Source organism: Eucalyptus grandis, chromosome 6, assembly GCF_016545825.1.
Source record: "Eucalyptus grandis isolate ANBG69807.140 chromosome 6, ASM1654582v1, whole genome shotgun sequence".
NCBI lineage: Eukaryota > Viridiplantae > Streptophyta > Magnoliopsida > Myrtales > Myrtaceae > Eucalyptus > Eucalyptus grandis.
Window position 1 is genome coordinate 9,973,069 of NC_052617.1, and position 72,089 is coordinate 10,045,157.

The 72,089-nt window shown below is 40.2% G+C and overlaps 3 protein-coding genes, 1 long non-coding RNA gene and 2 pseudogenes across 4 annotated transcripts; 3 read left to right on the top strand and 3 right to left on the bottom strand.

Moving 5' to 3' along the window:
- The first annotated feature begins 3,209 nt into the window (after nucleotides 1-3,209).
- On the top strand, nucleotides 3,210-3,851 carry LOC120294743. The gene is made up of 2 exons (XM_039315220.1): nucleotides 3,210-3,707; nucleotides 3,791-3,851. Exons 1-2 carry the CDS (start codon nucleotides 3,396-3,398, stop codon nucleotides 3,842-3,844), a joined length of 366 nt encoding a protein of 121 aa, XP_039171154.1. The 5' UTR covers nucleotides 3,210-3,395; the 3' UTR covers nucleotides 3,845-3,851.
- Nucleotides 3,852-9,050: 5,199 nt separating this feature from the next.
- On the top strand, nucleotides 9,051-10,827 carry LOC120294673. Its single transcript, XM_039315053.1, has 3 exons — nucleotides 9,051-9,853; nucleotides 9,937-9,981; nucleotides 10,316-10,827. Exons 1-3 carry the CDS (start codon nucleotides 9,783-9,785, stop codon nucleotides 10,599-10,601), a joined length of 402 nt encoding a protein of 133 aa, XP_039170987.1. The 5' UTR covers nucleotides 9,051-9,782; the 3' UTR covers nucleotides 10,602-10,827.
- A 2,714-nt stretch (nucleotides 10,828-13,541) lies between these two features.
- On the top strand, nucleotides 13,542-16,470 carry LOC104448290 (annotated as a pseudogene).
- Nucleotides 16,471-28,584: 12,114 nt separating this feature from the next.
- On the bottom strand, nucleotides 28,585-30,671 carry LOC120295001 (annotated as a pseudogene).
- A 752-nt stretch (nucleotides 30,672-31,423) lies between these two features.
- On the bottom strand, nucleotides 31,424-31,985 carry LOC104448303. Its single transcript, XR_005552370.1, has 2 exons — nucleotides 31,789-31,985; nucleotides 31,424-31,676 (listed from the first exon to the last, which is right to left on the bottom strand). It is a non-coding gene; the product is annotated as an uncharacterized LOC104448303 (long non-coding RNA).
- Nucleotides 31,986-32,796: 811 nt separating this feature from the next.
- LOC104448259 (probable disease resistance protein At4g27220) lies at nucleotides 32,797-38,222 on the bottom strand. The gene is made up of 4 exons (XM_039314311.1): nucleotides 38,176-38,222; nucleotides 35,776-36,502; nucleotides 35,059-35,613; nucleotides 32,797-34,955 (listed from the first exon to the last, which is right to left on the bottom strand). The coding sequence occupies exons 2-4, from the start codon at nucleotides 36,428-36,430 to the stop codon at nucleotides 32,797-32,799; spliced, it is 3,369 nt and encodes a 1,122-aa protein (XP_039170245.1). The 5' UTR covers nucleotides 36,431-36,502; nucleotides 38,176-38,222.
- Between the last annotated feature and the right edge of the window lie 33,867 nt (nucleotides 38,223-72,089).

Below are 72,089 nucleotides of genomic sequence, written 5' to 3' on the forward strand. Positions count from 1 at the left end.
CGATTTTTGAAATCTATTCTATAGGCGCTAATTCCAATTCTTTGGAGCGTGGAATCTAACCATATTAGAATCACCCTAAAACGTTTGTATTTAATAAAATTTGCCAAAACTAAAGCTATGAATATTAGGGCCGGGCAAAATTGCCCAGTGCCTTGAAAGCCCGGGTCAGACCTAACCAATCTTTTTTTAGCCCTATGAAGCTCTGGTCAAATCGAAATCGAGAACTCTGGTTAGGCCGGTCGAGGCCATTCGGGCCTCAGCTAAAACTAAAAAGAAGAATTTTTCAATGAATCCCCCCAGAGAACTAAAAGAAAGTTTGCAATTTATAATTCATTGCCTTTTTCGTATTATATGTAATTAATGTGTTGAAATCGGAACATCTCCTTATTAAGCGTTAACAGGAGTTACGACTTCTTCCTCTCATTCCTACACCTTACGACTGCTCCTCTCGGCTTTAATGTAATGCCCACTCAGCCAATAGGGAATGATTTCGGTTAGAGAAAATCTATATTTCACAGATAAATGTGTGTAAATAAGGAAAATACTGATGTAGCATGTTGTACATTGCTCCAATTTTTTTCCCTTTTAAAAAAAAAAAAAGATAGCGGACAACAACACGTACAAGTAAAGTTTTTAGTGTCACTCTAGAACTCAATTAGATCAACTATAAGTGAGCACCTCATTGAATAACAAGAACTTGAGTTCATTTACAATTATCGAGGCAGAATGATAAAAAAGGGATAATTGTCCAAAAAGTCCTAAACATATTGTATAGCGATTAATTCAGTCTTTTCAATTTTGTCAGTTCAATCCTAACTATTTTGATAACTTGTCAATTCAGTCATAAATCATTCGATTGTGCCACTTTAATCCTAGACCTTTCAACGATTTGTCAAATTAACCCTAAACTTTTTAATGAATCAGTAATTCAGTCAATTCGGATAACTTTGGCTGGATAATGCTGGCTAGCTCTTTGGCGGCCCCAATTGAGGGCCAGGGCTAGCAACCCCCTCTAAGCTCTGGGTGAGGGCCGTAAAGCCCTCTTCGGCCGCGGACGAGGGTTGCGGCCCTCATTGGATCTAGCGAGAGTCAAGCCCTTGATATGGGTGGCGAGGGTGTCACGGCCCACACTCACCTTCGTTGCGGCAACAACGGCCTGGGCAAGGGCTATAACGCCCTTATTGTGGCCCACCTCACCAAACCCGACGAGAGTTGTGACCCTCGCCTGCGGCTGGCGAGGGCCAAGGCGCACTCGCATAGGGGCTGGTGAGGTCGCCAACCTTGCTCAGTAGCCGATGGAGGTTGCCAACTATTGACCAGTAGCCGATGAACCCACCAACCCTATGTAAAAGAAGAAAGAAAATAAAAAATTAATAAATCAATAAAATATTTTGGAAATTTTTCTAATTTTTTTTTTTTAAATCCACGTCAACACTGGTTGCGCCACGTAGGACAGCAAGCGCTGACTAGGCCGCCATATCAGCGATGTTCGATTAAAATTAGTTGGAATGACTAAATTGGCAATTCGTTAAAAGGTTTAGGATTAATTTGACAAATCATTAAAATGTTTATGACGAAATTAACATAATTAAAAGGTTTAGGATTTAATTGGTAAGTCGTCGAAAGATTTAAAAATGAAGTGGCAAAATTGAAAGAGTTAAGACTGAATTAACCACAATAAAATAGGTTTATAACTTTTTGGATAATTTTTCCTGGTAAAAAGGAAAATAAATAAAAAAAAAAAATGGGGGAAATGGGTCTAATTGTTTCCCTTGATCTCTCTTAAAAATGCACCGCAGAGAGTGACCAAGAAAGAGAGAGAGGTGAAAAGAGCGACACTGATGGATTGCAGCTCATCGAAAGTGTCGAGCTCCCCGGGAATTTCTCCATTTCCAAACACTAGTTAGGAGATTCTTCTACATCTATTTCGCACGAATTTGGGAGCTTTAATTTCACGACATTTTCAGGGTTTTGCTTCACTGGCAACGATCCGGCCAAAATCCAACCAATTCGTAGTGGTATTTTGATTCCCGTTAACTCCTCACCTCTGTAGGTTTTTCAAGAGGTTGAGCTGGAGTCACAATTCGAGAGAAACAAACTCTGGAAGTCCGAGGTGCATCGTGGGTGAATAGCGTGCGCTGCCGGATTTCTTGGCACGAATCTTTTACCTGCATTTTAGGAAAGAGATTCTAGCTCTATCTCGCCGACAACGAACTCTCAAAGCCCGCCCTGCATTGCAAGTGAACATTGCGCACTGCTGCATTTTTTGGGCCCGAAATCGGTCCCCTCCGGCCACTTTTTGGCCAGCAACTTGTCCAATCTTGTAATTAATTCAACTCGAGACCCTTCCGATGATGCGTGGCTTGCTCAAAACGGAGGCCCGTGGAGCGGGAAACCACGATGTACAGGGGTCGCTAGTAAAATAAATGAAAAGGATAACACTATGAAAAATTTCAAACTAGTATGTTTATAATAGATTTATTTTAAATTAATTTTGTTATCACGAAAATTCTCAAACTGATATATATAGGCCACTAAAAATCCCAAATTAATATACGTGTGACAAATTTATCATCCGTTAATTTTCGTTAATTCAAATAATCACAAATGGGTGCACCTCTGATAAATGAAGGGTAAAATCCAAATTAATATATTTATCAATTGTTACGTGTCATTCAATTAGAAATTTTTTTTTATGATATAAGTCAAATTTAACGGAAATTAACGGAAGGTAAATTTATCATAAGGGTATTAAATTAAGATTTTTTGTGAATTTAAGATAAATTTATTATTATATGTGTATCAATTTTGACTTATCAGTGATATTAACTTTGGAGAATAGAAACCCGCTTGTGTACACAGGGCTCCGTCGTCTGAATTTAGTTTTTTTTTTTTTTTTTTTTTCTTTAGAAGGCCCTGTGAATTGATGGGTCACGTGTGAATGGTATCTTCAAGGATTGTGACTTACTGGAAAAAAAAAAAGACTCCGCACGCCGAAATTGACTTGAACGATTCAAACGTCTTTTTTATCCCGTTAGAGAAGTCGAACGTATTTTTCACATAAACGCGATTAAAACCTCTTCCATGAACGCTTCGTTCATTGAGCAGAAAAATCGAAAAGGTTTTATTCGTGGAGTATTTTTCGAAGGTTTTATTCGAAGGTATCGTCTTACCCTATTGCTATTCTTTACTCTCGTCCATCGCCCAAGCCGCCCTACCACCATCCTTGAGCCACCGCCCCACCGTGGCCACCACGGTCAGCGGCAAAGCTGTTGAGCAGCAGACCAGATCTGGCCGTTGAGCGACGACGGTTCCACATTTGGAAGTGCGTCTCCCTCCGCCGTTGTGTGAATGAGCCGTCGTCACTGGTGGCCAAGGCTCCTGATCTGGCACAAATGGAACTTGTTCTACCCAATGGTAGTTTTCTGTTTCGGTCGCATCTCGTGACAGAACAAACCTGGACGCTTCCAATCCACGGATATTGTGTTGAGTGGTGGAAGGAGAGACCAGCTTCAGCCATTGACTCTCTTCCGACCAAATCCAGTCCCTTGCCGCCAGAACTAGAACTGAGGAACCGGACGGAGGAGACGGCCAAGCTAGAGAGATGCCGCGCCACTGCCGACTCCGTCGGCGGCAACGGCGGAGGTTGGGCTCGTGGTTGCATACGGAAGAGGAGGAAGAGAGAAGTCCAGTTGGATTGGGAGACTGTAAAAATATTTCTCCATTTTCATATGAATGTATACGTGTCAATTTGTAATTGGTTAACGGTAAATATTTTCTCCATTTTCAGGCAAGACCAGAGGGACGAATGGCCAACAACGACTCCGCTGATATCGGGAGGTAAACTCACGCGACCTCAATTATATGTATATTTTGTGAATAAGTGTTATTTGAGTGGTGGGATTGGGAAAGTTTGTAGGGGGCCGTTTGGTCCGATTTTGGAGAAATGATCTTAGGAAAATGCAAAACTTTTGAGATAAAAGAGTTTTTCGAAATGTTACAACGTTTAATAGATTGTAACTTGCAAATGTCGTTCAATAAAATCTAGATTTATAAGGAGCTTTCGTTAAATTATTTTTATGTATGAAAATTAAAAATCCGGTGGAGGTCGATCGCTAGCCAATCGCCGACGGCCAGATCTAGTTATCGGACAGCCTCACTTAAGGTCACGTCGCCTCAGGTAGTGGTCGCCGAGGACGCGCGACCCCTAGGCGGTGGTGGCGGTCACTGGAGAAGCCCAACTCTTAGGTGGCAGACGGGGCAGATGAATGGCCGTGGATGAATGAAGTATAAGATGAACAGTGACAGATGAACAATGGATTTGCATTTCCAAAAAAAAAAATTCCTATGAAATTGATAATTGTTATAAAGGAAATTCATATTTGTCTACTTTGCGAAGAAATCAATAATAGTTCATCAATAATTCAATAAAAAAAAGGATAATTTCGTTATCAAACTAACTCCTTTCGCCTTAATTTGATCAAATGATCTAATTTGGTGAGAAAAAAAGAAGAAGATAAATTCGATAAAGAAAAACTAATTTCCACAAAAGTAATAGCCCTATCATCATGATCAAAGATGAAACCCTAAGCAGACAAGTTTCTCAGGCTGCGCTTCCACAATTGACTCTCAACAGCCGACAAATGACTTTCCAGACCGGCAGTTGTCTTGGGAACCAGCTTCTGCAAATCGTACATATTAAATGTCCATAAGCCTCCGAATAGAAATCAGCTTGACGTTCATTATCCTCGCCCATCAGGTCTTGCGGAGAAGTCAGTTTACTTTTTTTTTTTTTTTAATTTACCTGTTTTCCTCTTTAGGAACCAACTGCATAAGACGACTACGGGAGAGTTATTCACAATTCTTTCCTCGTATATAGGGCGGCAGCTGCAGGGGCGGCGGACGGCATGGAGCGACAAGAAAGAAGAATAAAAGAAAATAAGAAAATAACTTATTTCATAAATTATTTCCGAAAATAAGAAATTATATTTTTTTACTTCTTATTTTTATTCCAAATCTATTTCCCGATTACTTTTCTATTCTAGCAAATATAAAAAATAATTGACATTACTAAATAAATTTTTGTTCTTTTTTTGTTCTGAAGAATAAAAGAATAAAACAATAGAGAAATTGAAGTGTTACTTTGCACGTCCTAAAACTCCGTCTCCTTACGACTTCTACTTTCCTTGCGGGTTAAGGAATATTTATTGTTTTCTTCCCCTAATTACTCCCAGAAATGTACGTGATTGCAGGTGGCAACTTGCGTTGACTTGGATGAAGTATACCATTAACTTTCTTTGGGCTGTCGGTGGGCTCACCCAGCCTTCCAACTTGTTAGTGTCTATTTCTTTTCACATGTATTTTATTTGAGTTGTTAACCGTTGAGCGTAGAAAATAACGATAAAAACAATCGTCGAATTGGACATACAAAACGTGGCCTACAAATCAGAACTTGAGGTTGTGTTAAAATTAATTAAAACTTATCGACTATCCCAGTTATCTGTTTTTTATAAGTTAATTTCGAATCAAGTGGAATTTTAGATAAGATTATTTTCATTTTTTAGTAAAAGATATTTGATTGAACTAAAGAGATTATACGGTTTAGATAAATAAATAAATAAAAACATCTTATCAATCTTATCTTGTTGTAAGAATTCAATTTCAGATTAAGTGGAGTTCGGATAAAATTTATTTTTAATTTCATTTTCTTCTAAACATATTTGTTTTTGACAAGCTGCACATTTTCTTTTTTGGTTTTCGAAGCTAGAATTAAAAGATTTAATTAGTCACGGAAGGAAATAGACTGTAAACGGAGGTTGTTTTACTCATCAAGAAAGGCTACCTAATTAACAACCCACAGCAATTTGAAAGCCTCTAGTAAATATATTTGGATCATGTCTAAACACGTATGATACAAGAGTACTTGAGATTTATTTTTCTCAAAGTTGAATTATTCTGGAGTTTAAGATAAAGTGATAAAATATCTTTAAGTCTAATTAGGCGCTTGTCATAATTACGGTTACCTCGCAGAAAGGCAAAAGAAAAGACACGGTCTGGTTGATTTCCCTGGATTTTGCTGGAGAACAATTGCTCGAGGACAGCGGTTCACGAATTTGAAATGACTTTACTGGTCTATCAAGCAAAAAGGACTTTTTGAAAATGGAGCAAGGCATCGTGTTGGTCTGGAGGGCAAATAGATGAAGTAAAAGGAAGGGAGGAATGTAAAAGAAAGAGGAAATAGAGGAGGCCGAGGCTTTGATGCCACCCGTTTTTCGCTTTAGCATGCAAGCGAGTTAAGTGATGGTGGAGAGTGCTTCAACTTATATCAACCTAAGTCTTCTAATCAGCCAAATCGTCAACACAAATTTTCTCTGAAAGATCTGTTGGTGGGGTCACATAGATTTTCAACTTCATCTCGACCCCTCGTCCACGAAAAGATGACTTCAACTTGCCTTGCGGATTGGGAGAATATATTCCTATTTTCCCACGGGGATTGCTACCAGAACAATGCGTGTTTGCATGGGGCAACTTAAGTCGCCTTGGATGGAGTATTCCATTAATTTGATATTAGTGTATGTAATTTTTCGAAAGCATTTCGTTTGGGTTGTTAACTGTTGAGGGTAGAAAAATAATGATAAAAACACTTGTTGAATTGAGCATGCAAATCGCGGCCTATAAATTAGAACTTAAGACCATATCTCCTTATTTACTGTATAAATTTTAAAATAAATTAAAGCTCATGGAAAAATTTCCACTTATGTTTCTTAACAAGTTAATATCAAATTAGGCGGATTTTAGATAAAATTAGTTTCAATTTTATTTCATTCTTTGTAAAAGATATTTGATTGAATTAAAGAGCTAAAATCATTTAGATAAAAATTATTTTATCAATCTTATCTCTTTTGTAATCAATTTTGAATTAAGTGGATTTTAGATAAAACTAATTTCATTTTCCTCTAAACATTTTTTTGTCTTGACAAAGCAACCTTTCAAGTTTATGCTACATCATATATATTTGGATCGCGTCTAAACATGTATACTGCAAAAGTACTCGACGTTATTATTTCCCAAAGTTAAATTATTGTGGAATTTAAGATAAAGTGATAATACATTTTTAAGTTTAATAAAGTGCTCGTCAAATAATTTGCGGTCACGCGAAAAGGGAAACCAGCAGACAAAGGATCTGACAGAATCCCACGTTTTTCGCTCGGGCACAATGGCTCTAACTTTATCATAAGTGCTAAGAACTCCGAAGTCTTCTTGAAATGACGTTAGTGGGGTCAAATTTGAAATTATTGTCTTGGTGGGGTTTTGCTCGGGCGTAGAAAATTCTTGTCGCCATGGAATTCTTCCTTAGCCGGATGCATAAAAGCCAGTGGATGAGTTTTTAGGGCATCCATTCCAAGTGGCCATTCAGCATCCACATATTGGTGCTGATTAGTTGGGTTTTATTGGTGATTTTTAGCTTAGCTGCATGGAATGCGATTGTTCTACGTAGACACGATATGAAAGTATTCTCCTCTTTTCTTGAAAAGTATATTAGTTAAGTCTGTAAATGTCTTTGGTCATCATTATTTAGTAGACAAATGTTGAAAATTTATTATGAAGACGGTAGCCACTTATAAATATTTTCGAGTAAGATAACTTTGAAGCTCTAGTACCTGTTTACTATGGCAAACACGCGTGAGATCAGTACAGATTCAAAATCTACTACTCACCTGCAAGTTCAACAAAAAATTAGAGGGGGATGATGGAATATCTAATGCTTACCCTTAAGGGACGTGTTTCCATGCCAGATTTGTTCGTTAAGACCAGCTAAATGGCCTTCTGTTAGTAAGTACTCAATTAAGAGTTGATAAAAAAAACCTAAACTAATGGATGATTTAAGTTAACATAAGCTGGCAAGTTTATCTAATGGTGGTTCGTAATTGGGAAAACATGAAAATAAACATATCTTATTTTTTATTCAATAACCACTTACGTATCCCTGAAGAAAAGTCACATTGAAAGGACCAAATTGCCCCCCTTGCAAACCCATTAAGCATATTCTTATGGTTCGGATGGTTTGGTCTTTGGTTGGATTTGAGCATTTTTGGGCGGGTGTAAGAATTTGGGAGAAAATGATATTTTTGTACACAAGCATAATTGATATGAAGGAGCAAAATGGTCTCCGAAGGTAAACCTCATGTACTTATTTGGTATTTTCAAAAATAGAGATATATGGTGGTCATTAGGTGAAAGACGAGGTATATTTTCGTACTTGCCCTTTATAATTTCCTATGAGAGTTAGTGAATAAGAGCATTTAGTAAGCTATACAAATAAAAGTTATAAGTTGGTACAAAAATTACTAGTATTGATAAATTACCAACGACTTATCTAGATTTCTTTTTACTTATTATTTTCCGACACTTATAAACGTTTATTAAATTTGCCACCACAAAAAAGAATTCGTATGTAGTAGGGAAACATTATATTTCTACATTCACTGACAATATTAAGGTCGAGCGATAGGTCGTTGATCCAAAATCTCATGGCCTTGAAACCTCTGCTTTTATTCTTTTTTATAAAAATGAGTGACATTAAAACTCTACAAAGAAAAGGAGAAAAAAATTGCAATTGAGATATCTTCTTACGACGTACAGCACACGAGACATAAAAATTCCAGATGGGTCTTTGTGTATTGTTTTTTGAAAAGCAGCTTGCTTTTTCCCGTCAGAAAAGTCAAATGTATCTTTCCACAAAAGACCGCGTTTTAAACCTCTGCGCTGGCACTTCATCGTCAAGCACAATTCCTTCCTCCTTAAGCCAAGCATCTTTCGAGAATTTTTCCTTGGAAGCATTTTTCGAGAATTTTTCCTTGGAAGCATTTTTCGAGAATTTTTCCTTGGAAGCATTTTTCGAGACTTTTTCCTTGAGGAAGCATTTTTCGAGAATTTTTCCTTGCGGAAGCATTTTTCGAGAATTTTTCGAGAATTTTTCGGAGAAGCATTTTTGGAAGGTAATCGTTTCTTACCTCTCATATATCTTCTCACGTGATATTTGACTCGAACGTAGATATGATCCTGGGCTTCGGCCAAGGCTCCAGATCTAGAACTTTTTCTACCCAATTGGTGGCCGAGGCTCCAGATCTGGCACGCAAATGGAGCTTGTTCTACCCAATTGGTGGCCAAGGCTCCAGATCTGGCACAAATGAAACTTGTTCCGCCCAACAGTTTTCTGTTTTGGTCGCATAGGCTCCAGATCTGGCACAAACGAAACTTGTTCCACCCAACAGTTTTCTGTTTTTGTTCCACCCGACAGTTTTCTGTTTTTGTTCCACCCGACAGTTTTCTGTTTTGGTCGCATAGGCTCCAGATCTGGCACAAATGAAACTTGTTCTACCCAATGGTAGTTTTTTGTTTTGGTCGCATCTCGTGACAGAACAACCTCCAGATCTGGAACTTTTTCTACCCAATTGGTGGCCAAGGCTCCAGATCTGGTACAAATGAAACTTGTTCCACCCAACAGTTTTCTGTTTTGGTCGCATAGGCTCCAGATCTGGCACAAATGAAACTTGTTCCACCCAATAGTTCTCTGTTTTGGTCGCATCTCGTGACAGAACAAACCTGCACGCTTCCAATCCATGGATATTGTGTTGAGTGGTGGAAGGAGAGACCAGCTTCAGCCATTGATTCGCTTCCGACCAAATCCAGGCCCTAGCCGCCAGAACTAGAACTGAGAAATCGGACTGCGGAGACCGCCAAGCTAGAGAGATGCCGGAACGCCGACTCCGCCGGCGGCAATGGCGGAGATTGGGTTCGTGGCTGCATACGGAAGAGGAGGAAGAGAGAAGTCCAGTTGGATTGGGAGACTGTAAAAATATTTCTCTATTTTCATGTCAATGTATACGTGTCAATTTGTAATTGGTTAACGGTAAATATTTTCTCCATTTTCAGGCAAGAGCAACGAATGGCCAACAACGATTCCACTGATATCAGGAGGTAAACTCCCGCGACCTCAATTATACGTATATTCTGTGAATAAGTGTTGGTGGTGGGATTGGGAAAGGTTGTAGGTGTCGAGGACCTCTGATGTTATATTTTGTCCAAAAGAAATGTTTTCATTAGCTTAATTAGCCGTGGGTCAACTACATGGTTACACTTCTGCAGTGCATTCATGTGTTAAGACTTCCGCAATGCATAGAGTGATTGGTTATGAATTGTAATAGAAGCTTGCCATCACACCGCTCATTCAGTTTTCGTTTGAACTTAAATCGGTAATTCTTGCTAGTTTTGTTAAAGACTCTGTCTAACAAATTCATCGCTTATTTCCAAGACTTGAAGCCCAGGATGCTGCTCCAGATGCTCCAATCATCCCATTCGGTCGGGTCCTGGAGGAGATCCTGCTTGAGGGGATCGCCTTCCTGGATGATCCTGCCAATGCCGGCGATAATACCCTGATGCGCATCCACAGGGGGCTCAATGTCGGCCAGCAGTTGTTCCTTCGTATCCAAGGCCTAGATATGAACCCGTGGTACCGACTGATGCTCAATCGCCTCATTCATATGCTTGGATTTGCCAAGTGTGTTATCCTAGGGTGCATTCTAGTATGCCGATTTTAGTTCCCTGTATCCAATTGCTATTCGCATTCCCTGGATCTTCATATGCTCTAGTAATTTTCGTTGGTTTGATGGAGTTTGAAACTGCTGTTGTAATCATTACCTTTCACTGGTTGCTATTCTTGGATTTGGGAAGCGCGTTCTGCTGGTGTGCATTTTACTTGGCTGAGTTTAGTTCTCTGCGTCCCAATGCTATTCACATTCATCGCGAATTAGAGATTGGTTACCACTTTGGGTTCTCCAAATGTTGTTGTATGCTTTTTTGGTTGGATGGGCTGCGAAACTTCTGCTGTATGTCATTCCCTTTTACACGTAGTTGCTCTCGGATTTCCCAAGTGTGTTCTGCTGGTGTGCGGTCTAGTAAGCGGACTTTAGTTCCTGAAAGAAAACACTTCTATGCATTCATCAGATTCAAGATAGATTATGGATGGTTTTATCCACTTCAAAATATATTAAGAGGTTGTCTCAACAATTTCCTCCTTTTTTTATGATGACGAAACTTTTCATGCAGATAGAATAATATTTTGCGAGTGATTGCTTGTAGTTTGTATGCTTACGAGCAAGCAATATCCAAAATTAATACTAGGGACAACCATGCACATGATAATCTCTTTAAGAGTTTTGAAGAGTTGTAATATACGACTAAGCATGGATAGCATCTTATAGGAAATGAACTAGGGTAAATGTTAAAGGAGTTCACACTCTGAGTATGTCTTGCAAGATTTAAGAGAGTTAATAGAGTTTAACCACTTCTTGCAAGGTGTCCAGTGTTCATTGCCACCATGGAATCACAAAAGCATAAGCATCTCCCCCCCTCCTCCCCTCTCCTTTTCTTCTCTCTGTTTCCTTTTTCCTTTTGTCAGCTTCTTAAAAAATATATTTGCAAATGCGAACAACATAATCAAACCACATATTGTTTAATATCCAGAACGGTCAAATAAGGTACTGTCATTACAAGCCTAATTAAAAAACTTGAAAAATAGTTTAAAGTTTCATTTGGAATATGAAGGTTGGTTGGGATTGGGAGCCTGGTTGCTCTGCAGGTTCAGCAGCTTGAGATGGATCAAATGGGACACGAATCAGCCGATAACACTCCAACTTAATTAGAGTCTCTTCAACCTTCGTCATATACTGAATAAAGACATTCTCAAATACAGCCATATTCTTTTCAACTTCTATATGGACATGCTTATGATTTTCCAAGTTTGACTTCATCATTTTCATATCATCTTCCATGGCAGCCTGTTTCTCTTTTATTTCCTTCAGGGCAGCATTGTTGTCCTTGAGTTGCTCGATAATGGTTGAAATGCTTGGGTCAGTGAATGTACTAGCTTGAAGATCAAGAGATTGAAACTCCCCCGAGTCTGAACATCCTCATTAACATTCTTCTCTTCAATAATTCTTACCCAAGTATCTTTTGCGGGAGATTTAGACTCGCTTTCCTAAGTAGGAACTTCAGGGACTTCAAAATTCATATGCTGATCAGTGTAAGTAAGGATTTTTGGAACATCAGGAAATGTAGAGATATAATTAATCTCCCTTCCAGTAGCAGCTTCCCTTTCATTCAGAAGATGTTAAGAAAGCGCATCAAGTTTTTTCTCGCTCAAATTAAAGTCTCCTTTATTGAGAAAACTTCACAATATTTTTTGAAGATTGATGAAACCTTTTGAAAGGTGCTCATACCGACAGCTGAGTGTTTGGATGAGGCCATGACTTATAATAGCTATATATATGCCGCGTCCTTGCACTATCAAACTCTTTTGAAAGGTGCTCATACCGGAAATCAGCTGAGTGCTTGGATGAGGGTGTGACTTATAATTGTGGCGTTTGAAGAATGCAAGGACTTCATGGATCTCAACTTCTATTTCCTACTCATAATGCGCTCGGCACTGGCGAACTTGAGGAGGCGGGTGAGTTTGAAGTGACGAACTTGATTATGCTGGGATGGAAGGTGGATGAAAGCAAAGAGAAAGTTATGGTGAGGATCCATGGTTAAAGCTGTTTCATCTACTTGAGGCTGGATGTACATTGTGCACTTCAATCAGGCTGGATTGCATTACACAAATTCATATTATTCTAAATGATGGATGCTAGTCAATGAAACATCATCATTGTGGTACAGGTTAATGTTATGTATGACTGTCGTGCCAAGTTGCAAACACCACCATGAAAAGGAACTGCAGAAGCAATAATTACATTTGAGACGAGGGTTTAACAAGAAAATCATCTCTTTGGTCTTGGCAATGGGCATACTTTAGAATAAGAAAGCATGTATAAGAGGAGAGACCCTTCACTTTTCATGTACTTCCGCTACTTTTCTCATCAAGCCCATGATACTTTCAATTCAAGTACTTTTACCGACACAAAATGTCTTATCAAATCCTTACGGATAGAGAATGAATCAAATTTTATACTTTTTTGTACACTGCCAGCTTGCCACCAAGTCACTATTCATGATGGGTGTTAACTTAGTCAATATTTAATGCACATCACACATCAGCATAGTTCAACGGTTATATCAGTTAATTTTTTTGTCAGAATGACTTGATTAGACATTACATATAAATAGAAAGACTTTATTAAAATAATTGAAATCACATGATAGCCAAAGTATATAGACAATAAAAAAGGTCGAATCATAGTAAGAACAACAGCAACAGAACAAGACGAGGAGCAATAATGTCTACAGAGAACAGCTACAACGGAGAAGAGAGCTGCATCACTTTTGCTGATTGCTGTGAGGAAAGGAAAACGGCCCCATACAAGAAGAAGGCCCAACACAGAACCAAAGGCCTGAAGGGGCGGTCCGATCGCGTCACTTCACTTCCCACTTTACCAACCGAGTAATTTGCTCAGGCTGAGCAAGCAAGCAACATAGACAAACGGCTGCGGAGAAAACGCGGGCGTTGGAAATGAACAACATTCCCTGAAAAACGGAGAAGCATTTGGGAAGTCGACATGGAAGGAAAGATCACGACTTTAATACTGTTCCTGTGCATCTTCTCGGCTGCCGTCACGGCCGATTACGTGCGGCCCCAGCCTCGCAAGACCCTCGATTTCCCGTGGGACCGCAAGCCCTCTTCTTATCCCCAGCAGGTGAAGGACTTATCGATTCTCGCGCCTCCTTTTTTTTGTCTGTCGATCTTTCGTTTTCGAAAGCCCTCCTTTTTCGGGGGGGATGGAATTTGTCGAGTTTGCACGGCTTCATTACCTGGGTCGTCCTTTTCTGTTGAATTCTTTGCGGTTGCGGGGTTGAATTCGGCTCGGTTGTCTGCAAGTTCTGAAATTGTCACTTTCTTGGAGCCTTTTGTTGTGTTCTTGAAGCTGGAGTTGCTTCGAGGTTCATCCTGTGGTGAAGATTGTGAGATGTGGAGTGTCAAATGACGTAAAGAGGGATCTCGACTAATGGAAAGTACAAAGGGGAAAAAGGAAATTTAACGTTAGCTTAGGTACTTCATACGGCAACAAACCAAGATTAGTCGTTTTTTACTAAAGTTACTATCTTTATCTTTATCGGTGTGATGACTACTGTCAGTCTTATCGCCCTACACCATCCTCGTAAACTATGTTGATTTTCAGCAGTATCGCCAATTTATGGTGAAGGCCAAGGTGTTGAATGATCTGTTAGTAATCTGCCATACGACAATATGTTTCTTGTTTTTCTCAATTTATGTGTCTATTGAGTTTGTTTACTTGATTCGCTTAACGGGCAGTGGATTCATCGATAGTTGGTCTTTTCAGTATTGTTCTGAGATGAGTTCCAGCTGCTTCACCAACATCTTGAATTGATACATTACGTGATGGTATCAAAATCCTCTTGCAGGTTCACATTTCTTTAGCTGGAGAGGGACATATGTGCATCTCATGGGTCACTGATGGTAAATCTTCCCCTTCATACGTGGAGTATGGAACATCACCTGGTCGATATGACTCTACAGCTCAAGGAGAGAGCACTTCTTATAGTTATCTATTTTATAGCTCTGGAAAGATACACCACACGGTGATCGGGCCATTGGAGAGCAACACTGTTTACTTCTACAGATGTGGAGGAGAAGGTCCTGAGTTCCAGCTCAAGACTCCTCCTGCAGAACTTCCGGTTGCTTTCGCTGTTGCAGGAGATTTGTGCCAAACTGGCTGGACTAAATCAACACTAGACTACATTGATCAATGCAAGTAAAATGTGCATCTCCTTCCTGGAGATCTGTCCTATGCTGCTTACATACAGCATCACTGGGACACATTTGGTGAGCTGGTGCAGCCACTTGCAAGTGCAAGGCCTTGGATGGTAACACTAGGAAACCACGAGATGGAGAGCATTCCACTGATTAAAGATGGATTTCAGTCCTATAATGCTAGGTGGAAGATGCCATAGGAGCAGAGTGGATTGAATTCGAATCTATACTACTCTTCTGAGGTGGCAGGCTTCCATGTCATCATGCTTGGCTCATACACGACTATGATGACTACTCAGAGTAATATAACTGGTTGAAGGTTATTCTGCATTTCCCTTTTCTTTGTCATGCAAAAGTTGTTGCAATACTACAGATGCGGTAGTGAATCAATTAAATGCGCTGATTACAAAGGAGGAAGTTTGTGCTGTTAGCCATCTGTAAAGTTAGGATTCTGAGTTTGAGGTAACAAGTCTCACAGATAGGAAAGATTAAGTTTATAATTTATATATCCTTGATTATATTTTGTTAAGAGTAATAGATTTAAAATCAAATTTAGCTACTATTTTGCTAATGAGGCAATTTTCAATCTTGACCTTGCTATGGGGAATTAATCTCCATATTAGTTGTCAAAGGCAAAGGTGTTCATTGTCAGCTATCATATGTCGCTCTTTGTTCTCTTATATTGATGCGAAGGACTTGTGCTGATATTTAGTGCTCATTTGTGTCTGATGGTTTTGAATTTTCTGCTAAAATACATTTCTTACTCTCAATCTACAGGCTGATCTTTCAAAGGTTGATCACAGTAAAACTCCATGGCTGATCCTGTTGTTCCATGTACCTTGGTATTAACAGTAACCATCCTTCACCAAGGAGAAGGCAATGGGATGAAGCAAGCAATGGAGCCACTGCTTTATGCATCTGGGGTGGACATGGTATTTGCAGGTTCTGTGCATGCTTATGAGCGATCTGTATGACCCTATACCTTTACTTTTTCATCTCTTATTGTCATTTGATGTGCACAAGGCATGATTTTAAGTGGTCATCACTGAACAGAAACGTGTCAATACTGGACAACCGGATCCTTGCGGTGCTGTTCTCGTTTCTGTTGGCAATGGGGGGAACAAAAGGTTTAGCTCATAGGTATGTCCTCACTCTAAAGAAAGCTATTGATTAGGGATTCGATAGGGCATCCTGTTGATGAATTTTCAATAGATGCATCGGGAAAGGCTAATGTGGCTCCTGTGTATCATTACAGATGTAAGAACCCCCAGCCAGAGTGGTCTGTCTTCCGTGAAGCCAGCTTTGGTCACGGTGAGCTCAAGCTTGTGAATTCAACACATGCATTCTGGAGCTGGCACAGGAATGATGATGATGAGCCAGTGAGGTCTGACCAGCTGCGGATAACTTCTTTGGAGAGTTCGGGTTGCCTCGCCGAAAAGAAACACTACTTGAGGAAAATTTTCATGGCTCCTTGGTATTGGCGTTATAGAATCCTGATGCCATGGCCTATACAGGATTAGTCTTATGGTGATGTAGCTAGGATAGGGTGATGCCTTATCAATATGTTTTTTTTTTCGTTGGTCGGTTGTCAATTATGTACGTTGAGACGGTGCAAAATTGAGTGAACCCTGTGGGATTCGATAGAAAATATATTTTCTGGGAAAGTTGAGGTTGCCAGGTTTCCATTGCGCGTGATGGCCATGTTGAATGCAACCTGCACTATCCTACATTGTGACAATCAATCTCATCCTTCTCTCATATCTTTCATCTAAGTTTCGAATAAATATTTTTCCTTAATTATTGAAAGAATAGTAAAGTGTTCATTCTATGATTGCTTAGTTTAAAACTGCGTATAATGGCAAAAAGGAAAATTTTATCGAATGTTTTATTTCTTCATCCAATTAAATCTTATTATTAACTCACGATGAAATCGCACAAGAAATGAAAAATAACGTGCACGCACGACACATGCATGAAGCTAATTCTATTTTACGACACTTTGGAGAGCATTTTGCTTGTTGCTTGCCTGTGATTTTGAGCTCTTAAATCTAGTCAATTCTTAGTTCTTAGATTATTTTTTTTCATATTTATATGATATACATTGTCAATGCAAAAAGTATTTTCATACAAGCGGTTTTATAATGTGGAAATATCATCCATACTTATAGAATAAATCTACGTTTTAAACATAAAAAGTATATATGAATCGTTTTTCAAAGCCTGCTCCTGTAAAGAAATTTTTACATCGCTGGCATACAAAAATCTAATCCAAGAAATACCACCTGTGGTGGCGGCATAGGTGGTTGGTCGCTGGTTCCTCTCACGAAAGGTCTAGCGTTCGATCCACGGCGTCGTCTGCCTTGCAGGAAAGGAACCTATGACTTACCCGACAGGCAAGGGTGGTGGTGACTCTACCTGTCATCCAGGGTTTACCCACCGGCTGCCCACTGTACGGGGTTCCCAGGGTAACCAAAAAAAAAAAAATCTAATCCAAGAAATCGTAATAAATCCATGCAGAAATTGTGCAAAGCTCTAACTAGGAAGGGAAAGTGGGGGAGGATAAAGAAAAGAAAAATAAAGAAAATATAAAGAAAAGAAAAAGAAAAAATAAATAAAATATTGAAAAATATTGAAAAGAATAATATTTAAATGTTATTAAAAATGTTCATGTAGCATCAATTATGCCGCGTAAAATAACTATGTTCACGTTAATGATTTTTAGCCAAAATTAGCTTAATAAAATAAATTGACATAAATACAAAATGTTGAGGACTCAATTGATAAAAAAAAAAAAAAATTAAGATTGAATTGGCACAATCATAAAAGATTTAAAACTTTTTGCTAATTTTCCCCATTATTCTTATAAAATACAGCATGTGAACTTGTGGTGAACTCTCTAAGGAAACCCCTCGCTTATACAGTATTAGATTAGGGTGATCATTCATGTATATCCATCCTGCCATCGTTTATTGCTTCCTAATATTCTTCTTGGATGAGATTCAGAAACACCATCGGTGTAATGCATGAAGTAGACAAAAACCGGTTTTGACTTGTGTGGTTCATCACTCAATTCTCTGGACATGGTGTTGCCATCTCATTGGCGTCTGCAGCACGGATGGAAGGGCTGCTTCAATCCTACTCATATGTTGTGAGCCAAAATTCTATAACTTGCGTGGTACATCACGGACTTATTAGAAGTTAAGGATGCAGGCCCTTCTTGTTGGGAAAAAGAAAAGAATATTTGTGGAGAATGCCCAGATAATTTTCCCGCTACTATTTCTGTGAAAATTAAATAGGATATTAAATGAAAGCAATAAAGATGAATAGTAAATAACACCAGAATTTTTAACGTGAAAAACCCTCCAAGGTGAAGGAAAAAATCACGGGACTGTAGTCCACTTCAAACTTCCACTATGATAAATAATGGGATACAACTTCACCTAGAGGTGGATCTCTCGCTGTCTTCAATTTGTGAATCTGAACCTCTCACAAATTGGATAACTCTAAAAAATAACTCTATTTCTTGAAAGAAGAAAACTGTTTCTTTCGCTACGCTGCTATGATCTTCTTGCTTTTGTAACCTCATCTCCGTTGAGGAGGACTCCTATTTATAGGAGCAAATGCAATCACAATTTTGGAATTGTACGATGTAAAAAATCACAAAGATTTATCTCCTAATTTCTCGTGATTTTGTAGATATGAGAAGATCACTTTGATTTCTTTCCCAATCTCCCTTGATTTTCTGGATGTGGAAGATCACGTTGATATATCTCCCGATCTCTTTTGATATCTTCTTTTTCTTTTTTCTTTTTCTCCTTTTTTTTTTTCTTTTTGCTTTTACACACTCACTACTATACATATTCTACTATAGATATACATAATTGCATTGGCCTCTCCAATTGGGAGTGACCTACTCAACAAATCTCCCCCTCACGAGCAATTTGGAGAAGGTGTCAAACCTGCAAAAGTTCGACATGCTTGCATCTTCACTGTAGATAGAGATTTTGTCATCATATCTAAGCCGTTGTTGTCAGTGTGTATTTTCTTTAGCTGTAGGGCTTTTTCTTCCAACACATCACGTATCCAATGATATCTGATGTCAATGTGTTTGGATCAGGAGTGGAAAGTTGCATTTTTGCTGAGGTGTATTGCGCTTTGACTATCCGAATACAAGATATACTCCTCTTGATTGTGGCCCACTTCTTGTAGAAACTTCTTCATCCACAAGTTCTTTACATGCTTATGTTATCGCAATATACTCTGCTTCAGCAGTAGATAGGGCAACACATTTTTGTAGTCGAGATTGCCATGAAACTGCTCCCCCTGCAAAAGTCATTAGGTATCCCGATGTGGACTTTCTTGAGTCCACGTCCCCTGCCATGTCTGAATCCGAAAAACCTTCTAACACAGTTTTACCATCATCAAAGCATATACAGTTATTAGAAGTACCTCGAAGATACCTGAATATCGATTTGACCACTACCCAATGTTCCTTACCAGGCTTGGATAGAAATATGCTTACCACACCAACTGCATAGGCGACATCAGGCCTCGTACATACCATCACATACATTAGACTGCCAACCACCGATGCATAAGGAACTTTTTCCATTTCCTTCTTTTCTATCTCACTTTTTGGGCACTGCTCTAAGTTGAGTTTGAAATGATTTGCAAGTGGAGAACAAACTGCTTTGGATTTATTCATATTAAATCTTTCAAGAACTTTATTAACATACCATTCTTGAGATAACTAGAGTTTACGATTCTGCCTGTCTCGCAAGATTTCCATCCCAAGAATTTGTTTTGCGGGTCCCAAATCCTTCATCGCAAAGCACTTGCTTAATTCCTTCTTTAAGTTGTTGATCTTGCTTTTATCCTGGCCAACAATTAGCATGTCATCAACGTAAAGCAAAAGAATGAGGAAATTATAATCAGTAAATTTCTTGACGAAAACGCAGTGATCAACGGTGGTTTTGCTGAACCCATTTTCTTCCATAAAGGAATCGAATTTTCTATACCACTGTCTTGGTGCCTGCTTGAGCCCATAAAGACTCTTCCCATAAAGACTCTTCCTCAATCTACACACAAGATTTTCTTTGCCTTTGATTTTGAAACCTTCCGGCTGATCCATGTAGATCTCCTCATTTAGATCTCCATGTAAAAATGCAGTTTTCACGTCAAGTTGCTCGACCTCCAGGTTTAAGCTTGTTGCCAAGCCAAGGACAACTCGGATAGATGACATTTTAACTACAGGAAAAAATACCTCATCGAAGTCGATATCTTTCTTCTGAGCGAATCCCTTCACAACCAACCTTGCTTTGTATCGTGGCTGTGAGTTACCTTCTTTAGTCTTTAATCTGAACACCCACTTGTTTTTTAGAGCTTTTCTTCCTTGTGGCAACTTGACTAAATCATAAGTATGATTTTCGTCTAAGGATTTCATCTCCTCCTGCATAGCTTTTAACCACTCCTCTTTGTGCTCGTGGAATAAAGCTTCTTGGTAATTCTCTAGTTCTCCCCCGTCAGTGAGCATCATGTACTCATTGGGAGAATATCTACGACTAGATTGTCGTTCACGAGTTGATCTCCTCAATTGAGGTTCTAATGGGACCTATTCAACAATTGGTTCAAGTTCAGTTGAAGTATTTTTACCTTCAATCCTAGATTTAGCTTGCTTGTTAATATGAGGAGCGATTGGGCCAAGATCAACTAGTATTCATCTGTTAATGGAGATTTCTCATGCTTTTCAAAGTCCTCGATTGTCTGATCTTCAAGAAATACCATGTCCCTGCTTCTAACTATTTTCCGGTTAACAGGATCCCCGAGTCTGTAACCGAATTCTTCATGTGCGTACCCCAAAAAAATACATTGCTTTGATTTTCCATCAAGCTTTGATCTCTCATCCTTTGGAATGTGAACAAATACTCTACAGCCGAACACCTTCAAGTGGCCATAAGAAATATCCTTACCAATCCAGACACTTTGTGGTACATCACCATTAAGTGGAGCTGAAGGTGATAGGTTGATTAAATCGACTGCTGTCCTCATTGCCTCACCCCAAAAGTGGTTTGGCAACTTTGCGTTGGAGAGCATACATCTGATTTTTTCACATATGGTTCTGTTTATCCGTTCCTCGACACCGTTGTGTTGAGGTGTTTTTGGTACAGATCTTTCTAGTTTGATCCCAAGGTTCTTGCAATAATCTTCAAAAGGTCCTCGGTATTCGCCACCGTTGTTTGAGCGTACACACTTCAATCGCCTGCCTGTTTCTCTTTCAACCTTCATATGAAATTGCTTGAAGATTTCCTACACTTGATCTTTAGTTTTCAAGGCAAATGCCCACACATTTCTAGAGTGGTCATCAATAAATGTTACAAAATAAAGCGCACCTCCAAGTGTCCTAGTTTGCATTGTGCATACATCAGTATGTATCAAATCTAAAATGGTGGGGAATTGCGAAATGCTACTCTATGTTGTTTTCCCATAATGCAGTCGACACAAGTATTCAACGGTGTACCTTTCATTCCGGGTAGAAGTTGCTTTGAATCTTAAGTCCTTTCTCACTCATGTGTCCAAGTCGCTTATGCCATAACTCGGTGGTGACTCCTTTTCCGATTACATTCACCTCTCCACTACACGGCTTGAATTGTGTGATATAGAGAAAGTTAGTCTTTTCTCCTTTAGCTACCACCAAATTACCTTTAGTGAGTTTCCGTTTTCCATCACTAAAGAAATTGATGTAGCTTTCGTCATCAAGCTTGCCGGCAGATATAAGATTGAAGCGTATGTCCAGAACATGCCTCATATCTTTGAGTAGTAGCCTACATCCAACCTTAGTCTCCAAATAAATATTACCCATACCAATAATTTTGGACGTACCTTCATTTCCCATCTTTACGAGTCCAAAATCGCCAATGGTGTAAGATGTGAAAAGATCTTGACGAGCCGTGACATGGTAGGATGCACCAGTATCAACTACCCATGTCGAATCTTGGGATGCAAGATTAATGAAATCATCACTTTGAATAATGATCACCTCATCTGCAATATTTGCAGTGTCATTCGTCTGGTTCTCGTTAGCTTTTTTGATGTTATGACTTTTTGATTTCTCTGCCTTTAGCTTTTTGCATTCTTGGATGAAGTGTCCCAATTTACCACAATGATGGCACTTCTTGTCTCGTCTGAAGTTGGATTGGGACCTTCCTTGTTGCTGATTCCGGAAATTTCGGCTTTTGCTTCTCCCTCTCTATTCTTGATTTTCTTGTCGATTAATGACAAGAGCCTCAGATGTAGGGTTGACTCCACTTTCTTTTTGCCGGGATTCTTCATTCAACATTCTATCTTTTACCACGTCCATGGTAAGCTTGCCGTCAGGAGCCAAGTTGCTGACCGACACAACAAGTGTGTCCCAACTATTTGGCAAAGAGCTAAGCAGCAGTAATGCCTGCAATTCATCATCTAATGTCATCTTCATAGAATTGAGTTGGTCTACTATATCTTGGAACTCGCTCATGTGTTCCGAGACACTGCTCCCGTCTTTGTATTTCAGATTCACAAGCCGCCGCATGTGATTTGCTTTATTTTGCGCCGTTGTTCTTGCGTACATTTTCTCTAATTTTTGCCAAAGAACACCAACATCATGTTCATTAGCAAAATTTTGAAAAATGCTCTTATCAATCCATTGTCGGATTTGAGCGGCGCACTTCCGATTGAGCACCATCCATTCGCTTTTAGACATTGTCGTTGGTTTGCCGCCAGAAGACGACGCCAATTTGGCTTCCGCTACAGGATTTGACTCCTCGGACGTTGGTACTGGCACCTCCATCGGTATCACAATTGGCCTCCAAAGATCTTTAATGTATAGCAGATCCTCCATCTTTGGTTTCCAGATTGCATAATTGAATGCAGTCAATTTTATCATGTTGCCAAAATTTTCCACCACTTAATTCTGCACAGAAAAATAATATATATAGAGCAACCTGGCTCCGATACCACTTGTTGGGAAAAAGAAAATAATATTTGTGGAGAATGCCCAGATAATTTTCCGCTACTATTTTTGTGAAAATTAAATAGGATATTAAATGAAAGTAGTAAAGATGAATAGTAAATAACACCAGAATTTTTAACGTGGAAAACCCTCCAAGGTGAAGGGAAAAACCACGGGACCGTAGTCCACTTCAAACTTCCACTATGATAAATAATGGGATACAACTTCACTGAGAGGTGGATCTCTTGTTGTCTTTAATTTGTGGATCTGAACCTCTCACAAATTGGATAACTTTCAAAGATAACTCTCTTTCTTGGAAGAAGAAAACTATTTCTTCTGCTACACTGCTATGATCTTCTTGCTCTTGTAACCTCTTCTCCGTTGAGGAGGACTCTTATTTATAGGAGCAAATATAATCCCAATTTTGGAATTGTACGATGTAAAAAATCACAAAGATTTATCTCCTAATCTCTCGTGATTTTGTAAATCTGAGAAGATCACTTTGATTTCTTTCCCAAACTCCCTTGATTTTCTGGATGTGGAAGATCACGTTGATATATCTCCCGATCTCTTTTGATATTTCTTTTTCTTTTTGCTTTTTCTCCTTTTTTTTTTCTTTTTGCTTTTACACACTCACTACTATACATATTCTACTATAGATATACATAATTGCGTTGGCCTCTCCAATTGGGAGTGACCTACTCAACACTTCTCACGCTCTATTTGGGATTAACACCCACTCTCACTTGACGTGAGTCCGGATAACATGGATTCCCTTACGATTTTTTATGAAGAAAAGAAGAATCAACACAGGGAGTGTTATTTGACATTCGTTGAACACTAGTTGGAGTGTAGTCCAATGACTTGGAGTAAAAGGAGCAGACGGAGCTGCACAAAAGTAATAAACACTCTGAAGCACCTTCAAACAGAATGGAGTTTAAGCTAAAGGGCTTGCTCAAGTAGTAAGGCATTGCCACACCGCTGGAGAACAATGGGTTCGGACACTCAACTAATATAAAATTAAACAAAAGGAAGTTGAAAGAAATAGCTTGCGGAAATATATTTATGAATTTTGCAAAGAGTACTGCCATCACAAGAGTAAACTTTATGCAGCAAGCATTCTGAATTTATTTTTTGTTTACCATAATTGCCTCAACATTTCGAAAAACTTAATATAAGGATTCATTTTAGCTTATGCAGATTGTTTAATTAAGTGAAAGTGAGGACGTGGGCAGCCAACTTTTTTTTTTCCGTATAAAAATATTATTTCCCCTTTTTCTACTCATTCTTTTTTTCTTTTTTTTCCTCCTTCCTCAGGCACCCGATCTAGCTGCTGAACCGTTGACATGGACCGAAAAATAACATCGACTTCTTGATTTAAATGATAGCTCATTGAAAATAAACAGTCCTATTTTCATTCTTAGACCTCCTAAAAGAAATTGAGTCTTTGACGTCCATTTTTCTTTTTAGCCGTCCATAATGCAATCCACCAATCAATCCTTGGTCAATAAAGAATTCTATCAACTCTAACTTATCAATCCATCGATCTTCTGGATAAAGTGCACAAGATAAGAAACATCGTTGAACTTCAGGATTACCAAGGCAATCGTAACTGAATTTTAGTTTAATTAAGACCTTTTCCATATCTGTTTGGCCCATATCTGATTCTTTCTAATTCACCAAGCAGTCCTTCCATTTAAATACATCAGTCACTCCTCGCATGTTTGATGCCATCGTGATGACTCCAAGTGGCAAGCCTGCATATTCTTTAACAATGGACTTCACAACTGCTTCAATTTCCAAATTAAGTGCCACTTCGGATCCAAGCTCCTGCATAAATAATCTCTCTGCTTCTTTTTGAGATAGAGGTTCAATTTTAATCTTCCACTGGACACTGCATTTGGCAGCATACATCAAAGGATCGAGTGGTCATAACCAACTTAAATCCATCTGCTCTAACAGGTATTCCCACCTCTTTAAGATTAAAATATTTCCACGTCATCGAGGATTATCGTAGACTTCCTTTTGGTTAAACAACTGGACAACATTGCTGCTCGTTTGCTCACATCCTTTAAATGTAGTGTGCCCAAACTTAGTGCCTCCCAAATGTCATCCTGCAACTTTTGTGGGTTGGAATCTTGTGAAACAGTGATCCATAACACATTGCCATAGTTTGCTTTTTCTAGGATGACCCCCCATTCCATAGATGCCTAATCAGGATACTTGATTCCCTAATAGGTACTCCAAAATCTTTGTAGCATTTCTCTGAAATGCCTCTCCCCCCATCTTTACATCTGAAAATTTATTGAATTTGGTCTCTCTTGCCTCAAGTACTCCTTTTGAGAATTTGCCTTGTCTCAGAAGGTCGTCTGCTTTTTGCTTCAGTTTATTATTCAGATGTATTGACAAACAACGCATACTTGTTGCTTCAGTATAATCATTTAAGAAACTTCTCCACATTCGGCAACCAATTCTCAACTTCCTTCTCTGCTTCTTTACGGATAGAGACGCAGCAAATTCTAACTCATCCCTTATGCCAGCTACTCTGCTATAGTGTAGTTCTAGTTTTCTTTTCAAAGCTCCATTCTCTTCAAAGTTGTTTCCTGTGTTTGGATGACTCGTCATTGGTGCACCCTCATTCATATCTAATTCTGCAATTTAAAAATTCCATCTGTTAGAGTCTCATAATAGCATTTTTGCTGGTCGATAACATAACATGGTGATACATAAGGATCAATTTAAGTAAATAACCATATACCCGATAATGATGATGGGCCTACAAGGCCTATTCCACAAGGTGGAATCTGAGGCGGTGGAAGAGTATTATTCAGAGCTTGTGATGATGATGGGATACATGGATCGACACCATTGGATCTTGTGGGTGACTTGTGACTAAACGATTTTTCCATGATGATGATGATGATGACACGGTTGGAATCTCATGCGCGGTCCCGAGATCAATGGATTGATGCAGAACACTTTGACGTTGAGTGGGCACCAAAGCGGGTTGTAATAAAATATTCGTGTGAGATCAATCAACAATTGGAGTTTCAAACCAAGCCATAGGTAAAACAACATCTAGAACTTGATCACACAAAACATCTACAATAAAAATAACTAGCTGCAAAAGTTAAATATTTTGAAAAAAGAAAGGGTGCAACAAAAAGGAGGTGATATCAGAAATAGGGAATATGCAATGATGCTTGGCATGTTCCCGATTGGACAACCCCCGTTCGTACCGTGTGTGAAAAAGAATCATATTTTAGATTTCGTCTGGGGACACATAAATATCTAATGGAAAATAAGTAACAATTTAGATTAATCTAGACACACCTTGTGATGATAATGGGCCTGCTGTATTTGTCGCCAACTCTGCAACTTGCAAATCAATTGCCTCAATAACGGGAGAGCCAGTTACAAGCTGTGATGCAACAGAAGGATCCCTGTCCACTGGAGTTTGTGAAGCAAATGAACGTGCATCATTCCCATATTCCTTCTCACACCCCGGGCAAAGCTGATCAGGATTCCGGACAGTGTTGGTCAGGCTTATATTGCTGAGTACAGGAACCACTTCCGCTACACCCGCTTGACTACAATCCTGCAAACGATTTGTACCGTCCACATCAAGGGATGAATCATTCTGTAATGATGATCCCCTTGTTTGATTATCCAGTACATTTACCTGACGAGATTCAACAAGATTCTCTGCCAAAGAGCCAGAAAGAATAGAGCAGTCTGGTGAATATAGCGGCCAATCTGAAGTGATTCCATCTACCCCGTTGAAGTGATTCCATCTACCCCGTTGAAATCTGATGAAACTGACGCTCTGGCGATTCCATATGCACGAGGAATTTTGGTAAGAGTAAAGGCGACGGTGGCTCCACGGATAATTGATTGTTGTGTTCTCTGTTCTCTCCTTCAGCCACCTCTCTGCTCTCTTCTTCAGCCCCCTCAGCATCTGACAGCATGCCACGTGATTGCGGTTCCACGGAATATTGATTGTTGGCTTCTCTGCTCTCTCTTTCAGCCACCTCTCTGCACCCTTCTTCAGCCAACTCAGCTAGAATCGGCATGTCAGTTCAGTGGACGATTGACCGATTGCTTCTCTGCTCTCTTCTTCGGCCACCTCATCGAGTAATGACTGCATTAGCTTCCTTAAGTGGTCCGGCACTTCCTTGCAAATGGAAGTCCAAGCAAGTGACCTTTCACTCCTGTAACGTCTCCAAAGAATTCTCCACTGCACTAGTGACAACGCCATTGGTTGTCCCCCAGTTTGTTGACGTATTCCCAGGCAATATCGTCTTTTGTTACGAAACTACAAGCAAATAGAAGGGACCCCCATCATAAAATATCCCAATCTTTGTGTATCTGTCTAGTGGGCATAGCATTATTCTCAAGCAAATAAAAGGTACCACAAGTACGAGAGCCACCTCATCATGTAACCACTGCATTAGCTTGCTTATGTGCTCTGGCACCTTTGTGGAAAAGGCAATCCCTTTGTCTGGAATTCTGAGAAAGTGACTTTTCACTCTTGTAACTCTTCCCGAGTACTCCTTCTGGCAGTGAGGACAACGCCATTTCTTGGGCGGCAGCCTAATCACGAATTTCCAGGCCATATCTTCAACTGGCAACATACTTGATTATCAACCTACAAACAAAAAGAGTGCACCCGATCATTTAGCATATTGTATATTTTCTTAGCGCGCATAGCACTATTATCGAGCAAATGATAGCATCCACAGGTACTAAAGCTATAAGCCATTCAACGACCCAAAGATAGTTTGCTACATGAAAGTCCCAATCAACTCAAGCACAACTTGGAAATTGCCAGCTACCTTCTCAAGAAAATAAGTAATTCTAGAATTATAAGATTCGATAGGTTGCATAATGCATAATCGTACAAAAGGGTAAAAATGAAAAAATAAATCACAAGCATCACTTGCATAATGCATCGAGTTGACAAAAGCCAGTTTTGACTTGCGGTTCATTCGTCAATTCTCTGGTCACGTACATTGCTATCTCATTGACGTCTCCTCTAATTATTGACCTGACGTATATTCAAGATTTTAAAACTACAGCTTATGCCGCTATCTAAATTAGTTCCACTCTAAAGATATATGTTCTTAATAAATAGAGTATTGCTTACTAAAAGCATACTCATTTTATCCGAGTAATTCCATCGAGTGCATTCAAAAAGTTTCATTGAACAAATGAATTTACTTAGTTTGAGAAATATAGAGAAATTTTAAGAGTTTATAGCTAAGTTATAACACAATATAATGAATTTATTTATTTTAAGTATAAGGAAATTGAATGGAATAAAAATGATATTGCTTTATTAAACTATATATTTATCTAACAATCTAAGCTTTTGAAATAGTTGGTCTTGATCTCAAAAAATCTTATAATTTCATATGATAAAAGAGAAATTGCATAAATTGTGCTCTCAACTTCACTTTAAAATGAATTATCTATAAAATTGAATCTCCTTTTCATAGGTAGATGCGCTGTTCATCTTTTTTTTTTTTTTTTTGGTTGGAATATTTTGCTGTGCCAGGTAAAAAGCAAGAAAGAAGAAAAGAAAAGAAAATTAGAATAGATTCAGACTAAACCAACGAAATTGGAAACACCAAAACAAGAATTTAGGAGAGAAGCCACGTATTCCCTTATCTGTCCAATCCCCATTTATTTCAAGTAATATAGAAAGCGTTGATAGTTGGAAGAGCTAAGATAAGGAAGATTGCATGGATAAAGGGGAGTCGAGCGAACAGTCAAATTTGTACCGACGACATGCAGAGAGCATCATGCAAGTTGAAAACATACAACATTGGCAGAATGCTTTTGGCTACGTTATTCAGAAGAGCTTCTCCAACCACTGGCTTCTTTCTTGGGTGATGGTGTTTTAACTTTATTGTCACAATGGGGATATTTGATGTAGCAAAGTCCTATGAAGGAGGCACCATGAAAGTCCTGGATAGTGGAGGAAAAGATTGTGCTTCATTTCTGTATCTTTGGCACAATCTGGAGTAGTAGTCCTTGAGTTGGTACTGGCAAGGGCAAGGGGTCCCTATTGTGATGATCATTTGAACATAACTCCTACGAGTACTTAGTGACCAGATAATTGATTGCAACAAGGGTTTCGATCCTCACAAATTCGTTTCCAGGGCATACACGAGGCCCTCCTCCAAAAGAAATAAAGCTATATGGCGGACTAACTTCTAGTTTTCAAATCTAGCAAGATCAAACTTTGATGGCTTCGGGAATATGCTCTCATCCATATGTGTCATGTTCAATGCCTAGAAGACTTAAGTCACACATCAAATACCAAATGTATGTCAATGGACTGGTTTCAAAGATAGAGAGAATAAATAGCAGATAGTGCAAGCAAGCATTTGAAGAGATCAGAAAAGTTATTTGCATCCTTGCCTGCCAGCCTTTAGGAATGAGGTAGCCACGATAGTCAATATCCCTTAAAGCTAACCTGAAGCCACCAAAAATAGGCGGAACCATCCTTAGAGTTTCCATCGCTACTCTCCATGTGCAAGGTCTTCCCAAGTTAAAGGTTCTCCTGAAGTGTTGCTTTTTGCAATCTCTTCTTGTTCTACAATAGCAAAACAAGCTTATTAATTGTCGCAATAAGGGGGAAGGAAGATGCTTCTGAGCTTCGTTATTGAAGTTGACATCAGGCTTTAGAAACTCAGGCAAATTTATGTATTGATTTTCCTTACATTTGTCAAGCCTTCTGTTATCCATCATCAAGATAGAGATTATTTATTATCCTTACGCACCTTGGGTCATAGTTCAAGCGTGGACTAGGTTTGAACAAGTTCTTCGTTTTGTTTCAATTTTCCTTCCTTTTTGGGCTGCAGGAATCTCTTTGTAGATTCGACAAATCTAAAAAGATGCTAGGATTAGAGGATGTTTACCTTGAAGAGCTACTTTATAAACAGCAGGATTCTTATATAGAAGACGCAGCACAAAAGTTATAAGTATGGATGAGGTATCATGTCCAGCAATCATGACAAGCTTGACATTTTGCAGAATTTCCTTGTCAGCCACAACTCGTTCATTTTCTTCACCGTGCTTACTTAACAAGCACATGATTAAGTCTTGATAAGGGGTCGCAATGTGCTGCTCTAGTTTTAGTTTCTTCTCTTGTACAAGTTCCTTCAACATACCTTGGACCCTGGAGCTTGCACGGAGGCTCCGATTGGAGTGTGTGAATGGCAAGTTCACCGGTATGGACAACATTCCCTCTACCATTTTTGAATGTTTTCCAAAAATTTCCCTCTTTCAGCTCCTTCCTCCATACTAAAGAGAAGAGAGCATATGATGTTAAATGTAAGGATTTTCATCAAGGGCAATGCCTATAGGAATATCAAAACATTAGTGTTATTCAATGCATTCATTCTCACAGTCGATACATGCAGAGGCAATATGAGTGTGAACCCCAGTCATACGAGACTATAGTGTGCAAACATTATGTGTATCTTAAAATCTAATATGTCTTGATGTATCTCAAACAGATCAAAGCAACAATGAGATTCTACAGAATATCAACATACTGCAACTTTTTCCTTTCCCTGCCACTGCAACCCGATGTGCTTCCAGACTTATTCAACTATTTTTCCCATGTATTGCTTCAGTGATTCTGGTCTCAAGCGACATGAGAGACTTCCTCACACGTCTGTGATCTTGACCATTGAGTTCAAACAGACTGCGGTCTCCCAGAATCGCGCGAATGGATGATGGCTATTTGTTGGCAAGCATGTTGCTGTCTCCATAGAATATAAACTTGTTTGCTGCTGGTCCATGAATGAACACCGTTGGTTTGGCGAAAAGAGTGAGCTTTGAGATTGGTCCATACTTCCTCACTCTTTCTCGGAGCCATTCTTCTCCCGAGTTTGTCCTCATGGCTCCTCTTCTTCTCCAGCCTAATAGAAAGAGAACTGGTAGAAGAAAGAGAAGAAAAGTGATTAAAATGTTCATTGTTGTGGGTGTAATTATGTGTCTGTGGGTGTGGATTTGTGTGATGAGGGGAAAGCAAGAGAGTTATATAGCTCCAAGTTTTTTTGTCAGTTTCTGAACTAGTAAATTAGGTGGTTGATTCCTTCTGGAACACCGGACCCTGTAGAAAATGCATCAACTTTGGTACAAGTCCAATTAAATAATAAGATTCTACCAATTTGTATAGTGTACCAGATGCTGTCTCGAAAAATTGCGATTGAGATAACTGAATCAACCACTTTCAACTTATGTTAGCTCATTACTGAGAAAAAGGACCATGAAGCAATCAACAACATGATTTCAGCAAATGCTTGAGAACTCAAAAGGAGAGCAACACTACCTTGGCTACTGTCCAGAATTCCGTTCTATGGACCAATACACTTTCATTTACCCCATGTTAGGAAGGACGCCCTTCTTTACTCTAACTAAATTCGATCCTTCTTTTGGAATAATGCAGAGGAGAAGCAAAAACAACACCACAACCTTTCGCCAAAGGTATTGCGTTCTATTCACTACCACTCTTAGGAACTTTTTAGAAACCAGTAGAAAAGGAAAGAACTCTCATTAGGTTTCAACATCTATTTACAGCAAGAAATCTTTCCCTGTTTATGCAACATAGTTACTTTACCCAAAACAATGGGAAAAAAAAGTGAAAAAAATTACTCAATAACATTTCATCATCTATAATAGTTTTTGCACAGATGAAATGCCACAAACCAATAATGAGATGTACGCAGTCACCCTGGGTCCCTGACTTCACATTCGAATGCGCCACAGATCAGCAAGGAATTTCTACATGCACTCAGTAGTCTTGCAGTGAAGAGGTGGAAACTCACATGTTTAGCAATCCCAAAGTCAGCAAGTTTGACTATCCCAGATGCATCCACAAATAAATTAGCTCCCTTTAAATCCCTGCGCAAGCCAAAGAGTTTTAACAGGTCTATAGGCACAAAGAAGAAGGTCTAATCGTCCTAATCCAATATGCAAGTCATCTCATGATGCTTGATCAAAGGTTCAGAATTACCCATGTATGGAGTTGTTAACATGCAGGGAAGCCAATCCAGTGAAAATATGGTGGGTAAAAGTACAGAAAACTGATTCTGTTAGGGTCCCAAGATGCTCCTGGATATACTTGTCTATTGAACCGTGATGTGCACATTCTATGTAAAGCCGATTCTCAACCTGAGTATGTATGAATATGTTGAAATTTTGGTGAGTCAAATAATGAATGCCCTGAGCTGGGACATGTAGATGCCGTGGAAAGGTGACTCACAATTTCACTGCCGTGAAGAAGGCTGGAAGGATGAAGGGGTGTTGTTTACAGGAGTCGTTATGCTTCCTTCTTGGCCTTGTCCCGCTCCGCTTATCATCTCCACCATTTTTTCGCAGCCCTCAACGTTGATTCTTCGAAGATTTGGAAGATGGAGCAGTCACTCATGCGGAAACAGCTTTCTCATGTTATTGCATCTTGCTACGTGAAGAAATGAGAGAGAAATCTCTTCAACTGGCACGTATGAGAGAGGACCTCCGATTATCTCCTCCATCTTCTCACATTTGACTACTCTGATATGTATCAGATTAGGGAAGTGGGGCATCCACTCAGATTTCACCACTCTCTTTATTTTATAACAGCCTTCAATGGAAATATCTGCGAGATTAGGGAAAAGTGGGAGCGGATGTGGTGGTGGGGATGTAACTGCTGCTATTATCCCCACCATTTTGTCACATCTATATATTAGAATGTTTTGTAGATGAGGAAGGTTGAATTTAGACCAATGCCCAAAGAGATATTTCAATTTCGGACATCGACATACATCCAAAAACCTAAGGCTCGAGAAGAGGAGAAGGGTAGGGGCTGTGGCAAGGGAGTCATGGATGTCAATTACTTCTTCGTCTTGTCCTCCTCAGAGCGCCCCCAAGTTTTCCCATTCTATTATAAATAGGTGCTCAAGGTATCCAAGCGGACCCATGCTAGACAAATTTGTCATACCGTTGCATTTCATCATTATCATTTCCTGCACACCTCGGGGAATCAAAATAAAAATGCCGGTGCATGCCCCTCCCCCCCCACGCTCACAATAGCATGACCCCACTCCCAAATGCGGACACTCCTCTCCAAAATCCCCAATTGAGTGTCAACACTTACTTCCCCAAGAAACGGTGATCCGTTTAGACTCCCCTTGAGTTTGTAATATCGAGGGCTATCACTCTGCTCAATAAACCTCACACACTTGTTGAAATCATCTATATTTTGAAGGGAGCATCCAAATGCCTCCAATGCCCCCAATTTTGTAATGTCTTCTTCTTTTACCGCCGAAACTTCAAGACATTGCAAGTTTAGTAAATGGTCCAGTATTCCTTTGGGCAATCTCGCAATATATGTTTTGTTAAGGTCAAGGTATCTCAAGTTCACCAACTTTTCCAAACCCTCGGGCGCTTCATGAAGAAAACAACCACTAGCGTCCAACTTTCTTAAAGATGTGAGCTTCCCTAGATAAGGAATACGGCGCAATTGCCTACACTTTCTGAGCAATAGTGCTCTCAAGTTTACCAATTCTAAGATGGAATTTGGAAGTTCTGGTAGTTGACATCCACTCAGGTTTAGAACCTTTAGCCCACATAACTGTTTGAAGAAAGAACCAGGGAGGACCACATCCTCTGACAAGCTTCCATTCAGTAGTAAAGTTGATAGTTTAGGACAATTTGGTGACATGTTCGATGGAAATTCACTAATTTCACTTTCCATCAGAGAAACTTTCTCCAAAACATCCGTCCAATATTCCTCTGGTGGAATCCTCCTCAACTTCTTTCCTGCTTTTACAATGGAAGTTGTACTCATGATATGCAATGCCATGTCTCTAATCAAATCATGCATTTTCATCTCGTGCCCATGATCTTCCAATAGGCAAACATTTCCAAGTTTGCTCAATATGGTGAGGCCTCTATCATATTGCTCCTTCCTCGTATTCAATCCACCAATCAATCCTTGGTCGATAAAGAATTCTATCAACTCGAACTTATCGATCAATTTATCTTTTGGATAAAGTGCACAAGATAAGAAACACTGTTGGGCATTGGAATTACCAAGGCGATCATAACTAAATTTCAGATTCATTAAGACCTTCTCCATACATGTTTGCCCCATATTTGATTTTTCTTCCAATTTAACCAGGGAATCCCTCCATTCAAACACATCAGTCACTCCTCGCATGCTTCTTGCCATCGTGATGATTCCAATTGGCAATCCTGCACATTTTTCAACAATGGACTTCACAATTGCTTCAGTTTCCGAATTAAGTGGAACTTCGGATCCAAGCTCCTCCAAAAATAGACTCTCGGCTTCCATTTGAGATAGAGGTTCGATTTTTATTTTCTCTCGACAATGCATCTGGCAGCATACATCAAAGGATCGAGTAGTTAAGACCAACTTACATCCATCTGCTCTAACAGGGATTCCCACCTCTTCAAGATCAAGACGTTCCCACACATCATCAAGAATCAATACACAATTCTTCTTTCTTTCTAAATGCTCCGCCAATATCGCTGCTCGTTTCTCCTCATCCTCAACCTCCTTAACATCAAATTTTAGCGCCTTCCCAATATCAATTTGCAACTTAGAAATGCTGAAATCTTTGGACACGGTGACAAAAACCACACCATCAAAGGTTGCACCTTCTAGAAGTCTATTATGTACTCGCTTCATGATAGTTGTCTTCCCCACACCACCCATTCCATAAATACCCAAATTGCATGCACGATTCTTCTTTAGATGGCCCCAAATAAACTCGATGTTCCCATGAATCTCTTCACCTATTAGCTTTCGTTGCAAAAATTTGACTCCTTTGGCATCTCTCTCCTCTATGAGTAGTGTTTGTGGAAGCGTTTTTCCTATGAGGTCTTCCACTTCTCTCGTCAATGTCTCCACCTGTTCCTTTGGTGGAAAAGTTTCCGCATTGGCTTGGCCAATTATTTGGAAATTATTTCTTGCTCTTTCTGTCTCTTTCAGCCATCTATCAACCAATATCCTCGGCTTCTTCCGAACTGAGGAAGCAGCAGACTCTATCTCCATCTGCTCCTTTATGACAGCTTCTTTGTCGTCGAGTTCTTCCACTTTTCTTTTCAGGTTTCTTATCTCTTCATCGTTGGCATAGATGCTCCGTACGTCCATGACTGGAGAACCCCTGTTCATATCTAATTTATAGAAAACATATGTTAGATTTCAATAAAATAATTTGGGGATATTTAAGAATCTAGTGGAACCATATAGTAAGAATGAAGATTAATCCAAACGCACCTTGTGATGACGATGGACCTGTTGCATTTGTTGCCGCCTCTGGAACTTGCGAATCAACTGTTGCCTCAACAATGTGAGAGTCACTTGCATGCTGTGATGCAATTGAGGGATCTATGTCCACTGGAGTTTGCAAAGCAAATGAACGGGAATCATTCCCATATTCCTTATCAAACCTTGGGTGAAGCTGATCAGCATGCTGGACAGTGTCGGTTGGGCTTGTATTGCCGTGTACAGGAACCACTTCCACTAGACACGGTTGACTACAATCCTGCAATCGATTCGTGCTGTTTACATCAAGGGATGAATCATTATGTAACGATGATCCTGCTGTTAAATTATGCGGTTCATTCATTTGTATTTCCTGAGGAGTGTTTACAATTACATCATGAGATTCGACAAGATTCTCTGGCGGAGAATGGTGAAGATCTGACCAGTTTAGTGAATACAGCGGTGAATCACCTCCAATGAACCCCTGCAGCCCATTTGACGAAGTGTTGCCGAGGACCTGATCATTTGGGAATGACGAAAGCCCTCTAGAATTTTGTTCTTCATGCCCTGTTTCACAAGGAGTTGGTCGGTCGAGAAGCTCTTGTAGCTCACTTGGATCAAGAGTAAATGAGAGAGATGAAGCAATTTCATTTCCATGGGCCACATCCAACCAATGGTTCGGTAAATCGGGTTGCTGGGCGGTACCTAGATTATCCAGAGGCATATTACCAGAATGCAAAGACACTTGATCCTGAGGGCATGCTGAAGCAGTACCAATTCCAGTCTGCCAATAGCAAGATGACCGCTCTGGCGGGCACCCAGGTTGATTCGTTTTCTCCGTGTCATTAGGATTCAACGCACAGTCACTTTGGAATATAATTTGGCTGGCACCAGAAGCTACCTGCTTATTTTGCGCCAATGACGGCATGGTTGAACTCCGATGAAATGGATACTCTGCTTGCGATTGTTGGTTAGAGCTTAACTGGTGGGTGAAGTTTGTCATGTCGGCCACCCCTCCTGGCATCGGCAACCTTGGTCCCACCAATTCGAGGCTTGTTTGTGACAAAGAAACGTCTTGATGAACATTTTGAGCTTGCATTGGCATTGGCATTGGCATGTCATGTAACAGTCGTTCCGTGGAGGATTGATGGTTGGCTTGTCTGCTCCCTTCTTCAGCCTCCTTCCTCAGTAAGGACATCATTAGATCTCTTATATTACCAGGGACTCTGGTGCAGATGTCAATCCCTTTTCCTTTGACTTCACCCAAATGACTTTTCACTCTTGTAACCTGTCCATTGTATACTTTCCGGCAGTAATAATAACGCCATTTCTTGCCCTCGAGTCTCTCCACGTACTTCCAGGCTATATCTTCATCTCGCGGCATCTTGTTGACTCGAAGAGGAAAGCTCTATGTTCAGCCAAGAATTCCACCTGTTCGCTGGTCTTGTTTATCAACCTACAACCAAAGAGAGCACAGCACATCATATAGCTTGACAATTTTTGTATATCTTCTCACGGCGCATAGCATTACTAGCAAATATAACATCCACGAGAAATAAACCTCTTCAACAATGAGAAAGCCAATCTGCAGATTGATATTCAAGAATCTAAGAAATAGATGACTTCATGAAATTTCAAAAGAGATCTAGAAAAGGGCACGGAGTCCACGAAATGATATGAGAGTTCGATTTTTTGGAGAGAAGAAAGACCCGGTCAACCCAAAATAGGCTTGGAAATTGCGGAGGACCTTCTCAAGAAAATAATTAATTCTAGAGACTGAGGTGGTGCAGTAGGTAGGTTTTTTTTTTTTTTTCCTCCAATAAAGATCTATGACTTTTCATTTATCATCCGCATAAGCATTACGTACGTGCAGAAATTTGATATTCAAAAGATTAAAGTAAATCATTTTTTACAAAATATTTGAATTGTAAATATTGAAATGAAGTTACAGAAAAAAATAAATGATACGACGAACAATGTGTACATGTATTTATGGATAGGGAGAAAAATGAAGAAGCAGAAGTAGAGAGATTTAATCCCCTTATTCCACCAGGAACAAAAGCACAAGTGGAGAGATGTACTAGATCTACATATAGGAAATAAATAAATGGAAGTTAAACAAAACTTATAGGAAAAAAGAGGAAAATAATTGGATTATTTAAGTAGGAGAATGTACTCTGGAAGGAGAATCCCATGCGGCCCTTACATATAAAGCATGGGATCCAGAGGTGCATCAAGAGGGGAGGGCAATTGATTCCCATGTCATTGTCATCAAAAGGAGTTAGACCGTATTTCTCACGAAAACGTTAGCCTTTCGACCAATTTCAATTTCAACGGTAAGGAAACTCATATGAATTTGCACCCAAGAAACTTTTGAGCTCACTTATCTTATCTTTTTTTTTTCACCCAAAATAGTTACTAATTATACAAAGATTTTAAAAATCAGTGTATCGTACGAGGTGGAAAACAATTATTGAATTTTAGAAAATGATTTACTTAATTACCAATTCTCTGGACTTTGCAAAGAAAATGAAAAATGAAAAACAAATTACCGAAGAAGGCTACCACACTATTTTCCTCTTCGTACTCCATCCATCCTAATATATATAAATGTCCGATTTTCTTACGTAGCATTGCTCATTATTTCCTCTAAAATGAGTTGCATTGTATTAATTCCGAAAACCTCTGTACTGCTGCCTATTTACTTTGCGTGAATATTGACTCGAATTTAGAATTCTACCGGCACTAAAAAATTCATGAGACTGACTTCGTATGCAGTATGGATCTTTAGACCAAAGTGAAAAAAATTTCAACCAAGAGATGATTTAAAAAGAAATTGTAACTTACTAGCTTTTAAGAGAAATTACTGTCGACACCTAAATTTTTCATCCAAAGGTCTCATTTGCATTTTCATGAAAATTAGCAATGAAATCCATCGATAATTTGACCCCTACTGAAAATACATTTGTAATCCCGCATTATCCATCTCTATTGCATTCTTTCGCATTTAAAATTGTGACCCATTTTAATTGTTACACGATCTGATACTGAATTTTTTCGTACTGAATTTAAATAGGAATTCTTATGAAAGTTTTGCACGCGACCCGCTCTCCAAATTAAAGTCCTTACCGCTTCCTCCTTCTGGTTGACCGAAAGGGTCAACTTGAGGCCACTTTTTTTTTTTTTTGTCAGTCCTACGCTAATCCTACTCTAACACTCACTCTCAGACTTTTGCCATGCCTCCTTGTAGGGCGTGGGAGTCGAAAACCCACTCCTGAAATGAAATCGTCTCCACCCCAATCCCCCCTGAGAATGTAGGGATTTGAACCCCCAACCTCTCCCTTCCAAGGTGGAAGGGTGGCCACTGGGGCAAATCCCCAGTGGTTAACTTGAGGCCACTTTCAACATGACATTCCTGCATCTGTGAATGTAGGAAATTAATTCTCATTAAAACGGGGGTGCAAGCTCTCCCTATATGTCAATTTTCAAAATTCTTATTTGGGTTTGTAAGGCATTAGAGCATAGAATAGCGCCATTTTGGTGGAAGCAAAATGAGGCTCGAGCAGGTATCCATCGGAAGAGATGAGAAGTGCTAAAATATAGGAAAGATTGCGGAGGGCCAGGCTTTAAAAGTCTTGTTATCTTCAATAAAGCTCTGCTAGGAAACAGGCCTGGAGGCTAGCACAATCACATTCAGTCTTATGGAGCAGAGTCCTGAAGAGCATCTATTTCCCCAAGGGGGATATCTGGAGTGCAAGAAAAGGATCTCGCCCCTCATGGAGCTGGCAGAGCCTTATCATGGGAAGAGATGCGATTAAACCAAAAGTGAAATGGGCAGTGGGTGATGGGGCAACAATCCGAATTCATGAAGACTGCTGGTTTTTTAACGGGTGTGATAGGAGGACCGGCTAATAGAAACGACCCTCAATGGGTGGCAGAACTTACTAACAGAGAATCAGGAAGGTGGAAAGAACAACGGCTGGAAAACCTGTTTGAAGAGCACATTGTGCAAGAGATCATCTCAACCCCTCAGTTTGACTCTGAAAGCCGATAAACTGATCTGGGACAAGAATAAATCGGGGTCCTATACTGTTAAAAAGCAGGTATAATAGCTTGAGGAATACAATCTAGCATCCCAACACAAACCAACCATCAACAATCAACATCATTCCAGGGACCCAGATCCTTTTGGACCAACCTATGGAATCTATGCTCCCCACCCGAAGCCTGCATTTTCCTTTGGAGTGCCTGCTAAAACGTGGTTCCCACCAGCAAAAATCTATTCAAGAGGAAGTTCCTACTTGATTTAACGTGTAACCTATGCTCACAGGCCCCTGAATCAGTCAAGCATATATTTCTTCTCCATGGATGGATAGAACCAGTTTGGTCCAACCCAAAGCTTAAACCTACAAAGCAGCCCCTTGGGAATCACTAGGATGGACAAATGGCTAATGGAAGTACCGAGCTCAAATCAAAACTCACCATCGGGAGAACTTAGTTGCCGATGTGATCTGGATGATACGGAAAGCTAGGAACGCTCGAATCTTCCAAGGCTGGAAACTTGACCCGATGGCAACGGTAGAGACAAGCCCCTACCCAGCACATGTACTACGTCATATGGAATCTGTGCTTAGGTAAACAGAGCAAGTCCAGATTTAACTTACCAGTGAGTTTTCTGAATTCGATCTCAATTCACGGTTAATTTCACTCTTGCACGATATTAGCACGTCCTAATCTACCAGGTATCTTTTAGAAATTTTCGTGCATTTGACCTGTGGTTGATCAATTCAAGCCATAATGTACATCTTTGACACATTGGCGACTCGGTTGTCGAGGTAATTTCAAAGTTTCAAATACGGACACAGGGTACCCAATCGACAGAAAAGCCGGTCTAGTGCCGATCGACAAGAATAGTGCGATCTGGTGGAATCACCCACACTCGATCACAAGCCTCTATCAAGTCGACCTATCTCCGGTCTCTAATCAAAACTCACCATCGGAAGAACTTAGTTGCCAATGTGATCCGGATGATACGGAAAACTAGGAACACTCGAATCTTTCAAGGCCGGAAACTTGATCCGACGGCAACTGTAGAGACAAGCCCCTGCCCAGCACATGTACTACGTCATATGGAATCCGCGCTTAGGTAAACAGAGCAAGTCCAAATTTAACTTACCAGTGAGTTTTCTGAATTCGATCTCAATTCACGGTTAATTTCACTATTGCACGATATTAGCATGTCCTGATCTACCGGGTAGCTTTTAGAAATTTTCGTGCATTTGACCCGTGGTTGATCAATTCAAGCCATAATGTACATCTTTGACACATTGGTAACTCTCGGTTGTCGATGTAATCTCAAGGTTTCAAATACGGACATAAGGTACCCACTCGACAAAAAAGCCAGTCTAGTGCCGACCGACAAGAATAGTGCGATCCGGTGGAATCACCCACACTCGATCACATGCCTCTATCGAGTCGACCTATCTCTGGTCTCTAATCAAAACTCACCATCGGGAGAACTTAGTTGCCGATGTGATTCGGATGATACGGAAAGCTAGGAATGCTCGAATCTTCCAAGGCTGGAAACTTGACCCGACGACAACTGTAGAGACAAGCCCTTGCCCAGCACATGTACTACGTCATATGGAATATGCGCTTAGGTAAACAGAGCAAGTCCAGATTTAACTTACCAGTGAGTTTTCTAAATTCGATCTCAATTCACGGTTAATTTCACTCTTGCACGATATTAGCACGTCATAATCTACCAGGTATCTTTTAGAAATTTTCGTGCATTTGACCTATGGTTGATCAATTCAAGCCATAATGTATATCTTTGACACATTGGCAACTATCGGTTGTCGAGGTAATCTCAAGGTTTCAAATACGAACACAGGGTACCCACTCGACAAAAAAGCCGATCCAGTGCCGACTGACAAGAATAGTGCGATTTGGTAGAATCACCCACACTCGATCACATGCCTCTATCGAGTCGACATATCTCTGGTCTCTAATCAAAACTCACCATCGGGAGAACTTAGTTGCCGATGTGATCCGGATGATACGGAAAGCTAGGAACGCTCGAATCTTCCAAGGCCGGAAACTTGACCTGACGGCAACTGTAGAGACAAGCCCCTGCCCAGCACATGTACTACGTCATATGGAATCCGTGCTTTGGTAAACAGAGCAAGTCTAGATTTAACTTACCAGTGAGTTTTCTGAATTCGATCTCAATTCACGGTTAATTTCACTCTTGCACGATATTAGCACGTCCTAATCTACCGGGTAGCTTTTAGAAATTTTCGTGCATTTGACCTGTGGGTGATCAATTCAAGCCATAATGTACATCTTTGACACATTGGTGACTCTTGGTTGTCGAGGTAATTTCAAGGTTTCAAATACGGACACAGGGTACCCTATCGACAGAAAAGTCGGTCCAGTGCCGACCGACAAGAGTAGTGCGATCTGGTGGAATCACCCACACTCGATCACATGCCTCTATCGAGTCGACCTATCTCTAGTCTCTAATCAAAACTCACCATCGGAAGAACTTAGTTGCCGATGTGATCCGGATGATACGGAAAGCTAGGAACACTCGAATCTTTCAAGGCCGGAAACTTGACCCGACGACAACTGTAGAGACAAGCACCTGCCCAGCACAAGTACTACGTTATATGGAATCCGCGCTTAGGTAAAACAGAGCAAGTCCAGATTTAACTTACCCGAGCGTTGGAAGCCGCCGGTGAGTGGATCCCTCAAAACCAACACCGATGGCTCGTGGGTGGATGGAGAGTCGACTGGTTCAATGGCCGGAGCGTGTCAAAACTCAACGGGATTGCTTCAGCGATGGCTGAACAGAGGATTTAGTCAAGACTCTCGGCGAAGCGTACAAAGGTAGCGTGCGAGAGAAGAAAACGGGACGAGGTATTAGTTGGAAACACATCACATATTTTTAGTCAGCAGTTAAAATTTAATTTTGTAACGAATATAATTTCTGTTTTCTAGAGCGTAGAGTAAGATCCTAATCCGGTTATCTTATATTCCATTTAGCATTTTGATTTAATTCGATTCTATTTAGTCGAATCATGCAAATGATATAATGGTAAGTTAATTTATGTAATAAAATTTTAGTGATGATATAAAAAGGAATGGACTTGGATTAGTAAAGAAAAAATAAAATTTATGAAGTCATTTGAATAATTCAAAATGAAAATGAGAAAATCTTAATTTCTTATTATCTATTTAGTATTAGAATGTCCATGATCTAATTTATATATTAAAATCGCAAAAGAGCAGTGGCGAAAAAGAAAATGATGACCCAGTCAACTCAAAAGCATCTCGGAAATTGAGAAGTGCCTTCTTGGGAAAGTATGTAATTCTAGATAATGAAGCCGCCTTAGCAGGTCTCTTTTCTTCAAAGAAGATCTATGACTTTTTTTATTTATCATTAGTGTACACATATGCATGTGTATGAATATTCATGGAAGAGAAAAAAGAAGAGCTTTATCTTATGTTAACTGGCCAGATTGATTTAATCCTCTTATTCAACCAAGGAAAAAACGCAAGAGAGATGCACTGCATCTACAAAGAGGAGACTTAAACAAAACTTTCTGGAAAAAAGAGGAAAATTGTTGGGATATCCAAGTAAGGAGATGCAATGGATGAAGAATCTCGAGCTGCCCTTTCTCGTTTGAGCACGGATCCATAGGGGCATCAAAGAGTATGGGGAAATTGTTTCCCATATCATCGTAATCAAAAGGAGTCGACGATATTACTCACAAAAACATATCTCGTCTGAGGTATAGCTCTATTTTTGTTCTGAACGACCATATAGGTGGGCAGATTCCTTCCGAAACGTGGGAAGAAGGTTTACCATGTGACAACGCTACAAATTTGACGCGGTTCCATTAAATAATAAGATTCTGCCGATTTGGTTCATGCACATTTGCTTTATTGAAAGTTGGGGTTGAGATAACACAAATAGCATAGAGATTGACCTAATCGAATGATAAATGGATGTGGCAGCTTGTTTGGTTTCAACAACCGAGTTGATCCGGGAAGTCCTGCTGATTTTTCTGGAAACCCGGCAAGTTGGTGATAGCGATGAGGAGCCGCTGTGGTTGAAGTAATATGATGTATTTGTAAGGAAGAAGAACCAAGAGTCTCCAATATCTATAACTCCGTCCCGTCTTCTCCCTTCACTTCCCCAACCTTAAGATATCGCGAGTTTGCCAAACCTATACCAGCCACTGTTCCTTCCACCAAATAGACGGAGTATTTTCCTTGTATTAATCAGATAAGTTTTAGGATGTGGTTGAGTTTTCATAATAAATTTAGGAATTCTTATGCATTATCATTTCATTCTTTTTCCTGGGTTTTCTTGCATGTGTTTTGCTACTGTGGTGCTTTTTTGGAGCCATACAAATACCATTCAATTTTGATGAATAGACGTTGTTTGTACAAAATATTTATGATTCGAATGCACTCTATACAAAATATCATGATTAAACAACACTATCAAATTGTTTAGGTCAACATCCACCGTTGCTCTAATCATCCAAGCGGAACAAGCATCTTATATTGTCGATATACAAGTGCTCTTATAAGTTATAACCAATACCATGTAATTAACTTGATAGTACTTTCTGTAATCAAGAAAGTTGCAAGCCACTCTAAAACATTTAGCTAATATAACTAGATATATATATATATATATATATATATATATATATATATATATATGTATATGCATATGTATATTGACTCAAAGAAATACTTAAGATTTACCATATCGTTTTGTAAAGTCATTTACCACATCAATCCGTTTTTATTTCTAGCATTAGTTGAAAATTTACTCCATCATTCTCAAATAAAAAACTTACTCATTTTTTCCTTTTATCCTTCCGTCCAGAACTCCATATCATACCAATTAAGGAATAAAGCCACAGAGAAAAACATAATCAGAGAGGAAAAAATATAATCACGAAAGAGCATGTAATTTACCTTATGCAAGGCATTAATATTATTTCAGGTATATACGCTAAATAATTTTGATTAGTAAAGAGATTATGATGTCAATAGCACGCACAATTTATCTCTCTTTTCTCCCATTTTTTTCATGGACATGCATGCGCAATTCGAGGGAAAAATTTATCGTCAGACACCGAATTTATTCTCCAGATAGATAGAGCAAGTTGACCCGTAGCACCACATTAGGCATATGTACTATGGCCCCTGCATTTTAATGGTTTGCTCCTTAATGTCATCCCTTCAAAAATTTACCAATTTGAGAAGTTGCTAAAGAAAGATTTTTTTTTCTAATGACCCAAAAACACAAGTACAAAGGCTCAGCTATTTAGAGGACCATAGAACCTTGCAACCTCTCATAAACTGATCAAGCCTAGATCTTTAATTTATGCAAATGACCCATGCGTGTAGCAGTTTGCATGCGTCAAAGAATGATTGGGGAAATATGGTGAAGCATAATTTATATCTTGCGCAATTCTTAGGGAAAAAAGAAAATCTCGACTTAAAAGAAAAAGGTCATTTTCGTTGGCAAATACACGTGATACTATCATGAAATGTCGGTACACTTTGGTCTATTACTACGCTGTGGGACTTACAGAAATCTCAAATATAGGCCTTATTGAGAAAAAATAATGTAATTGGGTAGCAGTCATACGGGGAAGGTCCCCTTATGGACAAGAGAATGATAAAATAAAAGTAGGACTACATGAGGTATCGCCCACTTCACAAGTCAATTTTCTACCAACTTCCCTCGTCTTCTTTTTATTTGTCTATCACTCGGTTTGGGGCTGCATGTTTTCGTTTCTTTTTTCTGTTTAAGAACAGAAATTTTGTTTTTCTATTCTCGAGAACAAAAAAAAGAAGAAACGCGTTTATTTGCATTTTTGTTCAAAATCTGATTTTTGTTCTCGGAACACAAAAAGAACATAAATGAGAAATAAATAAAAAAATGTTTCTTGTTCTGGAAACACTTTTGAAGAAACACTTCTTCTCTTCTTTTCTTCTTCTTTTTTCTTTGGCCGGCGGTCGTGCGGCGGTCGTGCGATGGTCGTGCGGAGGTCATGCGGCATCGTGCAGCGGTCGTGCGGCGGTCGTGTGACGACGAGCGGCGATCGACGCTCTGTGAGTAAGAAGAAAAAACAAATAAATACAAAAATTTATAAATTACCAAACGCATTTCTTTTCTTTTTTTATTCCAAGAATAGAAATATTGTATAATTACCAAACAAATTATTTTAGTCAAAAATTGTTCCCATTGTATAGATAGAAAAAAACTATTTATAAAAAAAAATAGTTTCCTAAAATAGAAATATTGCCGTGCACACCCAACTACCCAAGAATGATATGCTTTTTGCGACGCAAGAAGTACTGGATCAACTCAAAGACAACTTGGAAATTGCGGACTACCTTCTCTAGAAAATAATTAATTCTAGAATTACAAGGAGATGTGGGGAATCAAAGTATCGTTGGATTTTGGCCGAATCGTTGCCGGCAAAGCAAAATACAAAACAGATCCGGATATTAACTTTAAAAACAAAAACCCCAAGCTCGTGAGGAATGGAGCTAGAACAACCTTGTCTAGTGTTCGAAAATGGAGATTTGTGGCGTAGCACGACCCTTTCCACGGGCTGCAATCCCAAGCTCATGAGCCCTTGCCCCCGTTGGCATCTCCAACTTTAATCGCCATCGCTACTCGTTAGCGCTAGCGCTTCAATTTATGGGTTTGGGCAGAGAACAGAAGAGAAGGCAAGAAAAGAAGAGAGTTGTGCGAAAGAAAGGGGAGAGCTAAGGGACAAAAGAGAAAAGTCGCATTATGGTGAGGATGTGGTTGAAAAATGAGGAAGAAAAAAACAAAAGGAAACGAAAACAAAGAGACAATCCAAAGCAGCCGACAATAAATAAATAAATAAAAAAAACTCAAGGAAAATTACTGTTGACACCTAAATTACTCCATCATCTTAATGCATATAAATGTCCAGTTTTCTTATGTATATCATTTCTGGAAATGCGTTTTTGCCTTTGAACGCTTTGGCCATAAAGGAACTCATACCAATGTGTACTCAAGAAATTTGGGAGCCCACTTATCTTTTTTTTTTTTGGCCCCAAATAGTAATAATTAAATAAAGATTTTAAAATAATCAGTGTACCAAATGAGGTGGAAAACTATTATTAAAGTAAAAATATGGTTCAGTTAATGGCCAAACTCACTAGCCTTTGCAAAGAAAATGAAAAATGCAAATACAAAATTTACCTAAGAAGGTTACTGCGCTATTTTCCTCTTCATACTCTAACATCTTTATATATATATATATATATATATGTCCAATTTTCTTATGTCTAGCATTGCTCTTTTTTCTCTCTAGAACTGAGTCGGATTGTATTAATTAGAAAAACATTCTGCACTTATTAATCTACGAGACCAATTTTGTATGCAATTTGGATCTTTATACCAAAAAAAAAAAAAAAAATCAAATATGGGATGATTTAAAGAGAAATAACAACTTACTAACTTTCAAAAAAAAAAAATAGGGTGCTCCATGCAAATTTATTATAATTATTATAAAAAAATTCCTGTTCTTAAACTCTTTGATACAGGGGCTAAAATTTTTATATATATGGGGCCTAAAAAAATCATCTTCTTCTTTTGTTTTGCTTTGTTTTTTTTTTTTTTTTTTTTTTTGGGTAGGTGGCAGACTTTATCATAAAGTTTAACAGCGAAAAAAATGATTATTAAAAGGAAGCCCCCGGGGAGCGGGGGAGGGCGGGGGCGGAGGCGGGGGCGTGTAGATAATGTTTCCGGCCTCTTCTGGTACGTACAGATGGACGGATAGATTTGATCCGATCGATGTGACAATGATCTGTACGTATGGATTTGATCCGATCAATGATGACAATGCGACGCACACACAAGCGGATATGTTCTTCTGCGCTCACCTTCGTCCCTCCTCTCCACCTCCCCATCTTTCCTTACGTGTGTGTGCTTTCTACGCGTTGACCTAATCAAGCTTTGCTTTGTTTGATTAAACTAAACCGGGGTCAGTAAGAAAAACAGCTCTAATGCTGATTTCTTCATTATGCTTACTTAAAAAGCACATGACTACGTCTTGATGAGGGCTTGCAGTGTGGGCTTGCAGTGTGCTACTCTAGTTTCACTTTCTTCTCTTGTACAAGTTCCTTTAACATATCTTGGACCCTACAGCTTGCACGGAGGCTCCGATTGTAGCGTGTCAATGGCAGGTTCACTGGTATGGACCACATTCCCTCTTACCATTTCTTGAAAATTTTCCAAGAATTTCTTTCTTTCAGCTTCTTCCTCCATACCAAAGAGAAGAAAGCATATGATGTTGAATGTAAGAATTTTCATCAAGGGCAATGCCTGTAGAAAGATCAAAACATTATTGTTATTCACTCTTCTTTCGATTATTGAAGAGATTATGCGTCCTCCAAGTATATGCATTCATTCTCACGATCATACATGCGGAGGCAATACAAGTTTGAACCCCTAGTCATACGAGACTATTCTTTCTTCATCTTCTTTTGACAACAAAGGGCAAAAGAAAAATTCCCAGCCTATGTTCCCAGACATAATAAAATCACTAAGTAGATCGAGAATTCTAAATTGTTTAATATCAAAAACAATTCAATCTAGGTCAAGTTGCTCTGATTCAAAAGACCGAACAACATCATATGTGGCACAATATTTTTGATCGACAAGTTTAGGCAATATCATGTTTAAAATCATTTCTAAACACAAACAGATTAAATGCGGTATTGCCTAGAATTCTTCCTTTTTTTAGGAGGTATTATTCTAAAAAGATCGATCATAATAATAAATTTTCCTTTTGGTTCTAAGCCGAAAGGAAGCGGGCTTTGCTAATCCTTTGGCTTCTCAAATATTCAAACCCACCGTCCTTTGGCTAACCCGAAACATCGACCACAATTTTTTCTTTTTTTCTTTCAGCCAAAAAGTTCCTCACCAGGTTGAAATTGGACAATACTCATGCAAATTCCAAGAAGTTGATTTCATGTGAAGCTCTGCAGGATCATTAGCAGCTGGAATGTGAAGCTTAGGGCAACTAAGGGTGCGTTTAGCTGGCACATATTTTTGTTCCCAGGAACAGAAATTTCTGTTTTTTTGTTCCTGGGAACAAAAAAGGAATAGAAACGCGTTTGGGTGCGTTTATGTTCCTTTTTTGTTCTTTTGTTCCCAGGAACAAAAAAGAAACAGAAACAAAACTTAGAAACATTTTTTTATTTTTTCTTCTTTTTCTTCTTATTTTCTTTCTTTTTTCTTTTGGCCGGTCGCCGGCCTCGGCCATGGCCGGTGGCCTCGCCTGTGCACGGCGAGGCTCGCCGGCCCCAAGCAAGGCCGAGCCTCGCCGTAGCCGGGCGAGGGTTGGCCTCGCCTTGGGTGGGCGAGCTCGAGCTCGCCCGCCCAGGCGAGGCCGAGCTCGCCCGGCGGTCGGCGAGGCCGAGCCTCGCCGGGCCACCGCGTGCGACGCCGACCGACCGGGCGAGCTCGGCCTCGTCGGATCGGGCGAGATTCTTCCATTGAACAAAGCATAGTCAATTTTGAACCTGTTCCTTTTGCCATCCTAATGGCGTCCTATCTGCGGTATCGATATCACTGCTCCCTTGGACTCACACTGATAGGGTCTCACCTAACAGCCGTACTGACTACCATCATAGCATGTTTTAGCCATTCTCAGACACAAGATTAATCCATGCATTCCTTCCATACTTTTGACACTTACCTAGTGAGTCTTCTACCCCTTGTCAAGTGCCATCATGCACTATTTCTTGTACCGGAGACCTATCCCAAACATTCCACAGTGCGTTCTATGGCGCACTTCTTCTAACCTATCCTATCGACGGTGACAGCAGTAACTGTTGTCGAGATTCTATCTACTTATGTGGATACCCCATAAATCACTGTCCGTGCTGGCGACACTTACCACAAATTCCTATCCTCAAAATACACAAGACCGATCCATACCGTCCTCCATGGAACAACATGTCCCATTTTTCTGAATGCTGATCTGACTATTCCACTCTTCCTATTGGGTGAAATAGAATACTCTTCTTTCAACATTAGTCTTTACCTTGATCGAATTCTAAGTCTGCTTGCGCTGAATCTTGACTTAGATATCGAAATATATTCCCTGATCATCCTTCCAGATTGAACCTCAACAAAGGTAGCAATAACAACAACTTGATCTTGATCTCACTGGCTCATCCAGATCCCAAGGAACACTTGCATCAGATCGATCTTATCGGACTTAGGATCATTCAACGCTGCTACACAAGTACCAACCTGCGATGGCACTCTTATGCTCGAGCCGGCCAGAGTCGACACTCTTCCTTTTGAATCCACAATGATTAAAAGCAAGCCATTCATACACAACAAACAATTCTACCAATCAGCTATCAAAGGCATGCACCAGTCATGAATTTAAAGGCCTTTCCTACTACTATCCCATGAACCGTCGCTCCTTATCACTCAAATCTTAAACTTCGCTCTGATACCACAAAAAAGGGATGTCACGCCCTGATCCTCACGTGCCCATCCTTCAACTTTGGTCGATTTTCAAATGCGATATCCCAGGACTACATATCGCTAACCCTTTCTTTTTTAATAGCACATGCGAAAGCAGTTATAAGTCCCCAGATAATAAAACATTGGGATAGAACAGTAGGACTAAATTTCAAACTCTTAAAAACCTTCACTCTTATATATAAGGTGAACTATTATATTCAATTCACAGTAAGCCAGTTTAAAAATATGGTCTACAAGCAAAAGTGGGGTCCTACAAGCTACGGGTCCCTGTCCTCCTCTTCATCATTCTCCACACTCCAATTGGCGCCTTAAGCAGACTACACTGGACTTTCGAGATCTTTAAAATCCAAGTCTACTGCATCTAGGGACCTGAAATGGTTATTCAATAACCAATGAGACTACATCTCAGCAAGTTCTATCCCTTAAAACCCGATTAGTAAACCAATACACCTTAGGATGCACAACATGAGTCAGAGGACTTACCTTGGCCTCAAATTCCGCCCTACATATTAGCACAATTCAATAGGCACCCAAACAATTATATCATTGATCGAAGCATCGATCAAATTGACCTAATCGATTACACGCCAACAAGACCACTCATGGTCATTTTCTTTCAATCAATCAATTCACAACGTCAAATCAAAGCAAAGATCAATCGACCTAGTCGATTATATATCATCAAGACCATTTCCGGTCATTTCAACTATTCCAACCTAATTCCCAATTATGAATCACGGTCCTTAGGACACAACTTATCTATAGGTGGTAATCACGGCCCCACCAAGCAACTTTATTAAATTTAGTGGCTTTACGGTCCCACCCGACCCTTCCAAGATTCAATGGCTTTACAGTCCCACCCGACCCTTTTAAGATTCAATGGCTTTATGGTCTCACTCGACCCTTTCAAGATTCAATAGCTTTATGGTCTCACCCGACCCTTTCAAGATTCAATGACTTTATGATCCCACCCGACCCTTTCAAGATTCAATGGCTTTATGGTCCCACCCAACCCTTTTTATGATGTCATACTCTATCACCGAGCCACATGCATTCTCCAGGAAGACATACCAAGTCTTCGAGCCACGTGCATTCTCTAAGGCTACCTTTTCGCCAAGATGACATATCCAATCATCGAGCCACGTGTCTTTTCCAGGTGACATTCCAATTCATCGGGCCATGTGCATTCTCCAGTGATTTGCCAACTCATTTTCGATACATCGACAACCGATACCGAACAATTCTCAATCACATAGCCAAAATTACATTATTTAAGAACATAACTTAAAAATGCACCATTAAATCAATTCGACACAAATTAAAGCTCAAATAAATAAACGGATTGCTCCACGACAATCAGCACAAAATTCCGGTCACCGGCCATCCTGGTTGAATTTATGAAAAATAAATTAGTAATTAATTTCGAAAAATAAATAAATACAATAATTTCAATTTGGCACAATATAAAGCTCAATTAAATAAACGGACTGCACCACGATCATCATCATAAAATCTCGGTCATGACCATCCCAGTTGAATTTCCGAAAAATAAATAATTAAATAAATAATTTTGAAAATTAATATTTAATTCCTAAAAATTCCATTTAGGCCCGAATTGCCTAATTAAAACCTGATAAGGGTCGGGAAAAATCCCAAGAAGCATTCAATAAATACTATAGGCCATTCTCTAGTTAAGTGCACTAACTATTTAACTAATATGCAATGCAATTAACTAATAATCACTAATCCATTCTAATCTAACCACCTAATTACACTTAACTAACACTAATCAATCTTTAAGTATAATTAGCAAACTAAGAAGGCATTAGTGAGCAAAACTCACTCAATACGACGGGATTGACGCGAGAATCGACTTTCCTTAAGGCGCGCCGAGCATCCAAGGTCGGGAAGCCGGCCAAAACAGCCACGAAGCTGCTGTCGTACCCATTTTTTTCCTCTCTGTTCACTGCTGGTTGAGGGCAGATCCGGCGTCGGTTGAGGCAGCCGATGGTGGCTAGGGCTAAGCGGAGCTCTGTTGAGGCCGAACGGTGGTCAGAGGTGGTCGGGCAGCGGCCTGAGGTGGCCAAACGGAGTTGGATGGAGGTGAGGACGAGCAGGGCGACGGTTGAGGTGAGTAGAGGCGCGCGACAGCAGTGGCGTGCGAGGGTGGCGACGGGTGGAGGGCAGTGGCGTCGCGTGTGGCGACAGCGAGCTGCTCCGATCTTCTTCCCTCGGTGGTTGCTGCCTTTGCTTCTGCTGGTTAGGGCGTTGCATGAACTAAGGGAAACAGAGAGAGAGAGAGGTGTGTTGGAAGAGAAAGGGTGGGGCGAAGTTGCGTGCGGCAACGGGACGACGGACGGTGACGACGATTCCGGCTCCAGCTGCTTGCTACGACAGCGCCAAGAGGAATCGTTGCTTTGGCCTCCTGGTTCGCTGGTCTTTGGTTGCTGCTGTCTTCAAAAGTGCAAGGAGAAGAAGAAGATGGAGAGAGATAGAGACGGGAGAGAGAAGGGGAAAAAGAACAACCGGTTCCCCCTTTTTCTCTCTCTCTCTCTCTCTCTCTCTCTCTCTCTCTCTCTCTCTCTCTCTCTTAGGTCATCCACACGTGGGCCACACCCAGCTGTCATCCACCCACAATTCCAAGACTAAAATGCCCCTTCTAGAAGTTAGGTAGGCCAAAGTGTGGGGTATATGTGACATACGAATTTCACTAGGTTTTCCCCTCCAATTGGACCTTAATCTCACTTGAATTAAATCAAATTGACCCCCATTAATTCATTCAACACCTCATCAATCAAATTGGTATTTTTCATTACCAATGTAGCCTACTTGCATCCCAATTTCACAATAAAAATGGTCCTTTGCAATTTTCGATCAAAAATGGCCCTAACTCAACTTTTTTCCCAAAAAGTCTCGGTTGTCAGAAAAATTTTCTAAGACTGAGTCGACGTTCCTAAAATTTATTATGATATGACAGACTCTTCCATTTCTAAAATCGGACTTAGATTGGTGGTTAATTTTACTTAGATGCGTCTTGAGCGTGACCTAGGCTATCGGGTAGTTTTTAGAACTTTTTAGGACAAATGACTTGTGGTCGATTTTCTTCGAGCCACGATAAACCCACTCGACACATTGGCGACTCTCGGTTGTTGTGAAAATCTCAAGGATTCAAATACGGACACAAGGTATCAAAATAATAAGAAATTCAGTCTAGTGCCGGTCGACGAGAATTTTCTAATTTAGTGGTGACACCCACGATTAGCCACACCTCTCTCGTCGAACCAACCTATCTTTGATTTTAAATTGATTTTATACTGTGTCGCAATGGCCTCTAAAAATAGTCACGGTCGAGAAGTCGATTCTTGGTCGAATTCTCAAGTCTATTTACCTTAAAGTCCTTAATAGCTTACCCAGCTAGTCTAGTTATCTCGTGAGTGGCCAACTCAGAGAAAAACACTAAAGTCACATCGATGAAATGCCTAATTTATATAATCAAAATCAGAACCCGAAAATATGGATATCACAATGGGCGTTGGAGCAGGAGCGTCGCGGGTGGAGGCTTGAGCAGAGGCGGTGGGCTTGCGGGTGAGGCAGAGCATGACGGTGCTAGGTTGAGTTGCTGTGGGGAGTGTCGGCGAAGGAGATCGAAGGCGCGAGCATCGCGGCGATTGGCTCAAATCTATTGGCGTTAGGCTCTTCTATGGTGCAGCGACAGCAGACGCGAGGACGAGCGAGCGTTGGCGCTCGGGCGGAGAGGTAGGTGCAGGCTTGCCGGTGAGGCGGTAGCGCAAGTGGTGCGGCGTTGTAGCTTAGAGGCCGGCATTGCAGGGGACCGGTGGTGCAAGGAATCGGTGGAGGTCGCGAGCTCGGGGAAGTTTGCGGGCGTGAGAGCCTAAGAGGTAAAGATAGAAATAAATTAAGGTTTTGGTCTTTTTGGGTTGGTTCTCAAACCGGTTCCCAAACCGGTCCGGTCGATCTAGTTCCCGGGTGGGTAATCCCTCAGAACCGGTTCCTAGACTAGTTCAAACCGGTTCTACATTTTGGGAACTGGTTCTCGGACCGGTTTCAACCGGAACCGGTTCCCAACCCTGTTTTCCGGGTGGGCCGATCCGGGAACCGGGTCAACCCGGTCCGGTTGTACACCCCTAGTGGGCTTTGGTCAAGACTTTGCTATAGAGATTTGCTGAGTTTGCTAACATTGTAGAAATACCAAGGTCACGTGGGTTCAATGCTGTGTTTTTTTTTTTCAATAATACTTTGCTAGCGAAACCTGTTTTTTGATTTATAAAAAGGCCCATACTTGGACTATATTTAACCAAAAGCTAAAACCAAAACCCATTTCATAATTTATGGTTAGTTGACTTCCTCTTATCAAGATTTCTTCGTAAGTATTTCAATCTATACATTTTTTTACATTTTTTTCCTTTATCTACTATTTTTTTTATTGTGTTAATTTACTTTTTTTTTTTTTTAATTTGATGTGAAGTTTTTATCCAAGCAATCTATAAACGTGAAGAGCTTAAAGTGGGTTAAATGGGTGAGTAAGGGTTTTTCCATATGGGTTAAACATCAGTGTGTTTTGGTGATAGGTGTCGAGTGCGGATCAGGTTGGGTATGAGTCATTAAATTTACATTGCATAAAAAATGAGTCAATAAGGGTTGGGTATTTTCCTAGTTGACCCAAATCCAATCCGACCCATCCATTTAACAATTGAGAGTTATGTAGGGTGGAGTGGCATCCATATAAGTAGACATTTGTTCTTTGTCTTGGTAATAGGTTATTGTTTAGAAATGAAAAGGAAAACCATATAAAAATATGAAAGCACGAGGTGGCAATCTCCACACATTATATTAAATTAAGATTTTATAAGGTCTATTGCCAACGTAAAAATAGTTTACACATTCATGATTAGGCATTGACATTGGAAGAATTCAGTTACAAAGATAACTCTAAACATACATGTCACTCATTCACGGTAAATGCATAATGGGTTTTGACACTAGCTGTGTATCTAATAGCAATCTATTAATTACTAGGTTATTTGGTGAACTATCTCTTTTTTTGGTTTAATATATTAAATAACAAGACCAAATGGATAATATATTTGAATGTTCAAAATTTTCTTCCCTCCCCCGGGGGTAATTTGGATAATGCAAACTATTATTAAAACGTTGAAAATATATTACTTTGTAGATTCTAAGGAGGAAATATCTCGCGTGAATCAGCAAAGATCACCTTGTAAGGCTAAATAGATAAATAGAAAAGTCAAGTTATGTGAGGTGGAGTAAAATTAATCAAATCTTTAAAGAGGGAAAATTCATTTTTATTTAGTTTAGTAATAGGTTATAGTGTAGAATGTAAAAACAAAAAGATATAAAAAAGTGAAAGCATGCGACGACACTTATATAATGGGCCACATGCCAATTCTCCACGAGGCCTCCATGCAGCACCGGAGTTTCTCACTCGTGGCTAAAGATGCTACAAAACTTTAGTTGAAATAGTTTTTGGGATAACAAGGAATCCACTGAACTTTTACAGATTAGTAGTATGGCAATTGCAGTTGGAGATGCTAGTGTGGCAAGGGTTCATGAATTGGAGTACAGTGCAATAAAATAAAACATATCTGTACCTTTTAGCACTGTTGTTGATAAGAATTCAAGACTTTGAACAATTTCAAGTCTCTCTCTCTTTCTCTCATCACACACACACACACACACAAAAGAAAGACAGATGACTCCTGCGTGCGTTCTGAGCAACTCTTCTGTTGTCTCTGTGGCAGAGTTCCTCTTGATTATTCACCTTAAGCTGTTCGTTCCCATTTGTAACACCAGGCTGATGACTTTGTTTCTTTAGGAATTGGATCTTCGCCTTCAGCGAAAGAATGCCTGTTTGCTGGATTCCTGGATGCTGACCAGTGTTTCAGAATCTCAAGAACAGCCTCAGTTCTATTTCTTGATGTGCTTCTTTGCTACTTACATGCATCTGAATCTTCTTTTTCTGTCCTAATCAGTATGTTGCCATGTCTCTATCTTTGCAATCTCCCATTTGTAAGAATCAAATGAAGAATCACCCACTGAACATACCTTATTTAACTGGATTACTTTTTATAGGATATTGAGAGCAGCGATGCCTAGAGAAAAGGATCCGTTTTGGAAGTACGTAACTTTCCTGAATGAAAGTAATAGCAAGTGGAGGTGTAAGTTCTGTAGACAGGTGAATAGTGGAGGGGCTACAAGGATCAAGGCTCACTTGGCTGGAATTGCACGTTTTGGTATTAAGGATTGTGAGAGAGTTGATGATGATGTAAAAGGAGAAGCCAGGGACAGACTGATGCCTAAAAAAGTGATCGACTCAAGCGACCAAAGTGTATCTGAGGAAGGGATACAATGTTAGAGAAGCTCCGACCAGCACATCCCGTGGGTCAAATGTGGAGGGAGGAACCAACTTACAATTTCCACTAGGTATGATTTCCAAATTACTGCAGAAAATGGGCAGTTTAGCAAAGGAATTTTTTTTTTTTTTTTTATCGATCTGATCTTAACTATGAATTGAGGTTTACATTAGTTTTTTAATGTCTAAACATCCATTTCATGGCATGTCAAAGCCACCAGCTTCCATGCGCCCTATACAATCCTACTAATGCCGTCGGGTATCTCAATCAATCACCCGGTGTGCCTCCTTTCCCATTGGATGGTGCACCAGTCACTCTAGTGCATCCGCCCACTAAATTCATTCTTCCCTGATCCGCCAAGTGACCAGGTGTCTTCTTTTGACCGAGTCTCTTTACCTTGAGACATTAAATGCACAACAGAATCCAAGTGCGCCATCGCCATCACAGAAACACCAGCTCCTTGATAACTCTTTCTAGATTCCAGAGCACATATAATAGGCCCATCACAGATTTCAGAGCACATCATAAATGTCACGCCCCGATCCTCGCGAGTGTGCCAATCCCTCGGTGGTTGATTAAATTGAGACATCCCAGGACGCGTCGCCGACCCTTTCATTTTAATGCGCATGCGGAAGCAAATAAATAAATCCCCAGACAACACAAAAATGAGATAAAAAAGCAGGGCAATAATTTTGAAAACCACAACACACTTTTATACATAGCAAACTAGGTCATTTACAATACTAGTCTATATTCACAAGTCTACAAAAGATTGGTCCTCAAAACAAAGCTATCCTATGACCAGCTAGTTGGATTCATTCGCCGATTCTTCAGTATCCACAGGCGCCGGGGGTGTCAAGTCCTCCACCACACCATTGGGAGGGTCAGCTGGAATCTTCGTCTAGAGTAGCATCAATTACCACAATAGGGATATCAAAAGTCCTAAGGGGACCCACCTTAAAACCATTGGGTCCGTAGCGGAGTCACGCTCTGAATCGATGAGGTATCCTATGAGGTGTATTCTTTTTGACCCAGACAGTGGTCACTACAAGTTCATAGACCCATTGACTTCCAGGATCGGGATAGCTAGAAACCCGCTCAGTAACCCTCACGGGACGGCCAAAACGCTCAGGAGGATTCGCCATCTAAGGACCTGAAATTATTAGCCCACGACGAGGTGAGACAATGTCTCAGCAAGTTCACCCCCTAAACTCCGACTAGAAAGGAAATACGCTTAAAGGTCGTCTATGCACACACAAGACAGAGGACTTATCTCGCCTCAGCTCTTTCCTGCAAGTTAGTACAGTTTATGTACTCAACCAATCAATTCAAATCATCGATCCACTCAATCGATCAACTCAATTCAACACAATTGATACCATCTGTCAATCAATACTATCTATCAATCAAGACCATATATATATATATATATAATATAATTCAATTCTGTCTATCGATTCACTTGATACAACCATGGCTCACACAAGTTGCAATATATGGTCATAGCTCTCACAAGCTGATATAAATAGATAGTAGCTCGCCCAAGCTGATAAATATATAGATCGTGCTCTCACAAGTTGATAAAACGATCTTAGCTCACACAAGCTGAAAATAAATTGCCTCACAAGCAGATAAAATACCGTGTTAAAAATACCCGATAAAAATAATAGTGTGTGGGTACACGGTCGGCTTAAGCAAAAAACATAATATCTTTCTTTTAAAAAATCCCATTATTTATATAGTCCATAAACACATTTTTGGCGTTGTAAATCGATGCCCGATATTTTCTAATTAAATACTAAAATTACTTAATTTTGGGGATAAATACCCAAAATTACAATCTCCACTCAATTTGCACAAATTAGAATTCAATTAAACAAACCAAGCATATCATTGCAATTAGCACGAAATTTCAGTTACCGGCTATCCTGGTATAATTTTCGGAAAATAATAAATAATGAAATAAATGCCAAAAATAATTAAATAAACACAATTAAATGCCATAAATAGACACTTAGGCCGGAAAAGCCTAATTAAATGCCGAAACGGGTCCAGAAAAATTCCGAACCTATCTAGATAAATAATACAACCTGTCTAGTTGCTAATTAAGCCGATCTAACCACCTAACATGCAATAACAAGTAATCAAATCGCTAATCCATTCTAACTAACCACCTAAATCATATTTTGCCTAAACTAATCAACATATAAGCATAACTAACTCCCTAAGCAGAGTTTAGTGAGTAAACTCATCGGTTTTGCAATCCGGTGAGTCCACGGCGACGGCGTCACAGAGAAAGGCGCCAAACTCCAAAGTGGCAACATCCTACGAAGCCCGGAAGGGGTTTGAAATGGGCCTCGAAGGCCCACGGCTAGCTGGGCTGCTCAGTTCTATCCAAGAACCAAGCTTGCTGGTTCAATAGCTGAAACGGCAAGTCTAGAGGACTGACGGCCAAGCGAGCGAGCAGGGGTGACGACGGCGGTGGCGGACGGTCGAACGGCAACGCATAGTGGTTGGACGAGCTCGGGACAATGAGCAAGAGGCAGACAAAGCTGGCTTAGCTCGCAGAACAGGTGGAACAACGACATGCAGGGCTCGAGGGCACGCGACGAGCGAGCGACTGCGAGCGATGGCGGCAGGAGGTCTAGTAGGTGTGCAACGGCCAAGGGGGGTGGCTGGCTCTATTTCTCTGCAACTTAGAGCTTCAATACTCTCTGAAAAATGGAGAAAGCAGGCTGGTTGAAGAAGAAAGGGGATAGCACAAGCTTGGAGGGTCCCTCTTGGCTTCCATTCTATCCCTTTGTCCCCAAGACAAGGCCCCACTAGATGGGCTGGCTTCCTCAACAAATTTTGAGAACCAAAGTCTCCCTAGAACACACCCTAAGTGGTCCAAAAGGTTCATGGACCATTGGCCTACGAATTTGCACATAATTCCCTAAATTGAGTTCAATTCTCCTCCGATTGGGTTCAATTTGGTCCTCGTAAATTCCACCAATGTGTCCTCGACCAAATTGACATTTTTTTTCGCCAATAGAACCAACTTGCATCCCAAAAATATGATAAAAAACGGTCCTCTAAATTTTTCAAACAAAAACGGCCATATTTTGAATTTTTGCCTGAAATCTCGGTTTGCAATTTTTTTTTTCGGAAGATGGGTCAACGGTCCTAAAATAAATTGGGACATGATAGAACTTTCAATTTCTGAAATCGGATACAAATTCGTGGTTAATTTCAATTTGACGCGATTTTAGCGTGACATAGCTTACTATGTCGCTTTTAGAATTTTTTAATACAATTGACCGGTGGTCGATTTATTTCAAGCCACAATATACATCCTTGACACATTAGCAACTTTCAGTTGTCGGGAAAATCTCAAGGTTTCAAATACGGGCACAATGTACCCAAAACGACAGAAAAATCGCTCTAGTGCCAATCGATGAGAATTTTGCAATCGGGTGGAATCACCCGCATTTTGATCACATATCTTAGTCGAATCGACCTATCTCTACGATCTCGATTGATTTTGACAATGCCGTAATGATCCTTGTAGACTAGCACGGTCGAGCGAGTTGATTCTTGATCGGATTCTCAAGTCTATTGCGTTAAAATCCCTAAACGGCTTCACTTGATAGGCTCGTTATCTCGTGAATAGCCAACTCAGAGAAAAGAACTATAGGCGCGTCGATGAAAAGCCCGACTTATTCAATCGAAAACAGAGCTTGAAAATCAAGATGTCACAACTCTTCCCCTCTTCTAAAAATTTCATTCTCGAAATTTAAACCTTTACAAATCTTAATTAAGAAGGTAGGGGTCCAGTCGTCTCATCGAATCCTCACTTTCCCATGTTGATCCTTATGTCTCGTGGTGTTGCTAGACCACTTTAACCAACTAGATCGTTTTGGTGCGTAGAATCTGTTCTTTCCGATTCACAATCTGAACTAGGCTTTCCACGTATGACACTCTGTCGTTCACATCTAATTCTTCAAGATTTAGCATGTGGGTCGGGTTAGGCTCGTATGTCCTCAACATCAACACGTAAAAGACGTCATGCACTTACGCCAACCTTGGCGGCAATGCAAGACGATATGCTAGGATCCCAATTCTTTCCAAAATCTCAAAGGGACCTACATACCTCAGACTCAGCTTTTCCTTCCTGCCGAAGTGCGAAGTACCTCTCATTAGTGACACATTCAAAAAGATGTGATCACCAACTTAGAATTCCGACCTTCGACGCTTATCTGCGTAACTTTTCTAGCGCCTCTAAGTAGTCTTCAATGTGACAACCTGAAATTTCAGAATTTGTTATCGATTAATTAAATCGGGCCTTTCGTCGATGCGCCAATGGTGCTATTCTCTGAGCTGATCGCTCATAAGATAACTAGACTATCTAGGGGAGCAATTAAAGAATCTAAATGCAATGGACTTGAGAATTCAATCAGGAATCAACTGCTCGACCGTGTTAATTTGCAAGGGTCATTATGGCATTATCATAATCGATCAGAGATTAGAGGTAGGTTGATTCGACTGAGATATGTGATCAAAGTATGGGTGATTCCTCCTGATTGTAAAATTCTTGTCGATTGGCACTAAATTGATTTTCTATCGTTTTGGATACTACGTATGTAATTGAAATTTCGAGATTTTCATGACAACCGAGGGTCGCCAATGTGTCAAAGATGTACATTGTGATTCGAGATAAATCGATCATGGGTCAATTGTACAAAAAATTCATAAAAGTTCCCCGGTAGGTCATGCTAAAATCACGCTGGAGTGAAATTAACTGCGAATTTGAACTTGATTTCAGAAATTGAAAATTCTGTGGTGTCACGATCTATTTGAGAAACATCGACTCATCCTCCGAAGAATTTTTGGAGATTCCGAGTTTTTTACTGAAAATCGTTTCGGACGATTTAGAAATTAACGGAAATTTGAACGGGCCGAATTGAAGGGAAATTTGGACTTCTAAGCCGAGCCTTTGGGTGTCGGGGACTTACAGAAAATTGTTCGGGATTTGTCTTCAGTGAAATAAGACCTCGATTTGGATAATCAAAGAGGAAATTAAAGCTTATATAGTGAAATTCGAAATTAAGCATGAGGCTGAAAATTGGGACTCCAATTTGGTTTAATTTTGGAAAATCTATTCAAGAAAGAATTATAGGGCACAAGAAATTAATGGAAGAGATAAAGTTGTTGACTTTTGGCACTTCATCCTCATCCATTCCCTCCATCTTTGTACGTCTTCTTCTTTTTCCCCCGACCCACCTCAATTTCTGCTTTTGCTTGGCTTTCATTTCCTTTCGTTTGAATCGCAGCTCCATCCCTCTCGCCCACGTTCCACTTCTGTTTTCATTTCCTCGAAGTAGAATTCCCTGCATCTCTCCTCCACGCTGCCACTTGGCCGTGTTTGCACTTTGCTCGGTCAACAAGCACCGGTTGGTTGACTCCAGCCTTCCAACGGCTTCTTTGACCGCCAAGATCGCCGCTCCTTTTCATCTGTATCCCACGAAGCCATTTTACCAAAGCCTCGCTTGCAGCAGCCCATTGAAGACGCCAACAAGTCAGTCGGCCAGTCCACGCGTCTTCTCCTCTCCACACGGCCGTGACTAGCAGCAATTGAGCTGCTTCCTTCACCGAAGCGAAGCCCAAAGCTACCGGTTCTTCTCTTCAGTCGAGGCCACGCGTCTCCACAGTCAACACCAGCCGATCCCCTGCCCGAGTGTTGACTCTAGCAAGCGACCTGAAGCTGCTCCCTCCTTCAATCGAGGCCGCGGCCCGTGAATTCATCCTTAAACCCAGCTCAGCGATCTAGCCCAACTTTCAGCCCACCTTTGGCTTTGGAGTTTGGCCCACATGAATGTTTCCACCAAAGAAGCCCGAAAGATCAGTCCATTTGAAGCCCCCAATTTGGCCCAAGAGTTCAGTAGTTCAGCCCATCTTGGGCCCGCGAGTTAGCTCGCTTTAGGCCCAGCCCAATTTAGTAACAAATCTCAGCTTGGGCTGAGATTTGTTGGGCAAGTTTTAGGCTTGGTCCAAGCCGGTTGATGACGCCACAAACCTGAGTTTTGGCCGCCATCGCGCCGTCATCGCTGTAAACCGGTTTTTGCAATAAACTGATGAGTTTATGCACTAAACTCTTCTTAGTAAGCTAATGACGTCTAAGGGGTGTTTAGTTTAAATTAATTAGGAATTAGGTGGTTAGTTAGATTAAATTAGTGATTTAATTATGTCAATTATGCATGTTATGTGGTTAGATTAGATTAAAAGAGGCTATCTAGCTGGATTCGGGAATTTCCCCTACTCGTTTAGGCGGTTAATTTAGTGATTTTGGCCTAGGGTGGTATTTTTAGTATTTAAATTTAATTATTAATTATTTTTTTCGGAAATTAGGCCGGGATAGCCGGTAACTGGAATTTCATGTCGATTGCAATGGTGTGGTTAATTTTTGCAATTGAGTGTTAAATTATGCAAATTGAGTGCCGATTGGAAATTTGAGTGTTTAGTTCTGAAATTGTGAATTTCCAATAATTGTTCAGAAAATCCCGGGTGTTGGATTTTGACACCGAAAATAGTTTTAAGTACTATATAAAATCATGAGATTTTAAAAGAAATGATATCAAATTTCTGGGATGAATTGACCGTGTACCTACACACGACAATTTTCATGGGTATTTCTTATACGAAAAAAATAGGCCAGGTTCACTATTTTAATGGAGATATTTGAGTGCAATGCATGGTGCCTTAGGCCATGTTCGAGTAATCGTGTGTTGGTTAAGAAAACTTGTCCTGAGTTATTAAGCTAGAGTTACCCCTATATGGGATGCCTTACCAATGGATGCTCGTCGCAGTAGACTCTGGACCGATGCTCCTTTATGAAATGCTGTTGACATAGTGATGATGCCGTGCACAATGGTATGAGACGATGCCTGACAATGTCAGAGTACCGCCGAACAGAAAGTAGGCCGTACTATATGCTGAGAGCAAAACTAGGAACACATGATTAATGGAGTTGAATGCACTGGATTATTGGAAAAAATTGTGTGACATGGTATGGGTCGTGTCATAACAATTTGGCCATATAATTAGGACCCCTGTGCTGATTTGAGAATTGAGTATGGCGTTCTAGTTGTTGGAGCTTAATTGTTGCTCATATTTATTTGGTTGTCTGTGATATAAACTGTATAGACCTACAGGGTGGATCTGAGGTGAGGTAAGTTCTTATGATTGTGTGATTGTGTGGTTAGGACGCAGGCGTATTTCTCTCCTAATCGGAGTTTAGAACGTGAACTCACTGAGATTCATATATCACCCCATCGTGGGTTAAATTTTCAAGGTCGTCGAGTGGAGGACTTGGAGTTGAGAGGAGGTGATCGAAAGGTTAGGTCAGTTAGGACCGCTTTTTTTTGGAAAGTCAGTTTTTGTAGTCTTTTGGTCATAGACCTTGTGCATGACTCATCATGTATGTAAATGTGTGTTTTGGTTTGTGAATCTGTTTCCTACATTTCTATCTCAAGATGATTATTGTTAGGGGATTTATTTTCGCTTCCGCATGTGCAATAAAACGAAAAAGGTTGGCGACTCGTCCTGGGAAGTCGCAAAATATTATTGACCAGAGAGGGATGGGCACGCGCTTGGTTCGGGGCGTGACATTCAATCTGTCTCTGATGACTGCTACTGCATCCATTGATTGCTGCACTAACTCTAGGCTTGTGATCTTTCGTTCTCCGACTTCATCCCAACACACTATGACATACAACGCTTCAAAAGGAGCCATCTGAATACTCTGTTGGTAGCTATTGTTGTAGGCAAACTCAACAAGATGAAGCTGTACCTCCTAGCTTCCCTTGAAATCCAACACGCAAACTCGCAGCATGTCTTCGAGGGTTTGAATCATCCTCTCAGACTGGCCATCCATCTGAGGATGATAAGCCGTCTATACTACAGCTTCATTCCTAAGGCGGTCTGCAAACTTTTCCAAAAGGAAGCTATGAATCTCGGGTCTTGGTCTGATGTAATCGTCACCAGTACTCCATGCAAATGAACGATCTGACGCACGTACAACTCTGCATGCCTGTCTAAATCAAGGTCATTTTGTACAACAATGAAGTTAGCCGACTTCATTAGTCTGTCGACCACTACCCAAATGGAATCATTACCCCCTCTAACTCTTTGGTAAGCCTATCAAAAAATCCATTGTGATGTGCTCCCATTTCCACTCGGGAATTTCAAGAGGTTGCAAAAGTCCTCCCGACTTACAATATTGTGCCTTCACTTGCTAACACGTTAGACACTTGGCGACATGCTTGGCGATGTCTGCCTTCACACCGGACCACTAGTAATGTTGATGTAGATTCTGATACATTTTCGTACTGTCTGGATGAATGCTGTAAGTGCTACGATGAGCTTCTAATAAGATCTCCTCTTTAAGCTTCGCATCATTAGGTACACACAATCATCCTTGGAACCTTGATGTTCCGTCCTCAGAAATCTGAAAATCAGCATTTCTTTTATCAGTATCTTCTTGCAAGATTTTTTGAACATCCGGGTCTGTCAATTAAAGCATCTTAATTTTGATCTGAACATCCGACTCAATTTTGAAGGTAGCCATAAGATTTGAAAGGTGGCCTACCTCAAATTTGAAAACCGAATCTCAAGTGCTCTCGAGTAAAACCCATTCCTTAACCATCATCTATGTGACTGAAGACTTCTGACTTAAAGCGTCTGCGACCCTATTCACCTTTCCAGAGTGATATAAGATATCACAATCGTAGTCATTAAAAAGTTCCATCCAGCGACGTTGTCTCATATTCAACTCCTTCTGAAAGAATGGATACTTGAGACTTTGATGGTTTGTAAAAATATGGAATCTTTCCCCTCATAAATAATGTCTCCAAATCTTCAATGTGAAAATAATCACTGCGAGTTCTAAGTCATGCGTTGGGTAATTCAACTCATGAGGTCTCAACTGACAGGACGCGTATGCAACAACCCTACCATGTAGCATTAGCACGCAACCTAGTCCTTTAAACGACACATCACTATAAATTGCGTATCCTCCAGGACCAAATGAAATGGTCAGCACAGGTGCGGTAGTCAACTTTTGCTTAAGCTCGTGGAAACTACAATCAAACTTGTATGTCCACACGAACTTTTCTTCTTTCTTCAATAGTCGAGTTAACAGTGAAGCCAAAAATGAAAATCCTTCCACGAACCTTCTGTAGAAAACTACCAAACCCAAAAAGCTTCTGATTTTTGACACTGCTGTTGGTCTTGGCCAACTAATAACTGCTTCGATCTTGGACGGGTTCACGGAGATTCATTTGCTTGAAATCACGTGGCCTATAAATGCTACATGAGTCAACCAAAACTCGCACTTACTAAACTTGGCGTACAACTGATGATTCCTCTGGGCCTGGAGTATCATCCTCAAATGACTTTCATGCTCTTCAAAACTCTTCGAATACACCAGAATATCATTGATGAACACGATTACAAACTGATATAGGTATTCTTTAAACACTTAGCTCATCAAATCCATGAAAGCAACTGGAGCGTTCTCAAACCAAACGGCATTATAATGAACTCATAATGGCCGTATCGAGTACGAAATGTTGACTTCGGTATACCCTCATTTCTGATCCTCAGCTAATGACACCCTATCCTTAAGTCGATTTTTGAAAATATCAACGCTTCCCGTAATTGGTCAAACAAGTCTTCAATCCTCAGCAGTAGATACTTATTCTTGATCGCCACCTGATTGAGTTAACGATAGTCGATGCACTGGCGCAACGAACCATCTTTCTTCTTCACAAACAGAACTGGTGCTTCCTAAGGCGATGCATTGAGACGTATGAATCACTTATCTAACAATTCCTGCATCTGCACCTTCAATTCTTTCAACTTAGACAATGACATCCAGTAAGGAGCCTTAGAGATTGGCTCTGTCCCGGGTGCTAACTCAATCACAAATTCTATCTCTCTCTCTCTGGCGGCAGGTCTGGCAATTCTTTCGGAAACAAGTTTAGAAATTCTTGAACTACTAAGATATCTTCGATCTTCAACTCCTCAACTATCGTATCCACGACAGTTGCCAGGTAACCTTGACAATCCTCATCTAACAAATGAGTTGCCTTAAGCAACGGGATTAAGGTAATCGATGGTTCTTCTCGACTTCCAATAAATTCGATACTTTCACATGCTAACGGATTAAGCTAGGTTACTTCACGACAACAATTCATCACAACAAGAGGCTTCTTAAGCTAACTCTTTTCATATATGACGTCAAAGTTATACATAAGCAACTAGTTGAGTACAACTCTAGCCAGTGTTTCTTCTTTCTACAGCTTTATTACAACAAACTGAAATTCTACAAGCTTAACCCAAAACTCCATTGCACTACTTTGATCAATCACCCCAAAAAATTCTCCCTTTGATCGGTGCATGATCGGTTCATTCTTGTCCCTTTCACCATTCTAATGGTGCCTTAACTACAATAATGGTGCTTGTGTTCCCTTGGACCTAAGCGGGCAATCCCTCACTTGATGGCCGCGCTTGCCACTTTTATAGCACGCTCCCATTATACTGGGACATTGGGTTTGTCCATGCTTTCTTCTACAAGCTCGGCACCTATCTAGTGAGTCCTCCGTCTTTGGTCGGGTGACAGCATACATCCGTCCTTATGCTGGAGGTTTGTTCATCGTATATTGTGGTGCGTTCTATGGCACACTTCCTTTATTTTTCCCTAAAGGTGGTGGCGGTAGTAGCAGTTGTGGTCCCATCTGCCTACACTGACAATCCTTAAACCGATGGCCTTGCTGGCCACATTTAAAACAAGCTCTTGTTTTGAGATAACATGGTACTGAACCATGTCTTTTCCTATAGAAACGACACACGTCGTTCAAGTTGGGCATTGACTTCCCAGTCCCATCCTTTTTGTTGGGCAGAATGAGGTACCTTCCTTTAGTCATAGGTTTCTTCCCAAACCTATTTCCATCTCTGCTTGAACTGAACCGCAACCTAGATGCGGCGGCTCGCTCCCCGATCACAATTGAAGGGTTGGGCCTCAGCAAGTGTAGCAACAGTGGCGGCTTAGTCTTGTGCTTGCTGGCCTAGCAAGTCCTCAAGGGTCACTACCACCTGAACGATCTTGTCAAACCTAAGATCACTCGGTGTTGCTACACTCTCAATACCGGTTTATGGCGATATTCTTACGCTTGTGCTAGCCTGAGCCGGTGCTCTACCACGACCACCTCGGGTACGGACCCTTGTGGCGTCCTACCCCGAGTCGCAGGTCCGATGGTTCTCTTATTGGGAGTCCTTTGCTCCTGATCACTTATTATGCAAGTTCTTTAAAGAAACACTTTCCAATTCCACACAGAATTTGAAGCTGAGCGATCTTCACATATAATTTACCAAACAGCTATCACTGACATGCACCAGCATGAAATAAAAGACATTCTTAATAACTATCCCATAAACCTATTGCACCTTACCACTCCAACTATCGACTAGCTCTGATACCACTCCGAGCGGGGATGTTACGCCTCGATCCTTGAACGCGTGTCCATCCCTTGGTGGTTAATTAAATTGCGATGTCCTAGGACGGGTCGCCGACCCTTTCATTTTAATGCGCATGCGGAAGCGAATAAATAAATCCCTGGACAACACAAAGATGGGATAGAAAAGCAGGGCAACAATTTTGAAAACCACAACACACTTTTATTGTTGCATCCTAAAATCTCATAACGATCCCTAGATACACTACGGCCCATGACTAAGTGATGGAAGCACCATCATACTATATTATAATCATTAGACCAATGGATTACAATTAAGCAAGGGCCGAGCATTGAATGGACTATTGTTTTGTTGGAAATACATCATATGCTCATGTGAGACCGAGGTTGTACTATAATATGGATCGATAAGAAATTTTCTATACTTGGCCTTGTACCTTACCAATTGAACTATCCTTGTGTATTGCTGTAATATTTATGGCCATGAGAATATTTGTAATTATGTAATTATAAGCAGGGATTAAAGTGGAAAAATTAGGAGCAAATGTGGGCCGAATACTTAAGGCCCAAAACCACCCAAACCAGCCCACATTTCCCCTTCATCCAGTCGACCAAGGCTTGGCCGAATGAGGCCACCTCCATGCAAGAAAATTGACAAATGGAAAGAGGGACTGCATGAGGTGTCACCGCCCCTTGCTTCACCGGAGGTTTCCCATGCAAAACCTCATAAAAACTAGCTAATTTAGAAATTAAAAGGAAAAGAAAGGGGTAGAATGAACGAGGAAGCAACCGAGGGAGAGAGAGTAACCGAGAGAAAGAGAGAGAAAGTCCGAGAGAAAAAGAGAGTTGTGAGGGTGCATCGGCGAGGGGAAGAAGGAGACCAGCCCCGCCGTAAGCACGCCTGCTGCCGCCGTTGACACCGCCTAGCTTTGCCGTCGATTGAGCTACACCCAAGTCCGCTAGTTACTGTTTTGCTTGATGTGGTTGCGTCGGACTTAAGGCAAGTGAAGTCCATTGATCTACATTTTGCTTGCTATGGTTGTGTGTGAAGTGTAATGGATTTTGGAGATGCTTGAATTTTGATGCTGGATGTTGGAATTTCGAAAGGATAGAAGTAGTTCTTTAGGACTAGTAAACTGTTTCATGGAAAAACAGCTTGACCTTTGGCGACTCCGTGAATTTTATACAATTATTTAGTTGTAATTTGACTTTGTGTCCTTGATGAAAGTTGTAGATGACATCTTGAGTAGTAACATACTAAATTTTGAGAAGAAACGGACAAGTATTGGTCGGTAAAACGATTTTTCTTTGAAAGTGTTAAACCTGGAAAAACCGTTACAGATGGTTAGGGAGAGTTATAGTGATTATAGCTCTTGATCTATAATGAATCCGACTTTGAGTTCTTCACGAAACTTTTACCTCTAGATTTTATCTATAACAGAATTTTGTGAGTTCATTTATGGGTTATATCGAACTTTTTTATTAAAACTGTGCAATATTGATGTTTGAAGTTTTATGGCTGTGATGCACAGATCATTACGATTTATACGGAATTTTCTTAACTTGATGTTCTTCATAAAACTTCTTCCCCTAGACCTTGTTTATAACATGTTAAATTCTCAGAATTTATTAAGATCGTATACTAATTTTTCCAGAATTTCAATTAGTGGAGTGCATTCTGTTTTGGTTCGAAAAACTGTTTTATTTCAAGAACAATTGAATTGCTCTATGAGTTGTGATGCCTTAGATCGTCATTTATACAATGAATGCGGTGAAATTTAGCATGTCATATGTCATCAAATGTTATTGTCAAAGTGAGACATATATGTATATATATTGTGATGTTGATAATACCGTCGAACGGCTGAGACGACGATGCCCCAGTAGTGTTGGGATGCGCATAGGGTCGAGTGAGTCTACGCCGATTGGATGCCCGGAGGTGTGTGTCGGATGTCCTCGGGAGTTTCGAGATGCCCGTAGGTGTGTGCTGGAGGCCTCGTGATGCTAGTTGGGGTGTGAGATGCCCGGAGGTGTGTGCCGGAAGTCTCGCGATGCCAGGTTGGGTGCGAGAGCCCGGAGGAATGCAAACACTGGTCCCCGGGAAAATGAGATTCTTTCGAATATTAAAATGAGAAATCAATCATGTACATGTGTGTGCATATGGCATGGCATATAAATTGTCTATGATTTTGAGTTGGTTGAAAATGTGGTTATTAAGGCATGGGATGAACCTCATGGATTTATATGCATGGTTGCATAGATGATATGTGCATTTCAGTTGAAATCTTGGTTGTCTTGTTTGTTGCATCGTGTAGTTTGATAGATCTTTTACTGCTGAGTGGTTGTACTCACCCCGTTTGGGGATTAACATTTCAGACTAGAAAGAAAATGTCTCTGCTGCCTTCGACTCTTGGTACGTTTTATGGGTTCCTGGTTGACCTACAGTGGGAGATGACAAAGTACCATCATTCTGGAGTGCATGGATTGGCGTTCGAACATATGAGGATGTTGCTGACCTTTGATATAGGCCGTTCTGCCGGCCCAGTCCATCAGGAGTTCATTTTAGTTCTCGTCCGACTGGATGGCCACTTGCTAAGGTTGCTGCCACCACCACTGGCTGACGGACCAGATTGGATTTGATTGTGGGTTGAGACAACAGATGACGCTTTTTGGACCGCCGACACTTAATGATGGACTGGTATACATGACTGCTGTAGAGTTGAGTACTTTTGGATATAGCCAAGCTTAGAAATGCCTTGGCCTTTTGATGTACTGATTCATGATGTCCATCAAGATATGTAAATAAAAATGTTCGGCTCTAACTTATATAAAATGTGTTGTTGGTGTGCATTGCATTATTTTGTTGAGTATGGAATAGGGAGACTTTTAATATGCTTCCGTTATATGAACTACGTTGGGATCGATCTAAATGATATAAACCCCCAGGACCTATGGACCCATTATAATTCTATGGTATCAAAGTAACATTAAAAAAAAGAAAAAAGAAGAAGATATATCAAGTCAAGGAAAGGTAAGTGAAGTGTGGCGACCCCTAACGGATCGGGGGCCGTTTCGGGGGCGCCACATTTATACATAGCAGACTAGCTCATTTACAATACTAGTATATATTCACAAGTCTACAAAAGATGAGTCCTCAAAACAAAGCTGTCATATGACCAGCTAGTCGGATTCATTCACCGATTCTTCAGTCTCCACAGGCGTCGGAGGCATCAGGTCCTCCACCACACCATCAGGAGGGTTAGCTGGATCCTCGTCTAAAATAGCATCAACTACCGCGGCGGGGATATCAAAAGTCCTAAGGTGACCCACCCTAAAACCATTGGGTCTGTAAGTGGAACCATGCTCTGAATCGATGAGGTATCCTAAGAGGTGGATTCTCTTCGACCCAGATAGTGGTCACTATAAGTTCATAGACCCAATGACTTCTGAGATTGGGATAGCTAGAAACCCGCTCGATAACCCTCATGGGATGGCCAAAACACTCAAGAGGATTTGCCATCTAAGGACCTGAAAATATTAGACCATGACAGGGTGAGACAATGTCTCAGCAAGTTCACCCTTTAAACTCCAACTAGGAAGGAAATACGCCTAAAGGTCCCTATGCACACACAAGACAGGGGACTTACCTCATCTCAGCTCATTCCTGCAAGTCAGTAGATTTTATGTACTCAACCAATCAATTCAAATCATCTATCCACTCAATCGATTAGCTGAATTCAACATAATTGATACTATATGTCAATCAGTACTATCTATCAATCAGGACCATATATATTTCAATTCCATCTATCGATTCAATTGATACAACCACGGCTCACACAAGTTGAAATAGATGGTTTTTGCTCTCACAAGCTGCAATATATGGTCATAGCTCTCGCAAGTTGATATAGATAGATAGGAGCTCACCTAAGCTGATAAATATATAGATTGTACTCCCTCAAGCTGATAAAACGATCTTAGCTCACACAAGCTGAAAATAAATGGTCTCACAAGCTGATAAAATACCGTGTTAAAAATACCCGACAAAAATAATTGTGTGTGGGTACACAGTCGGCTTGAGCCAAAAACATAATATATTTCTTTTAAAAAATCACACTATTTATAATAGTCCATAAACACATTTTTGGCATTGTAAACCGATGCCCAGTTTTTTCTAATTAAATACCGAAATTACTCAATTTTGGGGATAAATATCCAAAATTACAATCTCCACTCAATTTGCAAAAATTAGCACTCAATTAAATAAACTAAGCATACCATTGCAATCAACACAAAATTCTGGTCACTGGCTATCCCAAGATAATTTCCGAAAAATAATAATAATTAAATACATACAAAAATAATTATATAAATACAATTAAATGCCATAAATAGAGACTTAGGCCGGAAAAGCCTAATTAAATATCGAAACGAGCCCGGAAAAATTCTGAACCTATCTAGATAAATAATACAACCTGTCTAGTTGCAAATTAAGCCAATCTAACCACCTAACATGCAATAACGAGTAATTAAATCGCTAATCCGTTCTTACTAACC

Bases quoted from the DNA above. Each gene is read 5' to 3' on its own strand.
- LOC120294743 (XM_039315220.1), top strand. From the start codon at position 3,396: ATGGAACTTGTTCTACCCAATGGTAGTTTTCTGTTTCGGTCGCATCTC. The intron at 3,708-3,790 runs GTAAAAATATTT...CTCCATTTTCAG, and splicing joins TCCAGTTGGATTGGGAGACT to GCAAGACCAGAGGGACGAAT.
- LOC120294673 (XM_039315053.1), top strand. From the start codon at position 9,783: ATGGCGGAGATTGGGTTCGTGGCTGCATACGGAAGAGGAGGAAGAGAG. The intron at 9,854-9,936 runs GTAAAAATATTT...CTCCATTTTCAG, and splicing joins TCCAGTTGGATTGGGAGACT to GCAAGAGCAACGAATGGCCA. The intron at 9,982-10,315 runs GTAAACTCCCGC...CTTATTTCCAAG, and splicing joins GATTCCACTGATATCAGGAG to ACTTGAAGCCCAGGATGCTG.
- LOC104448259 (XM_039314311.1), bottom strand. From the start codon at position 36,430: ATGCCGCGAGATGAAGATATAGCCTGGAAGTACGTGGAGAGACTCGAG. The intron at 35,614-35,775 runs GTAATATGCCTC...CTTGTGAAACAG, and splicing joins TCAAGTGTCTTTGCATTCTG to GGCATGAAGAACAAAATTCT. The intron at 34,956-35,058 runs GTGCGTTTGGAT...TCTATAAATTAG, and splicing joins AGGTCCATCGTCATCACAAG to ATATGAACAGGGGTTCTCCA.